This window comes from Cannabis sativa, chromosome 4 (assembly GCF_029168945.1).
Source record: "Cannabis sativa cultivar Pink pepper isolate KNU-18-1 chromosome 4, ASM2916894v1, whole genome shotgun sequence".
NCBI lineage: Eukaryota > Viridiplantae > Streptophyta > Magnoliopsida > Rosales > Cannabaceae > Cannabis > Cannabis sativa.
In genome coordinates, this window is record NC_083604.1 from 40,416,810 (window position 1) to 40,488,898 (window position 72,089).

Below are 72,089 nucleotides of genomic sequence, written 5' to 3' on the forward strand. Positions count from 1 at the left end.
CTCCGATCCTCCACCATCGCTGAATTGCTCCTGCTGCCCGCCTCGCCTCTAAACTCATCAAGGTACCTGCCACACCATTCAATCATATCTTCTGGTTTCGGATGATAACCACCATGAACCACACTATTCCTCACATTCCAAACATTCCATGATACCAGTAAAAAGAATTCCAGCTTCTCTTTTTCCCATTCAGCCGCCATGCGCATCAGTAAAGAGAGGTTATCAGTTCCCAACATCTTTTTAAACTCATCATATACACCACTTACAACCCAATAACCTTTGCTGGCCTTGCATTCCCACAAAGCATGGGCAATAGACTCATCAACATGACTGGATCATCGAGAACAGATAACACCCGAATTAATACCTCGCTTAGCCAAATTGACATTCGTGGGCAGCCAATTATGTGCGACTTTCCATACAAAATGCTTCACCTTAGGAGGGATTTTGAGTCGCCACAGTTTCTTCCACCACTGAACCAAAGAGTGATCACTGGACTGATGATGTTCAGTAATCAAGGAACTAGCCATTCGATACCCACTCTTCACCGTATACTCGCCATTTTTGCTGTAATGCCAAAGGATTTTGTCTTCGAAGTCCCAATCCGAACAAGGAATGGCTAATATCAACTCAGCATCTATAGTATTAAAAACGGATCGAATGAAACTTTCATCCCATTGTCCATCTGCCCGCTTCAAATCAGTGACATAAAGATTTTCAGGAAGTGTAGGTTGATCATACACCTTGAAAGTGAGAGGACGTGGGAGCCAAGGATCTTCCAACACCCGAACACTCTCGCCATTACCAACTCGCCATCGATAGCCTTTCAAAATTAGTTTCTTTCCCCAAATAAGGCTTCGCCAAACAAAGGATGCATTGGCCCCACATCCAGCCTCCAAAAACCCCTTGCGTGGAAAGTATGAAGCTTTTAAGACTCGGCTACACAACTGTTGTGGATGTCGTATACACCGCCAAATTTGTTTCGCAAGAAGAGCTTGATTGAACATCCCCAAGTCCCGAAAACCCAAGCCTCCTTTATCTTTTGGCCGACACAAGTATCGCCATTTGCACCAATGAATTTTCTTCTCCTTATCCGATGAACCACACCAAAAATGTGATGCCATCCGATGAAGACTTGAGATAGTTTTTTTGGGCAGCTTAAAACATGTCATGGTGTAAGTAGGAATCGCTTGAACAATGGCTTTAATTAAGACTTCCTTCCTCGCCACAGAAAACATAGAGTTTTTCCAACCCTTCATCTTTCCCAACACCTTATTCTTGATCTCATCAAGAAATTCCTTCTTGTTCCTTCCCACAAAAGAGGGCAAACCCAGATATTTACCATGGTTGTCAACCTCCCGAACCCCCATCATTCCAGTCAGCTGGGATCGGGTTTCAGCAGACACATTGCACCCAAAACAAGCTTCTGACTTATGATAATTCACAATCTGTCCAGAGGCAGTTGTATACTTAGTCAATATCTGTTGAAATTGTAGACAACTATCCATATCAGCATCAATAAAGACAAGACTATCATCTGCAAAGAACAGATGAGAAACCGAGACTCCCAGTCGACCAAACCGAATCCCTCGAAGCCTACCTGCACTCTCCTCTTGCTAAATTAGACTAGATAATGCTTCTGCACAGAACAGAAATAGAAAGGGGGAGAGGGGGTCCCCTTGTCTCAAACCCCGCTCAGGTATCAACTTCCCTTTAATTTCCCCATTAATCAAAAAAGAGAAACTTGTTGAAGTCACACATCGCATGATCTTGTCAACCCAACATTGAGCAAATCCCAACCGGCTCATCACCGCACTGAGAAACGACCATTCCACTCTATCATATGCTTTCGCCATATCAAGTTTTAGGGCCATTTTGCCCCCGTTCTGAAATCAATTCTTCCTCATACAGTGGAGACTTTCATACCCTATGATAGCATTATCATGAATAAGCCTATCCTTAATGAAAGCACTCTGCGTATCCGAGATAATCAAATCCATCACACCACTCAACCGGGCAACTAGACATTTCGAAACTATCTTGTATATCACATTACATAGGCTGATGGGACGAAACTCTTCCACTTTTTTCGGCTTCTCTACCTTCGGGATAAGCGCAATTATAGTTTCATTTAAGCATTCCAAATTAGCACCATGATTTAGAACCTTCAAACACATGCCAATCACGTCCTGCTTCAAGTTACTCCAAAACTTCTGATAAAAGAGAGCTGGGAGACCATCACACCCTGGTGCTTTAGTGGGATTCATATCCTTAACTGCCTTAACAATTTCCTCAGCAGTAAAGTCTTCAAGTAGCATTTCATTCATATCATCCGTGACTTTCGGAGGAATCACATTTATCACCTCTTCAAACACATCATGCGGCATAGAGGAAGAGCAAAAAATATTCTGAAAATAATTTTCCACAAGCCGCTGAACCATGCCCGCCTCACTGTGCCATACCCCCATGTCATCCATCAACCCTTTGATCGCATTTTTTTTCCGGCGAGTCGATGCCTTACGATGAAAGAACTTCGTATTCAAGTCACCCCATTTTAACCATAAAGCCCTACTACGTTGGCGCCAATACTTCTCATCCTTTTCTAAAACTGCATTTAATTGCTTCTCAATTTTCTTCACCTCCACCCAAGCCCCTGGATCTGAACTGGAAGATAATTCAATCAAAGTTGTTTTCAGCTTTTTAATCTTCTGATTAAGAACTTTCTTCTTTTTCCGGTTCCAACTATCAAGAGCTCTTCCCACTTCCCCAGTTTTACGTTTGTAATCACCACCGGAAATAACTACATCCCACTCTCGCCAATTCTTTTCCACTATTTCTTTACATTGATCCTCTTCACACCAAGCCTCCTCAAAGTGGAACCGACCTTTTTTGGTGTTCTTAGCCTCCCCATTCTCATCATTAACCAAAGGCATGTCAACAACCAGTGGCTTATGGTCAGACTCCCACCAATCCAGCACTTGGATATCTGCCCCATCAAAACTCAACAACCATTCTTCATTGCATAAACCTCTATCCAGGCGCTCCATAACTGTGTTGGATTCATGTCCATTGCACCACGTAAGATCAGATTTGTTAGAGCTAAAATAAATCAATCGACAATCATCAATGACCTCCCGAAACTCTTCCATAGCCCCAGCACTACGCACCCGGCCCCCAACCTTCTCAGCCAAACTAACAATTTCGTTAAAATCTCCCACACACAACCAAGGCCCATGAATTTCCCGCTTAATGTTTCGTAATAATTCCCAAGAAAACCGTCTTTGTGAAGCATCCGAATTACCGTAAAAACAAGTTAAAGACCAAGGGAGAAAATTATTACCTGCTACCCTCGCAAGAATATGTCCCACAGAACTCGAGTCCACTCTAATCTGAATTCCTTCCTTCCACATCAACAATAGACCCCCACTCAGTCCCACTCTATCCACCGAATAGAAATTCTCTCCAAACTGCAATGTTGCACATAAACGTTGAGCTTGATAATTAGTAAGTTTACTCTCAGCAAGAAAAACAATACTTGGATCAAACTCTTTGATATGGAATTGTAAAGCTCTCAATGTCCAAGGGTTCCTAATTCCTTGGACATTCCAGCGTAAGAGTTTCATTGCGCTCGGCGGCCTTGCTGCACAAGGCTCGCCGCTTCAGTATGAGTAGATGGAGATGGGAAATCAAGCTTGCTAGAAATACCCGCCCCCGACACAGTAAACGCAACTTCCTCCTCCCCGTACCTGATCTGGCTCGAAACTTTATCAACATATTGATCCTCCAAAGACCGCCCATCCCCACAAACACCACTATCAACAATCAAAGGCTTCACAGATAATCCCGTTACACCCCCTCGGTTCCCCCCCTTCGCATGAGCTTTAGATTTAATGGAAAGCTTCTTACGCTGGCTCTGTTTACTTGAATTACCCCGGTTCACCACTTCCGTCCCCCCAAATGTAAAATTGTCAATACCTTCAATCTCTATAGATACTTGTTGGACTTGCTTCCCCTTGCTCAGCATACATTGGAGAGCTTCAGATTCCAAAGAAATATCAGATACCCCATTCTTTCTCTTTTTCTTCTCATGGTCAGAGCTCTCATTTTCCTTGGAAATATTCTGTGAAGTGCCTTGAATTGGGCCTACTGCTTTAATCTCCCCCATTAGCTTTATTAAGTCTTGGTCCAGCTTCATGGACTCTCAAATCAGGCCCAATCGTATTATGTAAGCCCAACCCCACATTAGTACCTTGTCCTTCTTTTTGTTGCACGTGCATCATAGACCCCCCACAACCCATAACTTTTGTAACTTCCATATCCACGATCTTTCCACCCATGTCCTCCCTTTCTCTGCTAACTGCCACTTCCTCATTGGCAACCGCTCCAGCTCCGGTATCGCCAACCGACTGACCATAGCATAAAGTTTCAACCATAGCAAATACCTTTTTAATAGAAAAATTTATAACTTTATCTACTTTATAATACTTAATTACATTATATGTGCATAAAAATTTATTTACAATTTATTATATATTTTATTAACTATGAGAAACATATTCTTAATTTTATATATAAAGTATGTATGATAAAAATAAATAATAAATATATAAACATATATAAAAATAAATAATAAACATATTCTTAATTTTATTACGGCAAATTGCAGTTGTTACCAATTTCATTTTGGCTACTGCTCTGTATGGAATTTGGAGAAATAGGAGTAGATGTGTGTTCAAAAACTATGCTCAATCAGCGGCCAGCATTGTTGCTGAAATAAAGAGACTGCTTCTGTATAGATTACATAGCTTTTCTAAGAGAAAGATGAGCTCTAATGATCAATTTTATTTACACAAATTATTTAGGATGTTGAGAAACTGATAGCAGGGAGTGTGTTTGCTCTTTTGCCTTTTGTTTCTGTTGTATTTTGTGTTCAGTGATTAATGAAAGTTTCTTTCTTGATAAAAAAAAAATTAATGCTAACTGCCTAATCTATAACTTAAACATGTAGTCATTACAAACCTAGTCTTTTGAACTTTCAAGAGTAATGTGTAATTATTAATTTTATTTTATTAATTAAAATTTATATTGTTTCGGAAGAATGTATATGTGTATACATGTATTGTATTGTATCTTAATAAATTAATTAATTATAATTATTATTTTTTAGAGCTATTATACATTATTTTGTAATTTGTAATTGTATACATATGTTAAGAAGTTTTAAAAATTACAATGAAATAAAAATAGATAATATAGAATGTAGAATATAAGAATATTAGAAATCATTGTTGATCCTAAACTATGTATGTGAATATATAATTATAAACTATATATAAATGATGTGTCAAATAATATTATTTTTTCCATTAGTTATGTGTAAATATTAAGTATTTGGGGCTTTTTTATTTTTACACTTTAAAATATTTTTTTTTTGTATTTTTACGGAATTCTACATAGAAACTCCTATTGCAACTAGCGCTGCAACCTAAATTGCAACAAAAAATCGTACAGAAACTCCTATTGCAACTAGCGCTGCAACCACTTTAGAAACTCAAACCGTAAGTTTGAAAAAAAAGTTAAAAAAAAAACTAGTATATGGGATAATTCCCCTTATATAGAAATGAGTTTTATTGCCCATAAACTAAATTATATATACATATTTTTTTAAAAAAAATCTCAATTATATGATCTATAAAATTGTTATGAATAAATAATATATTTTGTGTTTAATAAAGACTAATTATATATAGTTGTGTAAGGAATACAAATAATTTTTATATGTTACAAATTATGTTAATTCCATTTTTGGCATATTTAATTGACAAAAATATTTTATTATTTATTATTATTTTCGGCTTGAGTATTTAAAATGGTTTCTTTATTTTTTGTATTCAAACTTAGAAGGAAAGTTGTCTAGTTTTTCTATTTATAGAAGTTGTGGTAAAAATGGTAAGTTTGATTACACAATTAATTCTTATCTAACCAGCTGATATATTCTGATCTTGTGAGAGTTTCCCAATTTCTTAGATCAAATTTCTTGAAGAGAAAACCGGAGATAAACTTTCTTTTTCTATAAAAGGAAGGCTGTACTAACTGCCCACGATTCTGTAGGTACAGAAATGGAAATTCCTGGGGTGATTGAAGATTTATTTTAGGGAAGTTTCTAGTGGGCTGGGGTCTTGTTCAGACCGTGTGTAAGCTATCAATAAGGTGTATATTGATTATAAATACACCTTATAGCAGCTAGGTTTAGTACCTCTCTTATATCTTTGAATTTCACTCATATCTTTAGAAAAAAGAGAGTCTTTATTTTGTAGAGAAGAGTTGTTCGACTCTTACTCTTTTTATTTGTAGTTTGTATTGTCTTGAGTCTGTATTCAAGTATATAACGAAGAAGAACATCAGTGCAACCTTAGGGAGAAGGTTTTACAAAGCTTTCAGGAGATTGCTTTTCAAGTCTTGCATCGGGAGGATTCAAGCACTCAACCTTCAGGAGAAGGTTTTATAAAGCTTTCGGGAGATTGCTTTTCAAGTCTTACATCAAGAGGATTCAAGCACTCTTTAAGGTGATCGAAGGAATTTTGAGCTCTTGGAGTTTTATCAAGATCCGGTTAATAGGTGGAATACATCAAGCTTGCGGCATATAATAAGAGGGAGTTTATTTATGCATAAGTCAATTACTTTGTATTATTGAGACTGGTCTAATGAATCTTATCTCTGCACGTGGCCCCATGGACTAGTAATAATCTGAAAGGATTGTTGAAACCACGTACAAAAACCTTGTGTGTTTTTACTTTTCTGTACTGTTTGTTTTTCTGGTTTCTTCTGGAGTTACAGAGTTGTCTTCTGTTACTATAGAAAAACTGTTTTCAGTACTATTTTCATTATTTCGCAATTAATTAAACATTTAATTAAATAATAAAACTGGGAATATTAAAATACAGAATTTCAATTGGTATCAAAGCAGGTCACTAAGTTCTTAGTGAGATCTCGAATTTATTCTGTTTAATTTTTTGAGTGAGATGTCTTTGTTTGCAGAAGGAAGCTCTATCTCTTGACCACCTCTGCTGAATGAATTGAACTATCCTTATTGGAAGGTCAGGATGAGAGCATTCATCTAATCACAAGATGAGAAGGCATGGAGAGCTATACTTACAGGCTGGTCACAACCTACTGAAAGTGGTGAGGAAGGTAATACTAAGGTAAAACCTGAACTCAATTGGACTATTGAAGATGAAAAATTGTCTGGTTATAATAATAAGGCTTTACATGCTATTTTTAATGGTGTCGGTGAAGGCTTTATGAAATTAATCTCATCTTGTGAATCTGCAAAGGAAGCGTGGGAAATCCTTCAAACTCAATTTGAAGGTACCGCTAATGTGGAAAGATCACGTTTTATCATGTTACAAACTAGATTTGATGAATTGAGAATGTCAAAAACTGAATCTTTGTCTGATTTTTATGAAAGATTATCTGATATTTCTAATGAGTTTTTTAACCTTGGGAGAAAAATAGATGAATCTGTCTTAGTTCGGAAAAAATTTCGTGTGCTTCCTGACAGGTTTGACACAAAATTGCTAGCAATGGAAGAGGCAAAAGACTTTGGCAAAATGAAGGTTGAGCAACTCATGGGTTCTTTAAGAACTTTTGAGTTAAATCAACAGATCAAGAAAAAGAGTAAGCAAAGTTTCTTGAATGAGAAAAGCAAAGGTATTGCGTTTAATGTTTCTGAAAATATTGTTTCTGATGATGAAAATGATTATGAAATGGCCTTGTTGGCAAAAAATTTCCAAAGATACATGAAATCTGATGGAAATAAAAAGAACTTTTCAAAAACCTCAAAAGGTAACATTTCAGGTAACAATCCCTCTAAACATTTTTCATGTAACATTAAAAAAGGTATTCAATGCAGAGAGTGTGAAGGGTATGGTCATACTCAATCAGAATGTGCGAATACTTTAAAGAAAAATAAAAAGGATTGAATGTTACTTGGAGTGATGATTCTGAAAGTAGTGAAGATGAAAAAGAAAAGGTTGCTCTAACAAGTGTTTAGTCAAGAAATTTGTAGGAAAAAGGAAAAACCATTTGCATGAATAATACCTTGATCGATGACAACAAGGAAGAAGCTGGATTCGAATCAGATGAGTCAGAAATTGATGAGAACAATATGGCTGAATCTTACAAGGTAATGTTTGGTAAGTGGTTGGAAATATGTGCTAAAAATCGTTCTCTAGTTAAAGATAATAAAGACTTGTGTAACAACATTAATGAGTTGGAAGAAAAAATTAAATGTTGTGAATCTGAACTGTCTTTAAAAGAGTCTAAAATTATTTCTTTGAAAGAATGTCAAAATGTTAAATCTAGGTTCTAACATTTTTAAAAAGATTCAAAAATCTGGCCAAACTAATCATGCTGGTCTAGGTTATGTTTCTAATCAATCTGATTTCAATACCACTTTTGTTAAATCTGATATTTTTGTTTCTGGAAGAATTGTTTCTACCTCACAAGATTCTGTCACTTCAGCAAAACACTCTGTTGTTACAGAAAAGAAGCAACATGGTAAGTTTGACAATTCCAAAGGGAATGGAAGATGTTTCATCCCTATTTGCCATTTTTGTAGGATAAAAGGTCACATTCGACCTAAGTGCATCACTATGCAAACACATGTTTAAATCTAATTACCTTGGAAATAAACATGTTTTACAAAAACAAAAATGGGTTGTCAAAAAAATAAATGCTTCGTAGGTTCATCTTGTTTTAAAACTATTGCTACTAACATGTGGTACTTTGATAGTGGTTGTTCTAGACACATGACAGGTGAAAAAGAATATCTTGTGAACATTAGACCAATGCAGTGTGGAGAAGTTACGTGTAATAACGGTCTTGTTGGAAAAGTCATAGGGATAGGAACTCTCAATTTTGAAGGGCTTCCTAGACTGAAGAATGTAATGTTGGTGGATGGACTAAAAGCTAATCTTCTTAGCATTAGTCAAATTTGTGATCAGGGTTATACTGTGAGTTTTGATAGTAATCATTGTTATCTGTATAATATTCTTGATGAAATTGTCTTGCAAGGGCTCAAATCTAGTGACAATTGTTATACTCTCACTAAATATGCTACTTGTCATTCTGTCATTGATAATATTATTGATTTATGGCATGAAAAACTTGGTCATATTAGGTAAGGAATCTTTGGGAAAATGTGGACCATATCAGCTTGGTAAGCAACTGAAAAATTTCTCACAAGAGTGTTCCTGATGTGAAAACTTCCAGAGTTCTCGAACTCCTACACATAGACTTAATGGGTCCAATCCAGGTTGAAAGCTTGAATGGCAAGAGGTATATTTTTGTGTGTGTTGATGATTTTGCTCGATTTTCATGGGTGGATTTTTTGAGAGAAAAATCTTATACTTTTAAAGCTTTTCAATCCTTATTAAGAGTTGAAAAAGATTATAACATTGGTAAAATTGTTCGGATTAGGAGTGATCATAGAAAAGAATTTAAAAATACTATATATGATGAGTTTTGTAAATCTAACGGTATTTCTCATGAATTTTCTGCTCCTAACAGTCCTGAACAAAATGGAGTGGTTGAAAAAAAGAACCGTACTCTAACAGAATTGGCTAGAGTAATGTTGAATAGCAAGAAGCTTACGAGGCGTCTTTGGGCCAAAGCAATCAACATTGCTTGCTATACCATCAACAAAGTGTTCTTACGTCAAGGTACTCACAAAACACCATATGAAATCTGGAAAGGTAAGAAACCAAATGTAAGTCACTTTCATGTGTTTGGATGTGTTTGTTATATTTTAAGAGATCGTGATTACATTGGAAAATTTGATGCTAAAAGTGATGAAGGTGTTTTCTTAGGATATTCCATCAATAGTAGAGCATATCGTGTGTATAACATGAGAACCCAAATTGTTATGGAATCTGCTAATGTTGTTGTTGATGATCTAAAAGATTTGTCTGAGTTTTCAACAGAAGAACAAATTGAAGACTTGTTGGAAAAGCCTGCTGCCGAGGAAAAGAAATCTGACGAAGCTACAGAAGTTGTTGTTGAGACTACAGTGCAAGACACTATTGCTACAGAAACTTCAACAACAAAAGAATCCGAGCATTCTTCAAATTCAATCACTGATCCAATTTAGAGGGAACCATCCTCCAGGGTTAAAAAGAATCATCCTTCAGTTTTCATCCTTGGAAACCTGGATGAGAGCATGGTTACAAGAAGAAAATATGCTAATATAATTCAATTTTTATGTTTTATTTCTTCTTTAGAACCAAAATCTATAAAAGAAGCACTAATGGATGAAGATTGGTTTCTTGCTATGCAGGATGAGCTACATCAGTTTGTTCGAAACAAAGTTTGGAAAATGATTCCAAGACCACCATTTGTGAACATCATTGGAACCAAGTGGATCTTCAAAAATAAGAGTGATGAGTTTGGGATTATCATTCGAAACAAGGCAAGGTTGGTTGCCCAAGGATACACTCAGGTTGAGGGTATTGCCTTTGATGAAACATTTGCTCCAATTACAAGAATGGAATCTATCATGTTACTTCTTTCCATAGCTTGCATTCTTGGTATTAAATTGTATCAAATGGATGTCAAATTTGCTTTTTTGAATGGCTTGTTGAAGGAAGAAGTGTATGAACAACCTAAAGGGTTTGAGGATCCTCATTTTCCTGATCATGTTTATAAGCTAGATAAAGCTTTATATGGGTTGAAACAAGCACCACGTGCTTGGTATGAGCATCTAACTAAATTTTTGCTTTCTCATGATTACAAAAGAGGAAATGTTGATAAAACACTTTTCATCAAAAACATTGAAACTGATGTAATTGTTTCACAAATATATGTTAATGATATTGTGTTTGGTTCTACTTCTAACTCTGAAGTGCAGGTTTTTGTTTCTCAAATGCAAAAGGAGATTGAAATGAGCATGGTAGGTGAACTCACTTATTTTCTTGGTCTTCAAGTGAAGCAATCAGATGAGGGAACATTTGTCTCTCAAAGCAAGTATGCAAAGAACTTGGTAAAAAAGTTTGGTCTTGAGAATGCCAAACATACCAATACTCCCATGAGCACAACATTGAAATTAACCAAAGATGAACAAGGAGTAAAGGTAGATCAAACTTTGTATCAAAGTATGATAGGTAGTTTGCTTTATCTCACTCCTAGTCGTCCTGACATTTGCTATAGTGTTGGTGTGTGTGCACGATATCAAGGAAATCCCATGGAATCTCATCTTTCTGCTGTGAAAAGAACTATTCACTATGTAAATAGCACTGTTGATTTTGGGATTTGGTTTTCTAAAGACACTAACTCTAATTGTAACACCCTAACTAGCATAGGCGTATTACGTGATTTTTAAACGTACTGTGCAGCTCGATGCTAATCACCGAGGTTTGTGGAAATCGTGATTAATTCAAATTTTTCCTTTTTAATTAAACTTATAAAATACTTCATACAAAATACTTTGGGATCCCATTTACAAAATGCTTTACAAAAAGTTTACTGTCTAATACAAAATACTTGTCGCCTAGCGACTAATTACAAAAGCACTGTTGTCCCGAGGATCGTACGCTCCAGGCCTAACCGCCCCAACATGTACAATCTTCATCGGCTCGTCCTCACGGTTCCTCAGCCTTGGCCTTGCCCTTACCTACACATAAACATAGCACTGTGAGTCGACAGACTCAGTAAGAAAAGCATAAATCATAAAACATACATAAATCCCGGGTTATGATCAGACGCCCATACCCCTGACCATAACCCTAACTGTCGTGTCCCACACGATACTAAGTCCCGAATATTCGTACGACGGTACTATTGACAAAGTAACAGCCTATACTCGGTACACTGGTCATACTCCAGCTGCTAGTCATACTCTAGCTCTACCGATGTGTTACAGTATCAGCCTATACTCGGTTCACTGGTCATACTCCAGCTGCTAGTCATACTCTAGCCTAACCGATGTGATACAGTCAAACAGTACAGTACCACCAACCCTAGTATCAGCCTATACTCGGTTCACTGGTCATACTCCAGCTGCTAGTCATACTCTAGCCTAACCGATGTGATATGGTCGGATGGTACGAAGCTAACATACATTTCCAATGTAATCTAACAGGCTTCCTAACATGCACGCTAAACATGTAATACATATGCATACTGTTATACTAATCTTATCTCAATTCTGAATTCAGGTGTGCCGGCCAACCTGAGTGGAACGAACTGCACGGCGGTTTACAGGCTCCTAAACCATAACAATCACAACACTAGTTAAGTGATACGCTGAATCACTTCCCGGGGACTTAAACTAGAAACTAGAAGTTTCCCTATCGATAAAAAACATGGCAATACCCTAAACAACATAAAAACGAGAAAAACTAGGGTTTTTGAAAATCCCCCAACCGGCAGACCGGTTCTGCAACCGGAATTTCGGTTCTTGGAATTCCTGAACCCCATCCGGAATTCTGGTTGCACATCTGGAATTCCGGTTCCTCGCAGGAATCAATCAAAAATTCATAACTCACTCCAATCAAACCCGATTCATACCAAACCTTCCAGACCTGTTCTAAATACCCCAAAGAACATAACCAAAGCAATAGAACCAAGCTTCAAGCACAGAAACACATTTCACCATTGGAGGTTCAAGATTGAGTTCAAAAACTCAAAACTTGACTAAACCTCCAAACAGCCACTAAATCATGCATAACTCAACCTATTTCAACATAATTTAACACCAGAAAATACTACTCAACAATAGCAGCAACCACAGCAACGAAAATCATCAATTTACTTTGAAAACCATAGCTTTTGAACCAAAATTCTCAAACTTGAACAAAGGTAACAAGCATGCATTAAAACCTATCTAATCTCACTTAATTCAACATTTTAATCACAAAAACAACAACAACAACAACTAACAGCAGCAACAACACCAAAAACATACATGCAACCATCATCTTTTCATAATTTTTCAACAAACTTTAAGAGGAAAGGATTAGGAGCTAACCTAGCTTGATTAGAACACCAAGAAGAGTTTGAATTCACAAGAAAACTCCAATAATCCTTGCTGCTCAAGGAGGGCCGAAAATAGAGAGAGAGAGAGAGAGAGAGAGAGAGAGAGAGAGAGTTTGAGAGAAAATGCTTGAAAATAATTTGGTTTTTCCTTACTTTAGATTTTTGATAAAATGATAAGAATGAATAGATTACAAACTATATTCAGCCTATTATCACATAAAAAATCAGCTTATTAATTTAAAATAAAGTCCACTAAAGGACAAAATATCAATGGGGCAAAATGACCATTTTGCCCCTCCACACTAAAATAACATAAAGGGCACTAAAGGGTATTTTGGGAAATTCTAAATTCCCGACCACTCCCGATATTTCTAATGTCTAATAAATCGTCCCAATATACTAACATGCTAAGTTGTGATTCTACTGAGCCAAACACCGAGTTCCATGTTGTCGGCACCGAAAATGCAAAATTATGAAATTCACAATATGACATAAAATGCATTTCAGAATTCAATAATAACAGCATAAATAATTATTTAAATATCTATAAATAATTTTCCATAATTAAACATAATTAACTGCTAATTTCCAAATTAAACCAAGCGGTCTTTACACTAATCTTGTTTACTTTAGTGATGCTAATTGGGCAGGTAATGCAGATGATAGAAAAAACACTATTGGTGGATGTTCCTATCTTGGAAACAATCTTGTTTCATGGCACAGTAAGAAGCATAACTCAATCTCTCTGTCCACTGTAGAGGCTGAGTACATTGATGCGGGTAGTTGTTGCACCCAATCGTTATGGATCAAACAAAGGATGGCAGATTATGGGTTTGATTTGAAAACTTTAACTATTTTTTGTGATAACATTAGTGCTATAAACATTTCAAAAAATCTTGTTCAACACTCACGCACAAAGCACATAGACATTCGTCATCACTTTATTAGAGAGCTTGTGGAAAATAAAACTCTTGTCTTAGACTATGTTGAAACTAGCAAGCAAATAGTAGATATTTTTACTAAAGCTCTTGACTCGGTCCGGTTTATCTCTCTAAGGAAATCCTTAGGGATTTGTACTGTTTAATGTTTATGCTCTTCATGATCCTTGATATTTGAGTTGACTTAGGGTTGATAATATCTTGTCTTTGTCTTTGTCCTAGAAGAAAATCTCAACCTTATAAGAATTATAGTCATTATTTTATTGCTAATGTTTTTGGTATTATGGTTTCATACAATTTTGGTTCAGAAAAATTGTTCACTCCTCCTAGGAATATTTAGGTTCTTCAAACAGTGTTATGTAAGCTACCATTTTCAAAAAATGTTTAAAAACTGTGTGTTCAAGCTCCATTGGATGAATAGAGCTACCTATCTCAATGTGTGAAAGCGGTCTCTGAGTAAGTTAGAACTATGTAATTAGGAGTTATGTAGAAGATACGCTACCATTAAAAATCGCTACCATTGAGGTAGTATGGCAGCGTCTCCTATGGTTACAATTTATCAGAAAAAGTCTTTTTAACAAATTGGGCAATGTTCTCTGCTTACACTTTCACACGCTTATGCTTGACACAGTTTGTGGTAAAACTTTCATATCCTTGAAAATGGTGTTATAAAGTTGTTACATACAATTTGAATTGCCTTTAATATTCTTGGTGAATAAGTCAATTTTGTTCTAGCGTAACCGGTGTGACCTCATTTTACTAGTTCATTAGCTTGATAAAATAATTTCTGACTATTCTAATGAGTTTGATTTTTTCATCAGGGACAAAGACATGCGGACATTGTGTACTTTTTGTTGGCAAAAATATCAAAGTTAGTTTTTTTTTTTGTTGTTTAAAAAAATAAAAAATATGTGTGACCGACATTGTCAATTGAGCTTTCTTAAAAATTCTTTTTATGTTTAATTATTTGCTTAGACACTATTTTTGCTCTTAAGTGTTGATTGGTGCTTTTTATGTATCTTTGTGTGTTGTTTTGTTCGTTCTTTGCAATTTAATATGGGGGCTTATTTTTGAAAAAAAAAATCAAGAAAAATGGGGGCATAATTTTTTGATTTTTTCGAATTTTTGGGCTATTTTTTCATTTATGGAAACATGTCTTTATTGCATTTTATCTATTGTGTTTTCTTTATTTTTGTTGGGAATTTGGTCTTATTTTTTTGTGTTGTTTTAGGAAACTTGTTTTTATTTAATTAATTATTTTGTGGTTTTTTTTTTGGTGGCATTTTCGGTTTTGGTTTGGTTTTTAATTTCTTAGATTTTGTGGGGATATGTTGTTTCCTTTTTCCATTTATGGTAACCTTTGTCCAATTTTTAAAATATCTTTTTGGTTTCCTATTTTCTCTCCTCACGTGGTGAACAAGGTAAGGAAATTACTTTCTTTTTTTTTCTGATTATTGGGTATTTAATTTGAAGTGCTATATATGTTCAACTTCCCACTTACCCATGATCACCACTATTCACACTTCAAAAGTCTAACCCTCTTCAAGTTTGAGAGTGAAAATTTTTTTTTCTAGGGTTTCAAAAGAAAAATGGCAAAAGCTAAAAATGCTCAACCGTCCAAGAAGCCTTCTCTTGGCTCTGCCTCTGCTTCTCCGATCACCCCACCTGGGCCACCTGCTCTTGTGACCGGAGTTCCTGGTTCGTCATCTTCTCCGACAAAAACTGCCAGAAAGTCGAAGACCCAAGCTCGAAAGTCGACTTACAACCTCACTTCTCTTCCAGTCATTCCTTCTCTGATTGCTACTCCAACTCCTGGGTTTGGTGATCATGATAAATCTATTTCATCCGATCACACATTGTCGAAGTCTTCTTCCTCGAATGGTGCTCCAAATGTCGAGAAAGCAATAGTGTCTTTGCCCACTGTGAGTTCTCGTACAAGGTCCAAGGTATCCACTCCTTAAAAACCTGAAGTGATTTTGCCCAAAAGTGTCCCCAAAGGGAAAAAGGTGATGTATTCATCTTTTAAGGCCAAAAGTCTCAAGGAAAATACCCTTTCTGTCTCATCTTCGGATTCTGAACCTGAAGAAGAAACTGAGGGGGATCACGAATCAGAGGGTATGTTCGATTCAAGTGAAGATTTTGTGCCCAAAGAACAACCCTCTACTGATGATTCTGGGTCTGAAAGTGAAGAACCTGAAGCTGAACCTATCATTGCAGAACTTGTTGCTGTCCCTGCTACAATTCCAAAGAAGGACAAAGCAAAAAGACCCATTGTCTCTCCAAGCCCTTTTCTTCCTCAGAAAAGAAAGAGGCCCTCTTGTATTACTCTTGAAAAGTTCAAGCCTCATTCTCATTATTTTTTTTATAATGATCATGTTAGAGACATGAAATTTTATGAGAATAGGAATTTTACTATTGAGAAAAATTTCAATGTCATTGCTCATAAGCCATTTGGGATCTATAACATGTTGAAAGAAAGACAATGGGTAGATACTTTGATTTGTTTTGATGGCTATGTGGATCGAATTGTGAAGGAATTTTATGCTAACATCACTCATGAGTGCCTCGATGAGGACTCTTTTATGTTTGGCAAAGTATTTGTCAAGGGACACTGGTATTCCTTTACTGTGAAGGATGTGGCTGAGGCTCTAAATCTGCCTATGTGAATTGAGACTACTGATGTGGAGTTTGATCGTCAAAAGGTGTTCAGGTATCTCACTGGTGATAATGATGTGGAACTCTCCGACACAATGCATATGTCTCAACTCACCTATCAACATGTTGTTCTCATGAGGTTTGCACTATCCAATTGGTTTCTGATGAGGACATCAAGGACCAAGTATCAAGTCCAATTCCAATGGGTCCAGTGACTAGGGAACGAGCTAAGAGATTCAAGGAAGAGCTTAACAGCCTAGTACACAAAGTCTTAAATCAAGAAGAGACCGTGGTCAAAACGGAAGGAGAACAAAGATTGGTCATACTCATCAAAGTGGACTGAATTTTGAAGCTTCATTATATGTGTCACGTTTTATTTAATTTTATGTGTCACGTTTTTATCATATGGTCGTAGTTGTCACATTTATATGTGTCAAGTTCTTTTGTGTGGGAGTTACAAGAGTGGAAGTTACAAGTTCTTTTGTGTGGGAGTTACAAGAGTGGAGTCAAAAGGTCTTCATTATGGAGCTTTCATTATGAAGACCAAGAGTCTTATTTAGTATGCTTTTATTGGAAAGACCAAAGGTCTTAGGTGTGTTAATGTTGAAGTCCAAAGGTCTTGTAGGTGTCATTTTCGTCCTATAAAAGGGACTACCTTTCCATTGTAAAAACCAGATTATCATATATGCAAATTGTGAGTTTATCTTCTAGAGTTCTTGAAGAAACTTGTGAACTTATCAAGGAGGTATCCTTGTGGCGTTCAACTTGACTTATCAAACGGATTTCCATCCCCGTTTGTGGCGTCTTCCTTATACCAAGGTTCGTGCTTCGCTAAGCATTGGGTCGAGGTTCCATTCCAACATCGTTTGTTCTTGGTGGCTGTTCCATATTTGGTGTCGGGTTTCATCACAAGTTGGTGTGGTTCGTATCAGTTGGTATCAGAGCCAGGTTCATCCGGTTTGGCTTATCCTTTTTATTCTTTTAGTGTCTCAATATTTCAAAAAAAAAAAAACTCTATTCGTGTTCTTTATTATTTTTTTTGTTGTTAGTCTTGTTCTTGTTCTCCTTCTTAAAATCCGTAACCATTGTTGTTAATTTCTTTGTCACACTCGTTTCCTTGTTCAATCTTTTCCTTATTTTTTTTTTCTTGTCCTTGTGAAATTCCTTGAAATTCGAATCTGTTTGATATTGCTAAGTCCTAATCTGTCTTCATTTAAACTCATTTGTTTTCCCTTGTTCCCATTGTTTACTGTAGTGTCAAAGAGTTTTGGAAGCATTGTTATTGAAGCGTTTTGGTATTAATTCGTACTTGAATTCAGGTTGGCTTTTGGTTTTCAAAAAAAAAAAACAAAAACAAAAAATAAATAAAAGAGTTTGGAAACCCATCTTAAATGTTTTTTGTTATATTCTTGTTCCTTATAGTCTAAAGGCCCCTTTTGCCTAAACCCCACTCTAGTGTTCCAAAATCACCAAAAAAAAAATCACCACTTTTCGCCACTTTTTCATCGGTTTTCGTTTGCTTTATTGGGTAGAATTGACTGCTTGAACCTCCATTTCACTAGTTTTCAAAGAGCTTAAAGAAGATAAAGAGTGGAAAAAGGCAGAGGTGTGAGCTTATTTGAGGGTAAAAGCCATCATTGAGTGAAACACGAGTGACTTTGAGTGACCACTTTTCTTTGAGTGGAGCACGTGAGGGAGTGTAGTGAGGTCCTTTCTATACTTGTCTAACTTTATTGTTTTGCAGAATTTTTAATCATGTCACAAAACACGGGTGATAACAATCCACAACCTACAGTTCCAAATCTACAACTTCAAGCCATTATGGGGGAGATGAGGAGATTGTTGAGGGAGGAGTGTGAGCAAATACATGAGCGGTTGAATAGGGTGGAAGAAGGAGCACAACGGAGACCAAGGGGGAGAAGAGTACACCAAAGGGGGAATGAAAATGAAGGAGATTTCGAAGGAGTAGTTTCTGATGAAGAGGTTGATAGGATGTCGATGGGTACCAATAGGAGGTATGGTGGGAATAGAGAAGATAGGAACCAAGTAGACAATTATTTGGGGAATATAAAGATGAGAATCCCAGCCTTTCAAGGGAAGAGTGATCCTGAAGCATACCTAGAGTGGGAGAAGAAAATGGAGTTAGTCTTTGATTGTCACAACTATTCAGACATGAAGAAGGTAAAACTTGTTGCCATTGAGTTTACTGATTATGCTATTGTTTGGTGGGATCAGTTGTGCACTAACAGGAGACGGAGTGGAGATCGCCCTATTGAAACATGGGAGGCAATGAAGAGGGTAATGAGGCGACGGTTTGTACCACCTCATTATTATCGTGATCTCTATCTTAAGTTGCAAGGCCTTCGTCAAGGCTACAGAAGTGTTGATGAGTATTACAAGGAGATGGAGATGGCTATGATTAGAGCCAATGTTGAAGAGGATCGGGAGGCAACAATGGCGAGGTTTTTAAATGGGTTGAACCGAGAGATTGCTAACCAAATCGAGCTACACCATTATGTGGAGTTAGAAGATTTGGTTCACATGGCAATCAAAACTGAGAGACGGCTCAAGAAGGGTAGTTCAAGTTCGAGATCAAGGCCGAGCACACACAAGCCAAGTACAACACCTTGGAGGTCGAACTATCCAAAGAAGGATGACCAACCCAGTTCATCATCTACACCAAAACCATCCACTACAGCCACGCCACCTCAAGGTAAAACAACTCAAACTAAGTCTCATTCTAGTGAGATAAGGTGTTTCAAATGCCAGGGGCAGGGACATATAGCCAGCCAGTGTCCAAACCAAAGAGTTATGGTGATTCGGGAAAGTGGAGAAATAGATTCTGAAGATGAAGATGATCTTGCTAACATGCCACCATTGGAAGATGCTTCTGACAATGAATATGGCCCAGAATCTGGAGAGATGCTTGCACTAGTTACAAGGCGAGTCCTGAATTTGCAAGCAAAAGAAGAGGCAGAAGAAGTGCAGCGGGAGAACATCTTTCACACTCGATGTCATGTGAGGGACAAGGTATGTAGTGTCATTATTGATGGAGGTAGTTGTACTAACGTTGCAAGTGCTTCTATGGTTGACAAGCTTGGGCTTACAACGCTTAAGCATCCTTGTCCATACAAGTTGCAATGGTTGAATGATAGTGGTGAAGTGAAGGTTACAAAACAAGTACTTGTTTCATTTCGCATTGGCAAGTATGAAGATGAGGTGTTGTGTGATGTCGTTCCAATGCAAGCTGGACACCTCCTTCTAGGAAGGCCTTGGCAATTTGATCGACGAGTACAACATGATGGCTTCACCAACAAGTACTCATTTACTTTTCGTCAGCGGGCAATCACTCTAGCGCCTTTGACACCAAAACAAGTGTATGAAGATCAAGCGAGGTTGCAAAAATTGAGTGACAAAAAGAAACTGAGTGAGCAAAAAGAGAGTGGAAAGATGAGTGAGAGGAAACAGAATGAGAGAAAAAGAGAGAAAAGTGTGGAATCAAGTGAGAGAAAACAACACTTTTATGCAAACAAAAGTGAGAATAAGAGAGCATTGTGCACAAAACAGCCCATGATTTTACTAGTGTATAAGGAGGCTCTTTTAAATGCTAACCAACTTGATTCTTCGCTGCCAAGTACCATTGTGTCTCTTTTGCAGGAATTCGATGATGTATTTCCTGAGCAGGTACCACATGGGTTACCACCTATTAGAGGAATAGAACATCAAATTGATTTTGTTCCAGGTGCTTCCATCCCAAACCGACCAGCCTACAGAAGCAATCCTGATGAAACAAAGGAATTGCAAAGGCAAATTGAAGAATTGATGGAGAAAGGACATGTGAGAGAAAGCATGAGTCCTTGCGTTGTTCCAGTGATTCTAGTTCCAAAGAAGGATGGAACATGGAGGATGTGTGTTGACTGTCGAGCCATCAACAATATAACGGTAAAGTATCGACATCCCATTCCTCGTTTAGATGACATGCTAGATGAATTGCATGGTTCTTGTGTGTTTTCAAAAATTGATCTCAAAAGTGGGCATCATCAGATACGTATGAAAGAAGGGGATGAATGGAAAACTGCTTTTAAAACTAAACATGGTTTGTATGAGTGGTTAGTCATGCCTTTTGGATTAACTAATGCACATAGTACTTTCATGCGCTTAATGAATCATGTATTGCGTGCTTTCCTCGGCAAATTTGTGGTTGTGTATTTTGATGATATTCTTATTTACAGTAAGAATTTGCATGACCATGTGTTGCATTTGCAATCTGTTTTGGAAGTCCTTAGGAAACAAAGTTTATACGCTAACCTTAGCAAGTGTACATTCTGCACCGATAAGCTTGTATTCCTAGGTTTTGTTGTAAGTGCTACAGGTATTCAGGTGGATGAGGAAAAGATCAAAGCCATCCAAGAGTGGCCGACCCCTACATCGATAGGTAATGTTAGAAGTTTTCATGGACTTGCTAGCTTCTACAGGAGGTTTGTGCAAAATTTTAGCACAATTGCCGCTCCACTTACAGAAGTAATAAAAAAAATGTGTCATTCAAATGGGGTGAAGCTCAAGAGGAGGCATTTCAGCTGCTGAAATACAAGCTTACGCATGCTCCTTTACTTGCTTTGCCTAACTTTTCTAACACTTTTGAAATTGAATGTGATGCTTCTGGGCTTGGTATTGGCGCTGTTCTTATGCAGGATGGGAGACCGCTTGCATACTTTAGTGAAAAGCTAAGTAAGGCTGCCCTCAACTACCCCACTTATGACAAAGAATTGTATGCACTAGTGCGTGCCTTAGAAACATGGCAGCACTATTTGTGGCCAAAGGAGTTTGTGATTCTCACGGATCATGAATCCTTGAAACATTTGAAAAGCCAACACAAACTCAACAAGAGACATGCACGATGGGTTGAGTTCATTGAGACCTTTCCTTATGTCATTCGGTATAAACAAGGTAAGGAGAATGTGGTTGTTGATGCCCTTTCTCGCAGGTATGCTCTAATCTCTACTCTTGATGCTAAATTGCTTGGGTTTGAACATATAAAAGAGTTGTATTCTGCTGACCATGATTTTGGGGAAATTTATGCTCTTTGTGAAAAGACTGCTGAAGGAAAGTTTTATAGGCATGAGGATTTTCTATTTAGGGAACATAGATTGTGTGTGCCTAATTGTTCTGTGAGAGATTTGCTTGTTAGAGAGTCCCACGTTGATGGGACATTTTGGAGTTGCTAAAACTCTAGCTATGTTGCAAGAGCATTTCTTTTGGCCCCATATGAAACGAGACGTTGAGCGAATTTGTGGTAGGTGTGTCACTTGTAGGCAAGCTAAATCAAGAGTGCAGCCGAATGGCCTTTACACACCCCTACCTATCCCTAGTTCACCATGGGTTGACATTTCTATGGATTTTGTGTTAGGTCTACCAAGAAGTAAGCGTGGGAGGGATTCAATCTTTGTGGTAGTAGACCGATTTTCTAAAATGGCTCATTTTATCCCTTGTCATAAAACTGATGATGCATCTAATGTTGCAGATTGGTTCTTTAGGGAAATTGTGAGATTACATGGTATGCCTAGAACAATTGTATCAGATAGGGATGCTAAGTTCCTAAGTTACTTTTGGAAAACATTGTGGGGAAAACTTGGGACAAAATTGTTATTTTCTACTACTTGTCACCCTCAAACAGATGGTCAAACAGAAGTAGTTAATAGGACCCTATCCACCTTGTTAAGGGCAATCATAAGTAAAAACATTAAGACTTGGGAAGATTGTTTGCCACATGTTGAGTTTGCCTATAATCGTGCAATGCATTCTGCTACTAAATTTTCACCATTTGAAATTGTGTATGGTTTTAATCCTCTAACTCCTTTGGATTTATCACCTTTACCTGTTTCTGAGCATTTGAATTTAGATGGCGAGAAGAAGGCAGAATTTGTGAAGAAATTCCATGAGAGGGCCCGACTCAACATAGAAAGGAGGACTGAACAATACCTTAAGCAGGCTAACAAGGGTCGTCACAAGCAGGTTTTTGAACCAGGTGATTGGGTATGGTTACACATGAGGAAAGAGAGATTTCCAACACAAAGGCGTTCTAAATTGCTGCCTCGCGGAGATGGTCCATTTCAAGTACTTGAACGGATCAATGACAATGCCTACAAACTCGATTTGCCAGGTGAATATAATGTTAGTGCTACATTTAATGTTTCTGATTTAAGTCCATTTGATACAGGTGAAGATTTGAGGACAAATCCTTCTAAAGAAGGGGGGAATGATGAGGACATCAAGGACCAAGTATCAAGTCCAATTCCAGTGGGTCCAGTGACTAGGGCACGAGCTAAGAGATTCAAGGAAGAGCTTAACAGCCTAGTACACAAAGTCTTAAATCAAGAAGAGACCGTGGTCAAAACGGAAGGAGAACAAAGATTGGTCATACTCATCAAAGTGGACTGAATTTTGAAGCTTCATTATATGTGTCACGTTTTATTTAATTTTATGTGTCACATTTTTATCATATGGTCGTAGTTGTCACATTTATATGTGTCAAGTTCTTTTGTGTGGGAGTTACAAGAGTGGAAGTTACAAGTTCTTTTGTGTGGGAGTTACAAGAGTGGAGTCAAAAGGTCTTCATTATGGAGCTTTCATTATGAAGACCAAGAGTCTTATTTAGTATGCTTTTATTGGAAAGACCAAAGGTCTTAGGTGTGTTAATGTTGAAGTCCAAAGGTCTTGTAGGTGTCATTTTCGTCCTATAAAAGGGACTACCTTTCCATTGTAAAAACCAGATTATCATATATGCAAATTGTGAGTTTTATCTTCTAGAGTTCTTGAAGAAACTTGTGAACTTATCAAGGAGGTATCCTTGTGGCGTTCAACTTGACTTATCAAACGGATTTCCATCCCCGTTTGTGGCGTCTTCCTTATACCAAGGTTCGTGCTTCGCTAAGCATTGGGTCGAGGTTCCATTCCAACATCGTTTGTTCTTGGTGGCTGTTCCATATTTGGTGTCGGGTTTCATCACAAGTTGGTGTGGTTCGTATCAGTTTCCTTGCTCCAATCCAGTAAATGTTTCAAATGAACTTGCCTTCTTTTTATATAAAGTTTCAATTGGTGCTAAAATTGATTTGGCTGACATGATTTGGGAGCAAATTGTTTCTCTTAGAAAGGGCAAGAAACCTAGGCTCAATCTTATCTTTCCTCATTTAACCTATAAGATTTTATCTTATCAAGAGGAATTGATTCTTGAGAATGAATCAATTGAGATGCCTGATGTTGGAACCACTTTCAAAGTTCCAGAGAAGCCTCCTCTATGAAAAACTGTTAAGAAAAAGTCTCGGTCTGCTTCCCCTGGTGTTACTGATGAACTTGCTGCTGCATCTGCTTCCACTTCTGCTCCTACATAAATGGCTGAATTCAACTTGCGTTTGGAAAGAATGGAGACAAATCAAGCCTTACTTCTCAGGAGGATGGACAGCATCATGAAATTCTTCTGATCCAATGATGATGAATAAGTGGTCCATTTTTTATCTCTTGATTTTTATTTGTGTGTGATTGAACTATTATGACTTTATTCATGTTTTTTTTTTTTTTGGTTACCTTTGGCTCCTTGATAGACAAAAAGAGAGAGTAGTATTTATTATTTTTGGATTTTTGGATTTTGTGTTACAACTCTGGACCCTTGTTTTAGGGTGAGTTGGTTTGTTTGTGGTTTGTGCACTTTTCCATTTAAGAAGTTGCTTTATTTTCGGTTTGTAAGCTTTTCCGTCCAAAAAAAGTTCTTTATTTTATGTGTTAGAGTGCTTTCATGCAAGGGGAGTATTTTATATACTCTTTTATCTTTAAAAAGCTATTCGCTTTGGTTCCTAACACTTGATGCAGGTTTTCTCATAATAAAATATTTTGTCAATCAAAGTGCCAAAGGGGGAGATTGTTACTTCTATTTTTGGCATATTTAATTGAAAAAAATATTTTATTATTTATTATTATTTTCGGCTGGAGTATTTAAAATGGTTTCCTAATTTTGTGTATTCAAACTTGGAAGGAAAGTTATCTAGCTTTCCTATTTATGGAAATTGTGGTAAAAATGATAAGTTTGATTACACAATTAATTCTTATCTAACCAGCTGGTATATTCTGATCTTGTGTGAGTTTCCTATTTTCTTAGATCAGATTTCTTAAAGAGAAAACCGGAGCTAAACTTTTCTATAAAAGGAAAGTTGTACTTACTGCCCACGATTCTGTAGGTACAGAAATGGAAATTCCTGTGCTGATTGAAGATTTATTTTAGGGAATTTTCTAGTGGGTTGGGATCTTGTTCAGACTGTGTGTAAGCTGTCAATAAAGTGTATATTGATTATAAATACACCTTATAGCAGCTAGGTTTAGTACCTCTCTTGTATCTTTAAATTTCACTCATATCTTTAGAAAAGAGAGTCTTTGTTTTGTAGAGAAGAGTTGTTCGACTCTTACTCTTTTTATTTGTAGTTTGTATTGTCTTGAGTCTATATTCAAGTCTACAACGAAGAAGAACATCAGTGCTACCTTCAGGAGAAGGTTTTACAAAGTTTTCGGAAGATTGCTTTTCAAGTCTTGCATCGAGAGGATTCAAGCCCTCAACCTTCGGGAGAAGGTTTTACAAAGCTTTTGGGAGATAGCTTTTCAAGTCTTGCATGAGGAGGATTCAAGCACTCTTCAAGGTGATCGAAGGCATTTCGAGCTCTTAGAGTTTTATCAAGATTCGATTAGTAGGTGGAATACATCAAGCTTGCGGCATAAAATAAGAGGGAGTCTATTTATGCATAAGTCAATTTCTTTGTATTATTGAGACCGATCTAATGAATCTTATCTCTGTACGTGGCCCCATGGACTAGTAACAATCTGAAAGGATTGTTGAAACCACGTACAAAAACCTTGTGTTACTTTTCTGCATTGTTTGTTTTTCTAGTTTCTTATGGAGTTATAGAGTTGTCTTCTGTAACTACAGAAAAATATTTTCAGTACCAGTTTCATTATTCCGCATTTAATTAAATAATAAAACTCAGAATATTAAAATACGGAATTTTAAAATAAATGTTCATATTAATAGTTTTTCTTAAATATTACGAAATTAATACAAATATACTTTTATTTTATTTTTGTTAGAGAAAATATTGAGCCCTCAAAGATTAGAAAAAAATAAAATAAAAATATATTTTTGTAAAAAAAGAACTATTATATGATTTATAAAATTGTTATGAATAAATAATATATTTTGAGTTTAATAAAGACTAATATATATTTATGTAAGGAATACCAATAATATTTATATATTACAAAATAAATGTGCGTTTTAATAGTTTTTTTAAAAAAAATATGTTACAAAATTAATGTAAACATACTTTTATTTTATTTTTGTTGGATAAAATGTTAAGCTTTTAAAAATTAGAAAAAATAAATAAAAATGATAGAGAATGCCACCTCTTTTAATGCTTTCCTATATGTATTAACTAGTAAACAAAGCCGCGCTTCGCGCGGTTTTAAAGCATGATTTCAATATATATATTTAATATCATATTTATTTAATTAATTATAATTTTTTAAAATATATATATAAAAAAATATATAATGAAAGTGAGAAATTTATACATTTTTGAAAAAAAATTATATTTATAAAGTTATATTTGTATAACTTGCTTTATATTTATGAAAAATTTTATTTTCACCGCATAAAATTATAAATGCACCCCAATATTAAAAAAAATATAAACTAAAAATAGTTTTAGAAAATTAGTGTTAATATTTTTTTAGATTTTTTTTTTTTACATTATTTTGTGTTAATTTCTTTGTCTATTATACTCATATTATATCATATTTTTTTTTGTTCTAAATTATGCACATTTCTTTATTTATTTTTCATAATATTTAAAATATAATTTATTTTTATTTTCTTAGTATATTTTTTAAGAATATGAAAAATGAAGGATATTTTTTAAAAAAATTTAGCATAAACTAAAAATATATATTTTATATAAAATAAAATATTTCTTATTTCTTTTTTTCAAATTTTTATACATAAAAATAAGGAACTACGAATACATGAACAATTACTTAGATACTACACTTTAGAATTCAGATCAAGAATTATTTTATGTAACTCATTTCTGATACAAGTATTACATATGTAATTTATTATAAAAATGTACATTAAACTAAAAGTACAATAGTTATATTTCATAAATATGATAATTAATCGAATTTAACACTTTGAAATTCAACTTCAAAAATTTATTTTGTCTAACTCTTCTTTTATACAAATATTTTTTTATGTAACAAATTATTTTGTAATACACTATATAAACAACTTAAATATTTTTTTATAATTAATGAAAAATCAAAAAATAATTAATTACACATACAATTGTTATTTATATAGATTTACTATTAACTAATAAATTCAAATTATTATTGATATACATATATCATGATACTAATTCTTAAGGTATCAAATATATATATATATATATGTACATTTTTGTAACTATTCTAGTAAATAAATTTTTAACATTCTTTTTGTCAACAATTAAATAATTGATTAAAATTGCATCTTAATACTTTTTTCTTAATGATAATTGCTATTTAGTGAAATGGTATTAAGGCAAATAGTATTTACGCACATTATATATATTGTAGTACTTACATATATTAATTAAACAAATAAAATAGTAAAACGAAATTATAATATCAAATTAAGATAATTTTTATTGGTCACTAATATTTTTTTTTTCAAAAAATATATAGTTAAAAATAAATTTATGTTTCGGTCTCTAAAATACATTTTATTTAAATAATATTTTTTATAAAGCACTTTTCTTTTTACGAATGCACATATATTAATAATAAATTTCTATTATAATGAAATGTGGCTCATTAATTTATGTTAATGATTGATATTCTTATATGTTACATATATATATAAACTATTATTTTTTTTTATTATAATGTAGTTATTATGGTTGTAATTATATATATTTTTTTTCAAGGGATGAGCTATAAGTTTTAAAAAAAATATTTTACCAATTTTTTTTATAGTTATCTATTTTTTTTTTCTATCTTCACATTAATTATTATGTTACTTTTATATTTTTTTTACCAAAATATTATTATTTATTATTGTTAGGATAGGATATAAATTAAAAATATAAATTACCAAAAAAATATATTTTAATATATATATTTATATATACCTCATCTCATTTTCTAAATGTTCTAAATATTTTTCTCCATGTCTAAAACACACAACAATAAAGTATTTTTTATTATTAATAATTTCAAAACTATGATGAAAAATATCATATATTGACCTAAGAAAATAAAAACAACAACAACAGTAACAAAATATCTACTTCAAGCGATTAAAAAAGTATACATACTTCATCATATAAAAACCAAATAAAATATTCTTAGAAGATAAGAATATGCAAGAAACTAATTGAAGGTCATTAATAATAATAGAATATATACACATACACGTACAAATAGAGTTACAAACAACAAAATAAACGAATAAAATATTAAAAATAACACCCATACATATTTAGGAGACATGGACAAAGAGAAAAGATTAATACAAAGAGAGACATATGATGAAAATAAAAAATCAAGAGAAGATATATTTATATATAAGAAGCATAATGAACAAAAACTGAATCTAAATACATATGCATGTAAAGATAGTTTTAGTGATAATCGTTCAAATCAAAATAAAAAAATTACCATATAGTTTTGTTGCAAAATATTCATTGGAGAAACTTGTCAATGAATAACTATTTCCAAATAATCTGAAAATAAAACATCAAGAATTAGGAATAACAATAAAAAAGAATAATCTTAAAATATGAATAGTCATTGTCGTGTAATATGAACATAGAGCATCAAAATTAGAAAGGAGAAAAAAAAAACATAACAAAAACTTCAAAATTATGAGTGGATACAAAACTTCAACTTGAGTATAGGACATTATATATAGACATAAATCAATAAGAACAATGCAAAGAAAACAAATAGTTTTTTTTTTATTATTTAATGGAAGAATATGAATAGTTTTAATAATTAAATGTATAATAAATATAAATAATATTTTTTAATGAAGGAATACAAAAATTTTTAATATTTAATAGTGAAATCTTAATATAAACATAAATGAAAAGAATTAAACAAAGAATATAAATAGTTTTTTTTTTGTTACAAACTTTTATTTTTATGTAATAATAAAAACTCTAAATAATAAGAAAAATGAAGATATTAGAAAAAATATATATATAATAAAAAAAGCTCATATGCATTACCACATCACCTTCCTATACCATTCTCCTTTATTATTATTATTATTATTATTATTATTATTATTATTATTATTATTATTGATAGAAAGAGTAAAAGATGATGATAATTACAATTTATAATTGTATTATATTATTATTATTAATTGATAGAAAAATAATTTATTCCTAAGAGATTGTTCATATTCATAATAATTGTTATTAAATTATTAGGTAACTTATTATGTGTTGTAACTTACTTATTAAAAGCTATTATTAATTAGTTGTTATCATATTTTATATTTTAATAGAGAAAATAGAATATCAAAAGAAGATGATACCATTTTTTAAAAAAATAGTTAAATAGCTATAAACTAATTTGAGAGCGCCACATCATCTTTTTGAAATTCTCCTTTATATATATAGATATTGATGTCATATAAGTAATTAATTAGAGTCGAATATAATAATAAAAAATCAGAAAAATTACAAAACAAAAAAAATATACACAATGTTGAAAAGATAGTAATTTAAAATTGTTAGAGTTGACTTACATGATTTTTTTTTCTTTCTTTCTTTTTTTAATTATTATTTTTATTTTTTTTTGAAAATGAGAGTCAAATAGAATAAAAAAGGTATAATACATTACCTAATCTTTTTTTTTTGCTTGTTCTTTTTTTCACTTTGCATATATAAGTACATTTTTTAGATTTACTCAAAATATGATAAAAAAGTATTTAGTTTTAAAAATATAGAATACTACATGCCCGAAAATTATTTTGTTTAATAGAGAGAAAATGTAAATAATGCTTTCCAATTTATAATAATTACTTTCCTATATATCATAAAGTAATAAATTATTTTTATATTAATATATCATACATTAGTAATTAAATGTAGTTATAAGTTACCCTATTATTAATTAATAATAATAGATGTGAATGGGAGTTACTCTATTGATAATAATAATAGATATTTAGTTAAAATTATTATTGAAAAAATAAATAAATGATAAAAATTAAGAAAATAAAGAATAGGATAGAAAACACATATAGATTGCCACCTCAACTCCCTAATGCTTTCCTTTATATATATTGATTGATGATATTGATAATATTAAAGATTATAGAAATTAATTTCATAATAGATATCAATTAATATAAAAAAAGAGACTTACTATATTCTACAATAATATTAATGTTGATTACAAAAATGAATTATATATTTTTAATTTTAGAGGTTATGATTAAAATTAATGATTAAAGCTAAGTTACATTATATTAATAATATATAGATATATAATTAAAATAAATAATGTAAAAAATCATAAAATAAAAAGTGACATTCTATTTTACCATGTTAATGTTAATTACAATAATGAATAAATATTTTTAATATGAGAGGTTTTGGAGTTTAAAATTATAAAACATTAAAATTAAAATTTAGTGGTTTTTTCATTTTTACACTTTGAAATAATTTTTTTTGCATTTTTACAGAATTCTACATAAAAAACCTCTATTGCAACTAGCGCTGCAACCTAAATCGCAACAAAAAATTATATAGCAACCCACATAAAAACTATGGGAGAAACCACTTTAGAAACCCAAACCGTAAATTTAAAAATAGAAAAAGTTAAAAAAATAATATATAGAATAATTTCTCTATATTTTATGTATATATAGATGTATAATAAAAGTAATAGTGTGAAAAAGCCATAAAATAGAAGTAGAAAATGTCATAGCACCTCTTCAAAGTAAATTCTCTTTTACATATGTATAGATATATATATCTTCATATATTAAAAGTGCCTATCTAACGGCAATTCTTGGTTTAACAGAATATACTTTAAAAACAAAAGAATATTCTGTTAACTTTAACGGAGAAGAATCAAAATACATTTTTAAAATTAACACTGTTAATTAGTATATTTGATACTAATTAAATCGAATCATCGTTAACCATTTTTCTCTATCATTCTTCTCTAAATTTGTTATCGATTCCAATCCCAAAAGCCCTATCAAAAGGTGCGATTCCAGCTGCTGCAATAATATGTGCGACTGAACAAGCGGAGGTCTATGAAATCAGAAACCCAAAGGTGCGATCGACTACAGCTACGACAATGGGTGCGACTAAACGGGCAAAGGTCTATATGAACGGGCTGAACCCTCTTCGTTGCTGCGATCGATTCCAGGTATTATATATATAATATCAATATACATATGAAAGAATGTATATATTACCCTATTTTAAAGGTGAATTACCTTTTCGATGATTGCAGTGAGACTTTGCTTAAGGTAAAGCAAGCTTTTTTCATCGAAAGCTAACATAAATGCCGCTACGAAGCTTTCTTGGGTTTCCAGTTTCGCGATTGGGACGAAGAAATGGGTTTTCGATGTGGGAATTGGGATTTTAGCAGCCTCGATTGTTGCGATTTCAGGTGGGCAAAGGTTGAAACTCTCAACATTTTTGAACCACCATAAATAAATCTCAATCTCAGTGGGCAAAGGTTTGATTTTTCTTCTTCTCGATTTTTCATTCTTTACCCCAATTATTGTATTGATTCTTCAGTTGCTGGAGCATGTAAGTTATTTTTGAAATTTTAGAAATCAAAACACTAAATTTTGTTTCTGAAATTTTTGCTTCGGTATTATTTCTGGGGAAAAGAAATTAAATCTTGTGCTTTTTAACTGTTTGAGAATAATGTCCATTGCATGTTTCCCTTTTTTAATTTTTGTCAACATACATATATATGCATAAAGCTCTTTATCTAATTAAAGTGAAACTCATAAATTTCAGGTGGCTTTTGATATAGCCATGGCCGAACACAAACGTTTAAGCAACCAAATAATTGTATCAAGCTATGTAAATGGTAGCAAACTCTCATCAGAAAAACTTAGAACCTTATTGCTTGTATGCAATCCACTGGAGCTAATGTTATCAAACTAATAGTTGAAGTGCATAATATCATAGATGTAGCTCCAATTTTCCATTTGCTTACTCATTGTCAGGTAAATTAGAAAATAGAGAAACTTTGTTTAAATTTTCTTATTTTCCATTAACACCAATTTATTCATTTTTCAATGATGAAAATTAGGTGCCATTAATTGCTACTGCAGTGGGCAGCAGAGGTCTTATAAGCCAACTTTTGGCACCTAAGTTTGGTGAATTTTTAGTGTATGGTTATCTAAAAAGCCACCCTATTCCTGGCTTACCAACTTTGGTTAGCCTTAAACAAATTTATGAGCTTGAACATGTAAATGAGTACACAAAAATCTTTGGCCTTATTTCAAATCCTGTTGGTCATAGTAAAGGTCCTATTCTACACAACCCTGCTCTGAGACATATTGGATACAATGGAATTTATGTTCCCATGATGATTGATAATGTCAATGAATTCTTTCAAACTTACACAAGCATGGACTTTGCTGGTTTCAGGTATACTCGAGCTATCGAATTTATTTACTTAAAATAAATCTATAATGGCCTTCATGTTCTAAACCAGACCTTATTTTAGTTGTTGGCCTTTTATAGTTTATACTCATAACAACCACATTGTTGTTTTTCCTTGTCCATTAAATCTTGGTTGGTTTAGATGAATAAAGCTTGGATGATTCTGGAGAATGCGACTCAAGGGACTTTAAATAACAAGTTACATGGGTAAACATCTTTAGTTATTTAAATGTGTGTACAATTATGGATCTAGCAATGATATTGTGTTGACCCTTTTAACTTGCATTGACTTAGATTGGGGTTGCATCTCTTAGCTGGGGTAAAGCCATCTGAGATGTTTTTGAAGTCTATACCTAAGGAGGTCACAACTGTCGAAGTCACCTACCCTTCAAGGTTTCTTTCTTGCATTGCCTAAAAATCCACTTTTCTTCTAATTTTTGTCGTGTGGAAAATAAATTTAGGCTATGTTTGGATCTTGCATTTTACCACAGAAACAATTTATGTGGGAAAAAAAATAGAGATAAAATGGTGGAACTTGTTTTATACACTTATAAATTTTCTAAATTTTATAATACATTTAAATTTAAATTTTTCTGAATTTTGAATTCAAACACGAGAAAAGAAAAATCTTTCTAAATTCATTTTTTCCCGGGCTAATGTTGCAAAGGGACACTGTAGATTGAAGAAGATTCTGATAAAGCTGTCTTAATTGGTGCTCTTAGAGTGCTGGTGTATTATCTTTTATGTGGAAATTTATGTGTTTTGAGGAATCTAATGAGGAATTTAAACGAGCCTATATTGGCCAGATTGTGAATTTGGGCAGAAAAATACACTTCAGAGTCCAACTTTTAATTTGATCAAAACAAAGACTTTAGAGTTGAGTGGCACAATGATTATCCCTCTTCTGCTTTTTCTTAGAGGTTTAACCGTTTTAATACTATTTGCAATTGTTGTCTAAATGGTTCTTATGCCTCTTGAAATCCATTCTTGTGGTGGTCAATAAGTTTAGGTTTCCTTCCTAAAGTTTGCGAATTGTGGCTATCCGTTACTTTCCTTTGTTTGTCTAAGTACTAGATTTGATTTTGTTTCAGCTTTGGTAAGGACTGAGAACAGAATGTTGCATGAAATAAATTATTCTTGATTATTGTACCCTATTCATCACTAAAGAAGTTTTAGTTTAGAGAGATGCTACTGCAATGGTTGCTTATTATATCAATGTGTGACAATGATTGGTAGTGTTGCTTCAATTGGCTATTCCTTGGTTGCAGGTGGACATGGTAACTCCTATGTCCTCACAATTAACATATGAGGGGTTTTTAAATGAGGTAAGTTACTATAGCTGGAGTGTGGCAGTATTTTACTTATTAAATAACTTTTATGCGGTATGATTTGACTAGAAATATTTACGAGCAAAAGAGATGCTGATGATACGAGCAAAACAAGCACATGTTGTAAATCTTTAGTTGGTCATGTGATATTCATTCTCACTGTTCTTGTTTAACCAGCATGTAAACTAATTCATGATTCTTTTCTCTTTCCAATTAGTCTGATTGGTGATATTTTTCTCTGTTATCTTTCTCTCAGATAATCTATATTCTATTTGATATTAAATACCTAGTTCTGGCAGCAGAACATTTAGTATTACGTATGTTTTATCTTTTCATTTAGTATTACGTATTGTTTGCAGAAAGCATACTATTGGATTGAAGCTGAAATCATATTAAAAATATCAACCAAGATTTTTTTACATGTCGTGTGATTTTTGTAATAAGGAACTTATGTTCTACAACGACAATGAAGAAACAGATTGTGAAAATCCAAAATGCAGAAAAAGATGTATTCTTACACCACGGTAAGCACATCATAACTAAATTCATATTTGAACTTATTTGATATTCATACTAATCGTTACATATTCTGTATAAATTATTAGTGCAGGGACATATGTACAACTCGACGATGGTACCGAGTTGCTAGATGTTGTGATGTTGCAGAAAACATATTCTCATGTACTGCAGTTCAATTAAAATCATATTGGGACGAGGTAAATATAAAAAATAAATATGTAAAATTTATACATTTTCATAAATAGAAATATATTAAAACTTATTACTAATTATTCTTACAGAAACATAAGTTGTTTGTCCAAAAAAATTACGGAGCAATTATCAGCCAAAAAATGGAGAATTCAGTTGTATGTAGATCCAAAACGAACAATGAGTTCAAAGTACAATCAATTCACCATTCAAGCAGCTGAACCAATGGAAGATTAGGCAGAAGTTTCACTATACTCTTTTTAGTTTTACTAATAATATTCCATATATTAAGAATTTTTTTTAATTTTTTTTTTTCTATTTTAAGATCGCACATTCACTTTAATTTTTGTGTTCATAATGTTTGCTTTAAAATCTGCAAAACTTATGACTTGTTCCTCCAAATTTTTTATAAGTAAATAATAAGTATTATTTAGTTATGACTTATATATACCCAAATTTATTTGAATAACCAATTATAATAGCACAAATATTACTTTAATAAAACAAATCATTCATATGATCATACCTTCACATACAATCTAAATAAGACAAAATAAAAAAACTTAAACTTTACCTAAAACTAATATTTACGTGCCTCGGCACGTAACTCCTACCTAGTGTATATTAAAAGTGTCTATCTAATGGCATTTCTTGGTTTAACAGAATATACCTTAAAAATAAAAAAAAAATATTCTGTTAAATTTAACGATGTTAATAGGTTTAATCTCCCGTTAATAAATAAACCCAATAATTAAACCCAAAAAAATTAAATAATCTTTTTTTTAAAATTAAACAATCATTTATTTAAATTACTGTTAATTTTTTTTATTTTTTATTTTGAATAAGCTGGATATTTAAATTATTGTACCACTTCTTTCTCTACGAAGAGGAATGTTCGTCATTATTACTTACCTCATTCATATTTTTAATCATTAAATCAAAATTTTGTGTTTGTATGTTATATCTTAAGGCAGTACCAAGCTCACATTAGCAGACTCAACGCCTACGATCGCTACAAGAAATTTATTAAAGATTACGGTGAGATCAGACCCTTTTGTTTTTGTTGGATTTACATAGTATTAAAATGCTCAAGTTTTAATTTTTATTGTTAATTTAATTTGGATTCGAATTATACACAAATACTGAGCTTTGTATCTGTGGGTTCCTTGTGTCCTAAAGAAAAAGAATGGCGAACATTCCTCTTTGTAGAGAAAGAAGTGGGCTACAGTCATCCTTAAATAATCATATAACTCACTAATTTTAGAATTATTTGTATCAGTAATGTCTGCAACTGGAGACTATTAAATACTAGACCAACATTCCTCCAGTCTTAACCTCCTAATATTCTACACTTGGCCATCCTTCTTCCTCAGCAAAGCTCTTATTTGAAGACCAAAGCTTGGTATTTATCCTTATGTGTCTGTCTATACCAACATTTCAAATTATTATTTTCTATTTTATTACTGTGTACTAAATTACTCTTTTCTCTATTTGTCGCAACATGTATTATAAGTTCATAGCCGGAACAGGTATTATTAATTTCATATCATATTTCACACTTGTTTCCCCATTCAAAAAGACCTATCTTTCGATCTTGCTAATTTCTTCTCTCTAGGGTACACTGCCACTGTTTTGCTCAATAACCATAAATTATCGAACTTGCTCGGAGAGCTTCAGGTACTCTTTTAATTTTTTTGTTATTATTCTTAATTTCAAATTTAGCTTCGTATGTTGTTAAATTATTGAAGCTTACGTGTTTGTTAATCTACTTTCTTCTTAAACAAAAACCACTAGAACTTATATAAAACTAATATTTACGTGGCTCGCCACGTAACTCTGATCTAGTATATATATAAATATAAATATAGATAAATAGAATAGATGGTATTAGTATTTGAAAATTTCTATATAATTTATTATCTTTAGTTATCAAGTTATAATAAAGTTACTATGATTACATTATAACTAGTGAAGTAATGAAATTGAGGAAAAGATTATTGATTTTAGCATACTATGAAACTTGACCCAAACAATCGGTTTCAATACCATATTATGCCACTGTCTACAATCTCAAAAAGCAGCAGGAATCCCACCCTTTCTGGGATCACTCACTGCCACAAGCTTTCCAAGATCTTGAGCTATGAGCTGGCAGATAGTCCCACCACCAAGGCCTTGTAAGACATGACCCTTCTTCTTAAGGGCTTCTCTTATATTTGCAGGAACTTCAAAGTGGTCTCCAATCACAGTTGTCCAATTCTCATAGCTAACAACATTGGGTATCAGCTGCTCAAACATAAATAATCGTATTTCATCAATGCATGGTAATGGGGTTGAAAGTCCAATGGATTAGTATACATAACAACTAATCAATACAAGTTTTAATGAAAACCTGATGATAGATCCTTGGAGCCATGACAGAGGACAGAGGGTTCATTCTCTTGACAAAATGATTCAAAAGAACCTCACCAACTGCTGCAAATATAAAGGCTCCACCACTGGCACCTAATGCTGCTTTAAGTTTATTATCCTGTCAAAACAAATAAAAAGTGTATAATCTTGCTTTGTGTGTTTGATCACAACTCTCTCAAGTGTGCTGATTTTGAAAGGTGCAATTTCTTGATCATTTCTTTAGTTAATGTTTTGTAATTCTGTTTCAATTCATTCTTGATCATTGCCTTTATTTGGTTTCTACTACTACATTTCTTGTTTGTTTATGATTCTTGATAAGTGTTAAGTCACCACATATTTTTCTTTCATGTAAAATTTTCTCAATGAACTACTAAATAACCAAAAGCTATTCATCATTCTGCTAACTAATAATGAAGCATTCTTAATGGGATCTGTCCCAAATTTTTAGAGACATACCTTTACAATTATAGTAGGTGACATGGATGACAAGGGTCTTTTTCCTGGCCTGATAAAATTAGCCGGAGCGGGTGGTCGGACACCTTTAGTGACATTTGTTGGGATGGAGAAATCATCCATTTCATTGTTTAAGATTATTCCTGTACTTGGTGATAGTATTTTTGAGCCAAAATATGCATTCACTGTGGTAGTCATTGAGATTGCATTTCTTTGATAATCAATGATAGATAGATGACTGGTACCATGATCATGGATCTGATTCCACCTGTTGGACAACAAAACATTCCCAATCCAATGAAAAAGTAACCTTACAAATCCCAACTAAAGCTTACAATTCAGCATAAGATTAGCAAATGAAACCAACTTACTTGCCACCATAATGGTTAGGATTAAAAGTTCTGTTGTCATTTATGTCTTTCCTTAGTTTTGCAGCAAACTTAGGAGAAAGCATATCAGATATAACACTAGACACATTAACAAAGTCTGGATCACCCATGTTCATTCTCACAGCAAATGTATGTTTTAGAGCTTCAATTTCTCTATGGACCCCAAGAGAGCCAGAGATTCCAGAAGGAAATCCATATTGGGAAAGAATGTTCAGCATCTGTTAAGGGCAAAGACACTGTTGTAATTTATTACAAGAAAAATTTCTATCTGTAAACAAGAGAAAATTAAATGAAATGAAACAATAACATAACATAACATAACATAAACAGAGAAGAGAGAGAAGATCTTTACTAGTATCATTGGAGGACCCCCAGAAGGAGGAGGCATGGCAAGTAATTTGGTCCCCATAACATCAACAGAAATTGGCCTTTTCACCTTAACTTGATAACTTTGCAAGTCTTTCATTTTCACTATCCCTCCAGCCTTTTGAATATCTCTAACTAGATTTAATCCTATTGATCCATTATAAAAGGCCTCTATGCCAAAATCTGCAATCTTTCTTAGTGTTTGAGCTAGTTTCTTATTACGGCAAATATCACCTGCCTTCAAGAGATTACCATTTGATGTAAAAACACTCTGAAGTCCTTTATCTTCAAAGATATCTGATTTTGATGCAATCAACTGCATTTCAAGATACAATGACACCTTGAATCCCAATCGAGCAAGGCGCTCAGCTGGCCTTACGAGCCTCGCCCATGGAAGCTTCCCATATTGTTTCCACGCCTTATAAAGCCCTGCAAGCTCTCCTGGAACTGCTATGGAGAGACCACCTTTAGCTTTAAGAGTTTCATTGCCAGCATACATGTCCTGTCAAAAACAAAGGTCTTCATTATGATTATCAACTTACAATCCTAACGATCTATTAATTGTACAAAAGAGAGAAATTGAAGGAGTGACCTCAGAAGCAAGCATGGGAGCAGTTTCTCTCATATCATACACTTGTGCCTTTCCAGTGGCTAGCCTTAAATTCATGAAAGCTCCTCCACCAATGCCACTTGAAGCCGGACTCACCACCCCCAAACACAGAGCAGCAGCCACCGCAGCATCCACAACATGGCCTCCCTCGCGTAGAACTTGAGTTCCAATTCGGGAACATCGGCCATGATCAGTGGCAACAGCTCCATGATGTGCAACAATTACCTCTCGTCTGTGTTTGTGTTTGGTCGAACTATTATCAATACTCGTTGCATTAAGGCTCGTACTACTTAGAAGAAGAATAAGTATGAGTGGGAGCAAAAGTTGTAGTGTAAAAGTATGCCAATGAGATGTATGAGCTGCATTTGAAGATGATAATAAACAACATGTTAACTCAAGAAGAAGGAGAACAAACAAACCATCAAGCAAAGAAGAAAAAACTTATAGATAACTTACACACTACCATCATTAAGCTCTAGAAGAGAATTCTTATGAAGAAAAAGAAAAATTGATTATAACTATAAAATGAGCAAAGGGAAGTTTTAAAATTATGGTTAGAAGAAATATGTGGATATGAGTTGATTTTATGAATTGTTGAAGACTCAAAGCTAAAAGGAAAAGAAGTTTTATTTTAAAAAAAACTTGCATATGGAAGAATGATGATTTGACAAATTAAGAATACTTGTAGAGTTTTAATCACATAGCTACTAAAGAACACTAAATGTCATGTGTTTTATGGTGTACTAAATTATATAAAAACTTATTGTCCCATACATGGATGGATCACATACATTATAGATGCTTATTAAATATTTGATTTTGATTAATTAATATGTTATGTTAAAAAAGTCAAAAACCATTAGCACTTTTGAACCATTAAAGTATTGCTTTCTTGATTAGAAAAGGAAATAAAGTTTAAGCTCTCTATTATTTTTCTGAAAGTAAAGGAATCATAAAGAAATTAGCAACCGTGGGCGAATGATTAGTGTATGTTATTGTCGATATTAATATACACCACTCTTTCTTTCTTTCTTTCTTTCCTTTTCACTCTTATCCTTTCCTAAATAAATTTCTCATAATTTTTCAAAATTAATTATAGGTTGTTGTCAACATTTTGGTCTTTTATGATACACATTTTTTCCATTCTGATATAGATATACATATCAATAGGATTATACATGCACCTTCCCTAAATAATTTCTCATAAATTTTCAAACTTTCTTTTAACACTATACATCTGTAAGTTGAATTTTGGTGAGAAAATAAAAATGTAAGAAAAATATAAGAGAAAAAAGTATGAAAAAATAAATAAATAAATAAATAAATAAACCAATTTCTCATAATTATGGAAAACATAAGATTCAACCAAAATTTTTATGTTGAACATGAAAAATTGGTTGATTTTGATTTTTTTTTTTTTTTTGTATTTTCTACAATTTTTTTTCTTGAGAAATTTGCATGGAGTAATGCAAATTTTATTTTATTTATAAAATTGTACTTTGCTATTTTATTATTCTAAATACCATTAGTTTGAATGATATAATACTCTTATTTTGCATACCGTTTTTATGACACTTTTCTTTCATTTTATTTTTTGTTTTTTTTTCCTTTCATTAAATAGCAACATAGGGATTAAATTCTCTCACAACATTTTTTTTTTTTTGTCTTTTTATATATAATATTAAAAGCTCTTTTTTTAATAAATGTGACATATTATAGTCTTTTTTTTTATTTTTTTTAAATTTAAAAAAAGAATTAATCACGTCATTTATTATTTATACTCAAAAATTATACTGTTGTAATTTATTTTTTGTGGTGATCATTTTAACATGTGGAAAGCATATGTATTTTTACCGCTACAAAAAAAAAATTACCAAAATTAAAAGTAACACTAAGGTATCTTAAACAACAAAATTATTATATTTAGCTAACATAATTTAACTTAAAAATCTAAAAAAATAAAATTGTAATTTTGAAGTTAAAAATTAATATTTTATTGTCTCTGAAAAAAGACGATTAAAAGTAATTTGTTTGTTTCTTTTTTATATTTTGTAACAAAAAATAATAAAATCTTAAATTAATGAACTTTATCATATCAAGTAACATTATGAATTACTATAAATTTTTTTTGTTATATTGTATTTAAAAGTACGATATAGTATACTAATAACAAATTTATTTAATAAAAAAATTGATATGCTAATGTGAAAACTTATAAAATTACCAAATAGTATCTTAAACATAATAGAATTAATTAAATTATAAAAATTATTATATATATTTTTTAAAGTTGACTGATCAAAGATTTAAAATAAGCAATCAAATGTATATGATAAAAAAATTACCTTAAAATAATTTTTTTAATAAAAATTAATTAATTGATATATTAATTACATCAAAAGTAACTAAAAACTTGCTTTAAAAAAAAAAAAAAAAAAAAAAAAAAAAAAAAAAAACCTTGCAAAACAGTAAAATTTCGAGAAGCGTAGGATAAGGTGTTAAATGTTGTTGTTTTGGCAACTTTATACTTTGTTTGGATTAATCAAAATTGCTGTAAATATGAGATGAAATGTAATTCTGCAGCTTATGTTAGTAGAGAGATTAGATTAGTTGTTAAGCTTAGATACTAAGCTGTAGCAGCGGGGAAAAAAAGAAATTTAATAGCTATATAATTAATGTAATCAATAATTGGTAGTGTTGGCTGGTTGTTCTATTGTTGTTTGAGTTTGTTATGTATCCTTGTTTGTTTTGAATAAAGATCCTTTTCTTGTTCAAAAAAAAAATTCTAAAAGCAAGATTTTTCAAGTTTTTTTTTATTTTCGGTAATTATTTTAGATTTCAGTATTTGTGCTGACGTGGCACATCAGTATTTGTGCAAATAATTTTGTTGTATGTATTTTTATAAATAAAATTAATTTTAAGTATAATATTGGAAAAACTCTTTTTTTCTTCCGACCAAAATTCAACTTCCAAAAATAGCCAACACATATGTAAATTCTAGGGGCTATGGTACACTGATAATCGGATAATACAAAACTCTTCCGTTGTATACTTGATTTAGTACCATAAAACTAACAATTGGTATTAGAGCAGTTCCATGAATGTGTATACATTAAATGTTGTGTGGGTTTTATACATTTATATATATGTAATATGTATGTGAATGGATGGTATTTTATTGTGAATCTATGAGAGGTGAAAAATCATTAATTATATAGTATAATTGGGTGTAGGTTTTATTGCTATTATTTTTTAGAAAATAATGTAAGCCAATTAGGGCATAGGAATTTTTATGTAATTTATTTTTTAAATTAAATTTTACGTAAAAATTATTAGTTGTAATGTTCATTGCATGTGAGCTTAGTTTCTAATCTTAAAATCTGGCTATGCATATCGAAAACATCACATGCATGTGAGCTCGGGTTCGTGGAGGAACCCCGACCATGCAAAAAAGCATTGGGTATCGTGCCCATGCTTCGCTAGGGAGGAGTCAACCTAGGGTTGATGTATGCATGGGTTAACATGCATGCAAAGGGACGTGAGTCCCGAGAGGGGCCAAGGTGGTTCGACCACTGCCCCATGCACGACGGTGCACCACTGTCCGTTCATGGCAGGACATACAACGTCCACTTGACCCGTTCGGGTCTATTCAATTCTTGACCCCTGGTTGCTCCTCTCGTGCGTTTCCTCTTCCTCGTGGCCACCATGGCCACCGCCGACCAGGTGGCTGATGGTGGTGGTCGACCCTATCCTTTGTGATACCCAACTATATATGTGTACATATATGTATGTATATATGTATATAATATATAGTGTATATATAGTATATACACTATAAATTATCTATTAATTATTTAATGTAAATAATTAATTTATTTTGAGATATTAAATAAATATTATGGTTATTATTTGAATTTTAAATCTAAATAATAATTATGCTAATTATTAATTAATAAATGTTAAAATAATTTTATTATTTTTAATAATTAAATCAAAATAAAAGAGTTTTGTGAGATATTAATTTTTTTAAAATTCATATTTGAATTAAGTAAATATAATTAATTTTAGGAATATTTAAAAGAGTTATGTACTATAAGGGAGCAAGTTTTAGACAATTTTTTCATCTTCTTTTTCCTGTTTAATATGAAATTTTATATGAAAAATATACATTGATACTTTATTTATAAAAATACTTTCATAAGATGTGTTTAATAATTTTGTCTTTAATGAGTTTTTATTTACTAAAATATCACTTACACATATTTATTCATGTCAGCCCAAACCACATTTCAGTCATTTCCCTTTTGAAACCCACGTTCAAAACTCACGAAAATCACCTCCTAGCCATAACCTTCGCCATCTTCGTCTTCTAACTGCCTCATTTATTAGTTTTTTTATATATCTTTCATTTCGTATATATAATGACTATTACTTGTGGCTCTGCTTCTCCATCTCCATTGCTAAAAAAAGCTTCAAAAATAGGTCATAAATCAGTTGCTAACAAGGCTAAAAGGAAACGCCCAGTCATCGACGATGATGACTCCGATTTCGCTACCCTCGTGGCTAAAGGTGGTCGTCGTCCAGTGAAGAAGAAGTCAAAGGTGTCTTTGCCTAAAAAAATTTCAACTTCGACGACGAGAAGGGAAGAAGAAGTCAACTTTAAGACAGCTGTGATAAAGCTGTAATGCAACTGTTATATCTGTTGCGAGCCAACTATACAACAGTTATATCTGTTTCGAGCCAACTAACATAAAACTACAAAACAACTAATAATTCCACATATTTAATACAAATAATATTACATCAATCGTGTTTTATCTATCCAGGTCTCGTATTTGATAATTCTGAGCCCTGATTTTATAATTCTATAATATTATAGTAGCAAAACTACTATTCAACTAACGTGTAACTTAATTGCAACTACAAATGTTAAATGTGAATATGTATCTATAAGAAACTATTTATGTACTTTTTTGTCATTGATCGATAATAGTAATATGTGGAGAAACAACTATTAAACCTCTGTAAACTAACTTTATATCAACTAATTTAATATATTAATAAAATTAAATATGTTAAAAAAGTTTCTTATAAGAGCTTTGTATTATATTGACGATATGAAACACTTGCAAATATGATAAAATTCATTGTATCGTTATCAATTTATAATAATTGATATGTCAAGTTTCAGAGAGTTAGAAAAATATTTATGCAACTATAATGCAAATGTTATGAAATATTAAAAATCATAACAGTGTTTCTACGTACATAACTTTATTTACATGTCTATTCGTGATTTTATATGAACAAATTCACCATTAAAAATCTAGAAAACAACAAAAATATACCGAGATAAACATTTAACTACAGTATTGATGTAATTTTTTTTATTATACTTGAGTTGGATTGTTTGAGAACTCCAATTCAACTTTTTGAGATCTACATTTCATGGATCTAAATATTGAAGTCAAGATATTAGTTTTATGCGAATTAAACTGAATTTCTAGTTGAAATTTAGTTTTGTAGTAGTTTCTCTGTACTTTTTTTTTTTCATGAATTCGAAACAACCCATGTTTTGATTGATTTTAGTTGCCTTCTCAAGTAAAGTCGTCGAAATTAATGGTAGTTCTCTTTCTAATTAGGTTTCATTTCGGTTTTATTAGATTGTTGGGTTGGTCGATTGAAGGTTGCGTGTGTGAGGTTGTTTGTTTCGTTTCGTGAGGCTGAAGTAGTAAAAAAAAGTGGTATTTTAGTAATATTTAATTTATGGGTTGTATTAATATTCATAGAGCCGACCTTAAATACTTTTGTAATTTAATTACTTTTTTAAGAAACTCTTTACAAGTGAGAGCATCACTTTTGCTCTCACTTATAAGAGTACTTTTTTTGTATTTTAATTGGTTAAATAATGAAGGTGCATACAATTAAAATGAGTAAGTGCACATATAAATATATATACTATTAGTTGTATTAGAATTTTTAAAATTAATTTTTTTTAATCAAAATTATGGAAATCTTTTAAAAGTGTGTTTAGTAACTGAAATTTATTTTTTATTTTTTAATTTAAAATCAAAATTAGAAACATAAATTTGATGCTTTTAAAATTTTTAAAATTAAATTTTTTCTCTCCCTTACTTTATTTTATTTTTATTTTATTTTGTTTTACTTTCATTTTTATTTTTAGTTTTTAAGTGGATTTTACACTTAATTTGGTGCTTTAGGTATTTTTAGAACATAATTTGGAATTTTGAATGTGATTTGGAGGTTTGAAGTTTTTGCTAGATTTTTGATTATATTTTGCTACAGCAAAATATGAACAAAAAGCTTTTGTCGTTGATTTGGACAAGTTCGCATGTTGTAGCAATTCTCTAGCAAAATTTTAGCATAAGTAGTACAAGTTAAATGAGCAATCAACAATATTTTTGCTGGATTTTTGCAAAAATTTTACAACAACAGGCGTAAGTTAGAATTCTTTACGAGATGTGAAGGAATTTTTGGAAAAAAAAAAAAACAAACAAAACCAAAACATAATTTCTTAAATAATATTCTAACCAAAATAATCTCAAATACTTTGAATTTCTTTTTCTCAGAAAACTCTATTTTCTCATCTTCTTCCTTTTCCGTCCTAACCACCATAGCTACCTTGTCTCTACCTTCCCCTTGCCTTAACCACGACCACCCTGACCACCATCTACCCTTCTCCACCTCCATTCGCCAGAAACTCCATTATCAGACCCCAATCACATTTCTCTTCTCTTTTTTCTCCACTATCACCAAACCCAGAATTTGACCTAAGCCTAAAAAACCCTCCGCCCACCTTCACTCTCATCTCATCATCATCCTCAATTTCTCTTCACCTAAACCATAGCCTCATCACCATTTTCGCATGAACTCAGTTGTACCAGTTCCAACCTGCCTCGTTCTTCATCATCTCATTAAAGTTAGCAAAAAATAATGATAATATCATATATCATTTTAGTGAAAGAAAAAAAATTAGATCATAGCTAAAAAATAGGGGAGTTAAAAATAAATAAATAATAATTCTATATTGCTACCTCATGATAACGAATAAACTACAACAAACTATTATCATTAGAATAAAAATCAAAGGTTTAAAAAATGTCCTTACAGGTGAGAGCAAAAGTGATGCTCTCACCTAAGAAAAATCATACTTTTTTATATATACAAACCTCTTTTAATATACAAGATTTTTTGTTCTCAAAAAAAAAAAAATATAGGAAAAATCTACAATACACCCTCTTAAAAATGGGTGTATTGATGCACTCTTATCTATTTCGATATCTAAAAAATTATTTAGTCTAATTTTTTTTATGGTCGTATACATTATAGTTATTTCAGACATCTGACAAAATTTTGAGAAATTCATAAAAATTTAATATGTCGTAAACAGTGTTCAAAGAGTTTGTTACGCGCGTGACTTTTTTATTTTATACGCGTGTGAAATAGACGGTTTAAACATTGATTTCTATATTGTAAATTATTCCAAATTTCTCAAAATTTTACAGGATGTCTTAAATAACTATAACGTACACGACTGTGAAAAAATTTAGACTAAAAAATTCTTGTAGATACCGAAACAATCAAAAGTTGTATCAGTACACTCATTTTGATTCATTTTGATGGAGAAGCACCTAAATATATATATATAGAGAGTGATTTTTGGTGTAGAATAAATTATTGTGGGAAATGATATTAAAAAAAATTATTTCAAAAAGGGAGAAAAAAAAAAAAAAATCCCTTCCAAGTCTGATTCTTTCTTTTAAATTTTCCCCCTTCCCTATCCCCAACTTTCTCAAATTTTGCTCTTATAAATTCTCCAAGTTAATTCAATTTTTGTGGCTTCATAACTCACTTTTTCGAAATAGAAAATTGTTTTCATAAAAGAAAATACGGCCTTAGCCATATCCTTTTCGAAACAATTTTCAGAAAACAAAAATTCAGAAGAGAGAACTGTCTCTGTAACAATGGAGCTCGACTTCTGCGATTCTCCTCTGCCTAAAATTCGATATTCTATCGAAGCTACACTTTAATCAGGTATTCTCCTCTCATCCTCTTCCTCCGTCTTCTTTTGTGCCCTCAAGACTAGTATACAGTTGTTACACCTAGGTTTTTGTTTCCAACAAACATGCAGCGGCGAATCTATGGATTTCCCTTTTGATTTTCTTGTTTTGTTTTGATTAGGTTTTAAATTACAATGAGCATTGTGGGTTTGCGTCTTAATTTCTGAAGAGAAGACAAGTTGATCTGGACTGCAAGGTTGGTTCACTCTATTTCATTACTTTTCAAATTTTAATTTTCAATGGCTTTTTTTGGTTTCACTTGGAGTGTTTAATTGCTGGGATTTGGTTGCCTATATTTGAATTTCTCTTCTTTGTTTGAGTATGAATTGTTTGAGTGTGTTGGATTGTTAGTTAGAGTTTAATTCTTTATCAGGCTTTAAAGATTTTGTATTTTTAATTGTATGTTTGTGATCTTTTATTTCGTTGATTCAAAGTTTTAGGACTAGCTAGATCTTGGATGAATGGTAATCCTCAAGAAAAACAGAGTACTAACCTAAGAAAATCTTGAAATTTTTCGTATTTATGCTTAAGTTGGATTAGAAAAAGATTAGGTAGCTAGTTTGGGCTCTAGCTTAGAAACTTATACTAGCGAAATGCCACGTTGACTTACTCATGAAGATTCCCATCCTTAGCACATTGCTCCTTTGCCATCTTGATATGAACAATGCTCTCCATACATACCAATAGAAGAAAAATAGCACTGCCCACATATCCCTGCTTATTTCTCTTTGAAGTTCCTTCTCTCTCTTCAAAGCTTTTAATCTGGTTTTTTTTTTCCGGCAAGGTGAGTGTATTTTTAAAAGACTAGCGACAACCTCCATTTTCCCCTCTGTGTTCTAGTTTATCAGTCATGAGTTTCTCATGTTTATTCGAAAATCAAGTAGTTTAAGTATCATTGACTAATCACATCTAAAATATGTCGTTAATTTAAACCATAAAATTGTTCTCACATTGTAACTTCAATTTGTCTGTCGCAGAATAATCGAGATTTCTGTAATTATTTGAATATATGGCTAGGCGAAGGGTTAAGAAAACAACTGATAAACAAGCTCCCTCGTCACCAGGGGCTGATTTGAATAATGTTGAAGTGAAAGAAACTCAAAACGATAAGGAAGAAGCTCAATTCATTGACCCAGATGGTATGTTATTGATTCACAACTTTGTTTCTATTCGTTCGTTTTTCATCTTGGCTTTTATTAGTACTTGGAATTAAGGCAGTGTAGAGTTTTTAAAAATATGTAAGTCAAGGCATATGGTATATTATGTTTACTAATGATTATCATTGTTTATGCCAGTGGCTGGGATTTAGTAGCCATAATGCTAACTGTGAATTTTTGTGTTTCTAATGGGTTCAATGAGAAATGCTTTTAGCTGAGGTTTTTTATAAGATTGCATTATGGGTAATTGAATTTTTTTTTAGATTGTACCACAGTATTATTTTCCATGAGTTTGGCGATTCAAATTAACCTCCTGTCCATCTAGGAATTGTAGGCATTTCTGACTAATTACTATAAGGATTAGAATGCCCTCATGAGTTTGAGTTGTTATTATTTAACAAGACATAGTTTTCTCCTTTTAACATGACATGTGAGCTCACAAAATATATCATAAGCTGATTCTATTTTTATGTTGCCTGGTTATAATTTTTTTTTCAATTTTAATCAGTTGAGCGTCAAATTGCTGCCATTAGAGCTATTCGGGATGTAGAGATTGAGCATCTGTTGACTGAATTGCGTTTGCTCCGTTCGTATTTTAAAAAGGAGCAGTTGCAGACCCCAGTATTGCAATTTTTTGCAGAGAACTTTCCGAATTTGTCAGTGGTAAGAAATGGACAAAATAGAGACGCTGAAGTACAATGGAAAACTAAAGAAGACAATGTCTCTGATGACAATAGAAGAGAGCTCCACGCGTCCCTTCTGCATCGATTGTCCATGGCTTATTCCAATTATTCTGCAGCAATCCCATCTTTGGGTGGTTTTGACTTTTCTAATAAAACAGGTTCTAAACAATTTTTTATTTGATTTAACATAGAATTGTAATAAAAGTTAGTGTTCTTGCTGTATCTTATGTAAATTAATTGATTAATTGCAGTGAAAACAAGCCATTTTGCTGGTGAAGATCTGCAGATCAGAGACTTTGTATGTTCTCTTGGAATTTATATTTGTCTATTATGTCCTAGGAATTTTTTGACTTTTATTTTCTTAGCTAACTAAAAAATTATTTAATTCAATTTCTTTCGCATTTAATGTGTATTTTTTGTGTTTTGACTCGCTATCTGGCTAACTTTTAAGCTTTCTTTATTGTAGGTTCTGGAGGAGCCATCTGAAACACAGATGCTAGGGATGCAAGATGCTTTTTGTACACCTGGGGTATGTGACTTCAGGAGTGCTTCTTTGTTTTATTTTGAGCGTCAATATTACTTGTGAGGCTGCTGATAATTTGCTAGGCTCGAACCATGTTATGTCATAAGAACAGAAAAACAGTAAAGCTAAGTGAGATGCAAAGTGTGTCAAACTTGAGGGACTAAAGTCTAACAGAAGTGGTCTAGGGGATGTGAATTGCCAACAAGGCTGGTGATCCCATGATGTATTAGATCCCAAAATGAGTAGAACAAGATAGAAGGGTATAAATAAAAGGGTGTATGAGTCATTGTATTGAGAGTTAAATAAGTGGGAGAATAGGATAATATATATATAGATATATAGTTAGAGTAATGGGGGAGAGAGGGGTTAATCTTGAATTGACTAGTACAACTCGTCATCACTGTAATTCTTTCATATTAGCATACTGGTTGATATCAATTTCACCTATTACCTATATTTGTTTGCTGCTATTTCTGTCTTTTGGATTTGTGTAACAGTGGGCTACATCAATTGATATTGGCAATAATAATTCAGATTTTTTGATTCTGGGCTTAAAAGAATGCATGGCTGATAGATTGGTATAGATAATAACTTTATTAACTCTTAAATTCTGTAGATGAGTAGCCAAAGGCTTTCTGTTGGAATGACACCCAAAACACTGAGGCTTCCAAAGCCTGGAGAGATGCTTTTATCTGTCCGCGGTTCTCCACTTGGTGTTTACAAGGAAGACAACATGGAAGCTATTCACGGTATGCATCTCTCACTCAACAAGTTTTTCTATTCCTCTTGTTCATAACATGAACCCCATATGATGGACCCTTTTAGCTATGAAGTCGATTTTGATTGAAATTGAAAAGAAGCCAGCTATTTATCTTACATACTGTGATAAAATACATACTATTAGTTTATCAAATTATCATTATTGAAAATCAGTGTTCTCTCTGTCTACTAGAAAGTGTTCCCCGCTGTCAAATAATTTCATAAAATTAGTGTTCACCACTGTTAAATAGTGTTACAGGGTCCATCATGCTGTTTTTTTCACAGCTAACACACACCAAAGTAGTTACATTCTCACGCTTAGGTAAAATGCAAAAAGGTTTTTTGCTTTGAAAAAGCAAATTCAACTTTCTTCCTTTCTTGACATTGTAGCAGGAGTCGTGCTTTTCTTAATCTTTTGTTTCATTCTTTTGTGAATTTTGGTGCAGAGTCTGAAGAGAGCTAACTGGAAATTTCTGAAGTAGTTAAATCATGAGTGTGCTCTACTGGTGCCATTGAATTATATGTATTAAGATTTCATGATGTATAACTTAGTCGCAGCCTATTTCTTAATCTGTAGAATAGTTTTAGTTTTGTAAAACTCCAGGGCAAAATCCATGTTTTATATAAATATTCTCAAGTATTAATTGATGTACAATCTACTTTCACTCTCTCACATAATTGAACTGTCAACACTTGCTCAAATGTGCTATGGATCACCATCCCAGTTTTATTGTTTTTGTTAACGAACACTGTTCAACACAGAAACAAATGTCTACCAAACGATAGTTTTTTTATTATTGGAGTCAGTTAGAGCATCTATTTAATATTCTTAACTAAAAAGTTAAAATAGAGAGCAATTTTTATTGTTGTTGCTAGTTAATATTTGATTATTTTAATAATATTTTATAATAAAAAGTAATAGTATTTTTGATTAAAATACTATTACAAAAAATAAGCAAAAAAGTAAGGAGCACTTTACATTTAGAGAGCTCTTTGAGCTATTTTTGTATGGTTGGAATTCATTTTTCAAGTCTCACTTCATATTTTAATTAAAAAATGTGTTCAGAGAATATAGTTGGAAATACTCTTAAAAATGTATGTAAAATTGTAAAGTTTTTTTTTGATACAGATGTAAAATTGTAAAGTTACATACTCTATATTAACACTTTTTGTAGAATTTATAACTAATAACTAAAACTAGAATGAAAACGTGAGAGAAAGATTCTCATATATTTCTTTATAGAGAGATAAACAGTTTTAGTAGTTAAAATTTCATAAAAGGATGATTCAAGTTTGAAAGGCATGAATTGAGGAAATAGAACCAAGAGAGTTGAGAATTGTACTGTGTACTTAGAAGAGTTGTCTCTTTGTTGATTTGTGATTGGAGCCATTGATGTAATTTCTTCCACCATTGTAAAGTTGTAAAGGTTTCATCATCTAATAAAGATCAAGCCACTAAGGTTGTTCCCACCATGGATGTTTTACTAATCCATCCTCGTGACAAACTTAAGCTTTTGCTTACTGCTGACCGATGCAGTTGTGAAATTTGTAGAGCCTTGGTTTTGAATAAAAAAATGCTCCTAGTCCTAGTGTGTCCAGAAGGAACCTCTTATTAGGAACAATGCTACTCTCTCCATCCATTCTCCACAATTCAAATATATCAAAAGAAATATTCTTATTTAGTATATTGTGTTTTCATAAAAAATATAGTTGGAACCCTGTATTTTCAATAATATGTAATTTGTATCTCATATTTTCAAATTGTACATATTTAGTACCCTAAAGTAAAATTTATTCAATATAATTTTATTAATTTAATCAAACAAATCTTAGTTATATGTAATCAAATAATTAAATTTGAATTTAGAATTTATAAAATTTTAAACAGTTTGATTGTATAGATAAAATTTTATCAAAAAAATTTAAATTTAAAGTATCAAATATGTATGATTTTAAAATACAGAGTACCAAATAAATATTATTAAAAACACAGGATACCTAATTTATATTTAGAGAAAATACAGGATTCTAAATGTGTAAACACCTTATATCAAATATAAATATATATATTTATATATTTATATATTTATATATTTATATATTTATATCTTTATATATTAAAAGTGCATATCTAACGGCATTTCTTGGTTTAACCGAATATACTTTAAAAATAAAAGAATATTCTGTTAAATTTAACGATAGATTTGATCTCCCGTTAACTTTCAAAAATATATAAATAATTAAACCCAAAAAATTAAATAATCTTTTTTTTTAAACGTTTAAACCAAATAATTAAATTCAAAAAATTAAACAATCTTTTTTTAAATTAAAAAAAATCATCCTAGCCACATATCTCTCTAACATAACAAACCGTATATCTCCAATGTTTGATATTTTTTTTATTAGTTAAACGTTAACAAATAAATAAAAAATTAACAAATATTAATATTGTTACACGATTAAAATATTAGGCTTACACGATTTTTTTTTTAAACCAAAAAATTAAACAATCTTTTTTTTAAACGTTTAAATCCAATAATTAAACCCAAAAAATTAAACAATCTTTTTTAAAATTAAAAAAACTACACCAATACCCACCCTAAATTAGAATCATCAATATAAAATTTAAACTCTATATAAAAAAAATCGTTTATAACATAAAACATTTGAATAACAATGTGTATATGATAGGTTTATATACACAATTATGACATTCTTAACAATTAGTTTTATAAAACATATCGTTTATAACATAATTTACAATTAGTCACTAAATTCTTAAACAAAAACCCCTAGAACTTAAAATAAAACTAATATTTACGTGGCTCGCTACGTAACTCTCTTCTAGTATATAAGAAACATACTAACCAAACTTTTATTTCTACATAATTTTTTTTTTATCTTTTTTAGAATTTGTTATATTTTGCTAATACAGTAGAATCTCTATTTAAGAATGTTACACTAGAAAAAAAATTAAAATACTAAAAAATATCAATATAACAATAATAACAATAAATAATCATTAATACTATATCATAATAGAATTATTTTAGAGTAATTATAATGTTTACACATGTACTACAATTTGAAATAAAATTATTAATTTTACGTAAATAAATTTACAAAATATATGTATATATTTCGTTAAAATATAATTATTCTTTGATACAACCAACACTATCTCTACATCCAACTGATCAGTTAGTTAATATCGTTGTAACAGTTTTTGTAACAAATTTTAGTTTTTTCTGTTACTCTGTTCTTCTTCTTCTTCTTTGTATCTCCATCTATATAAATGAAATCTTTTTCCAAGGCTGAGCAGCTTTTGCTAGTCTTAAATTGCAATCTCATAGATTGAATTCTGTCAGATTCTTTAGCATAGATAAGCCTTACATGGTATCGGATTACCCTTGACTACCGTCTCTCATGGATCCCCATCACCCTAAAAATCCACCACGCTCTTCAGCTCAAGCACCCACCACCGCTGCCCCTGCTCCGGCCAATCCTCCATGGAATCCGTTCCAAAATTCTCTTCACTCGTCTCTCACTGTTAAATTGGATCGATCCAATTTCTTTGCGTGGAAATCTCAAGTAATACCCACCGTAATCAGCCATGGTCTCGATGATATACTTCTTGGAGGTGTATCTCCACTTGAGGGATTGCTTAATGGCCAAACCAATCTTGAATTCACCATCTGGAAGCGTAAAGATCAGCTCCTACTCAGTTGGCTTCGCTCGTCAATGTCAGAATCTGTTCTTGGATCTCTAGCACAATTTCAAAGCTCGTACTCTGCTTGGCGCGCACTGGTACAGAGATGTGCCAGTCAATCGAAAGCTCGCATTCTACAGATTAAATCTCAACTCTCCACAATTCAGAATGGCAATCTTTCCATTTCTGACTACCTTGACAAGGTAAAGATTCTTGCTGATTCTCTTTCTGTTGTTGGCACTCCTATGGACGAAAATGATTTAATCATGCATATACTCAATGGGCTAGGCCCTAAATTCGACCTTGTAGTTGTGCATATACTCTTGTTGATGATGTTTCCTTTGAATCTATTCAATCTTTGTTACTAACTCATGAGAGCAGATTAGAAAGATATTACACTATTGTTGACTCCAGCAATAAAATCTCAGCAAATCTTGTTGTTGGCCCTGCAAGACCTGGAAATGGTGTTCCAAATCATTATCTTGCATCAGGAAGAGGATCAAACCAACAATACAATAATAATCAAGCTCCACCCAGAACCTTTGGTAGAGGTGCCTCCACAACACCATGATTAATCTGTCAAGTCTGTCATAAACTTGGTCACACTGCTGCTGTGTGCCATTACAGATTTGACAAAGGGTTTGTTACCCCAAAAATTGGTGATTCCCGTGCCTTCTTGACAGAATTTGATGACTCTGAAGAACATCAAGCTTACTCATCATCGATGCTCCCTGACTATGCGATTGATCAAGAATGGTATGCTGATATAGGAGCTACAAATCACATTGCTCTTGGCATGAAAAATCTTGAGAATGAACATCTCTATGCTCTTACATTCTTATATAGAGGTATACTTTATTAATACAAGACTTAAAAAGTGTATAACTAATTACAATTTAGAAGTTATTCTTATTTATAATTGGTCTAAATTAGGACTTAATTTTTTATAACAAATTAGAGATTATTCTTAAATAGAGAACTGTACATTTGAATTTGTTATTAAAGATATAGAACAATAATAATTTGATTTATTTTGTTGTTAAATTTAAAATTAATATTTAATTTTTAACATTTAATTAATTTTAGTGATGCAAGAAAAATATATATTATAATAAATATTAAATCATTTAATATTAAAAAATAATCAATTTAAAATATAGGCTTTTTTATTTTTACACTTCAAAACAGTTTTTTTGCATTTATACAGAATTCTACATAGAAATCCCCATTGCAACTAGCACTGCAACCTAAATTGTAACAAAAAATCGTATAAAAACCCCTATTGCAACTAGCGCTGCAACCACTTTAGAAACCCTAACCGTAAATTTGAAAAAAAAAAAAAAGTTAAACAAATAGTATATGGAGTAATTCTCCTAGGGATGCACACAGGGCGGCGAATTAGCGAGGAGTGCTCTTCCCGTCCCCATCTCCGTTAAGGATTTTAATTCCCATCCCCGCCCCATCCCCGCTTATTCCCTATCGAGGACGGGGCGAGGAATCCCCTAATGGAGCGGAGAATCCCCTATTGTAAAAATAAAATTTATTTTAAAAATTTAAATGTATAAAATTATTAAATTACATAAAAGATAAAATATTACATATTATTTACTATTCAATATAGTAATTATTATACAAAAACACAAATTCAAAAATTATAAAAATGATATTAATATACTAAAAAAAATACAAACGCATATATAAAATATAAAATATTAATAAAAAAAACTAATAAATTAAACGGGTCCCCGTTAGGACAGGAAGTGTCATCCCCGTCCCTGCCCCGTTTAACATTCGGAGACAAAATTTAATCCCCGTCCCTACCTCGTTCCCCATTTAGACAGAGAATCCTTGCCCCATTAGGAACAAGTCCCCACGAGCCCCACCCCCATGAGAAAAATGTGCATTCCTAACTTCCCCTTTAAAATAACTATTACACACTAGATTGGATTCAAAATATAATTGACTTTAGTGTAAACTTTTTAAAAAAGCATATATGTAGATGAACTTGGGCTAAAGCCCTTACTTTTTGCAATCTCATAAAGCACATGAGCTTGTTTTGGGAAGCCATTCATTCAATAACCAATCATTAACACTTTTAACATCTTTGACCATATGCTTTCGTACTAGTATTTGTGTAGTCATTAGCTTCAATTAAAAGGAAAGAACTAAGATATTTATAACCGAATCAAACTAACTTTGGTGCACTGCAAATCTCAGGAGAAGGATGGAACGTAGAAAACATTTTACAATGCACTACAACATTAAGTTCACCAAAACAGAGCATATAATATGTTCCATTGTAACGAAACTCTACCATTAGAATTAGATCGTCCTAATAATTAAGAACTCCAGAGATTTCCTATGAAGAGGGAACGAAATGTACAGTAAGTAATGAGACTCTGATAGATAGGTACTCCAAGCAGAAGATAAACCAACACTACGCAGCTGATTTGAAGTGAAATTCATCAATAGTTGAATATATCAATCCTTCATCTTCAAGAGATCTAATAGATTCCCTGGCAAAATTAACAAAAATGTGATTTGAGAAACATTAGATTGGTCACAAACTGCATGAAGAACCATACATTGCTCTAAACATGTTTATAGTTATATATATGTGTAAATATATAGGCACAGGTGAGAATGAGTACATAATTTTATCCACAGGAATCTTAAGCTGTTGGGAAAGTTCATCTCTATGTATCCCCTTTTCCTTCCCACTGCAATCAAGATTAGGCAAACAAGTGATTACAAGTTGGAATGAGAAAATTCAAAATTGTGACAAGAATTGTTGTAGCTTACAATATCAGAATTCACAACATCAGAAAAATGAAAAGGGTGACATTGGTAAAGAACAAAAAAAAAAAAAGCATGATACAAAGACAATCTTAGTGCACAACTCACATGCTTGAAGGCAGCTGCAGATAGTCAAGTACTAACTGATCGCAACCCTTTTGTGCATCAAAACTAATTTGCCCAGATAACTGCAAGGAAAAAAACACAAACATGTCAAACCTACCCATCAAAAACCACATTCTGAAAAGAAATCTGGTTAGCATGAACTCAGACCTGACTGGATGGTGCTATCTGAAATCCATTTGCTACACTTTTCACAGGAGTGCTAAAGGCAGAGTCTGCAGACTGAGGCTGAGTATCAGCATTTCCTGGCTGCTTCAATAAGCATAACAAACATCAACACATAAAGAATAGTTGTAAGATTTGCATATTCGCCATCAAGATAACACATTGACATATTCAAAATGAAATGTCAGAAATTATATTTACCCGAGACTTGGAACTCTGCAAGTAATTGTGTATGCATTCAATAAAGTGGAATGAAACTTCATCGAAGTTTGACACAGGCCTGAAACACATGAAACAACTGATTATTTTCAAATTCACCTGTTCAACTTCAAATATACATAAAAAAGATGAAAAAGAAAGTACGATTCACAGAAGAAATAGTAAGGACCACACAAAGTTTATTTACAACATTAAAAGTAGTGTCAAAATTCACATAACCATCACTCCATTCCAAGATATAATACTTATTTCAATAAATATTTGAGCTTTTGCACGCATTAACATACAAAAGACTTTTTAAAATTTCTTCCACATATTTGGAAATGGTATTTACAGAACTGAACATTTCTCACAATAGACAGTGACATTACATATCTGACAATTCATCAATGCGCAGAGAAAGGAACATAGGTTACAGAAGCATGACCCTACTCTAGCTCAAAACTCTTGCTTCCATTACACTTATATTTGTTTTCTATGAACTATCAACGATAGGCCATACTTGAAACAATGGACACTAAATTGTTCTAATAGCCAATGCAAGGATAAGGTTTCCCAAAATTAGAAAATAAAATATGAAGCGTATCACAATTCATAATAACAAGATAATAAGATTACAGTTGTTCCTATTAAAAACAATCATATGCCCAAAAGAACACTGTACTAAGAGCCAATCAATCCATACCTCACAGAGAAGGCAACCAATTGTCGGGTACCTTGAAATATTTTCACGTGCCCATTAACTCGTACATACATGCCATTCCTGAACAAACGAAGATAAAGAAACAAACAGATCAGAAGTTTTCCATAATTAAGTATCAGCATGTATTATTCAGAAAAGTGGTTGAAACTTACTCAATTCCTTCCATTTCCTTTGCATCAAAGTTCTCATTCACCCTGATAATACAAACACATACTAATTAATTAAACTATTTATAAACAATATAGATTGTAGATGGAACATTAAATCTAGCCGTTCAAATAGTGTAAGTATTAATTATTATGTCTCGTCTTTTACAACATAAATCTGTGTAAATGGTTTGCTTTACATATTGGAATTTGGAAGCATTTGTTTAGTTCATGAAATCGGGCTTGCACAGATTAGATCCCTTATCAATTTTTTAACGATCCTTATTGTACAAATTGAGTTTGAATATTAAAAGAGATAAAAAGAAACAAAGAAAGAAAGTACCATCTTCTGCATTTGATTCGTCCTGTTCCATCGTCTAGAAAAAGACTGACATCGGTATTTCTTTCAGTTTTGTCAGAGACCATTCCAACTAGAGTAACCTAAAGCATTAGATCATGTCAAAATTTCCATAAAATGATGGATTACAAAACCAAAAGCATTTGAAAACAGCAAAGGATAGGTTGTACATTCGCAGCTTCAACACCATTGATCACAAAATTCGATTTTTCATCACCAGAATGATGAGCCTCACTAATCTGCTTCACAGTCACTGGAATCAACCCGTGACTATCACGACTCTGTAACAGCAACGGAAAGAGGAATATAAAATCAAGCTGTGAAGAGATCATACAAAAATCATACCCAAAAAAAAAAAAACACACTTATATATCAACCTTGAAGTTGAACAACTTAGAAAAGAAAAAAAAAATAAATAAAAAAAATCGAGCTATCTAATCTAGATCTTTGAAAATTGAGACAATATAAGATTAGGTCATCTCCATTATTTTACAGGATTTCCTTCCCCAACTCTATCGAAATCCACAAACAGAAGATTCATTAGGCAATATTGAAAGAAGGTAGTAAAATATGGAATTACGAACCTTTGCCGGAGAGGGACCAGCATCGGCCAACTGAGATGACTGTGAGGACATGAAGCCACCGCCGGAGAAGGGAGAGGGATTGTCGGACTGGGTGGCGGAGAACATGTTTGAATTTGAAAACCCTAAGGTAGCTAAGAAAAATAAATAAGATAGTCTCTGATAAACTAAGGGGTGTTCTGAAAGTTTCAGTAATATGATGGAGAAATGCACATAGTTTTCCCGCTCAAATTGGAATTTCTCCCGCGCTAGGAAAAATAACAAAAGGATGTGGGGGAGTTATTTGCAACTTACTAATAAATTAAAGGGTTTTTTCAATTTTAACCAAAAAAAAAAATAACAATAACTTACAACTGGTCAAATAAATAAATATACAGTCTATATAAAAAAATTACACAAATACCACTTACATACACATTCAACCCCATGCTTCCTACGCAACTATCAAGCAACTATTGCGCAATCACGCAGCAACCCAACGCAACCGAAACGAAAATTCAACCAGAAAGAGAACCACTGTTAATTCCGGCGACTTTACTTGAGAAGACGATTAGAATCAATCAAAACATGGGCTGTTTCAAATTCATGAAAAAAAAAAGTGTAGAAAAACTACTACGAGAATAAAATTCAACTGGAAATCCCGTTTAATTTGCATAAAACTAATGTCCTGACTTCAATTTTCAGATCCATGAAAGGCAGATCTCACAAAGTTGAACTGGAGTTCCCAAACAATTCAACTGAAGTATAATCCAAAAAAAGTTTCATCACTACTGTAGTAAAATATTTATCCTGGTGTATTTTTGTTGTTTAAATTTTTAATAGTGAATTTGTTCATATTAAACCATAAAGAGACATGCAGATAGAGTTACATACATGGAAACATTGTTAGTTTTTAATGTTTCATAACAGTTGCATAAATATTTTGCTAACAGTTATTTCGTCTGATTGAAATCTTCGTCTAATGCAACCTTCGGCCAACCACCCTACAACCATCGTCTGTTTCGTATGATGCAACCACGCAGCAACCACCATGCAACTATCGTCTGATTGTGTAAGTGATAGTGTAAGAGTTATTTTGGTAATTAAAATCACATAAAAAGTATAAATATTATCCATACTTTATGAAAGTATTTTCATAAATAAAGTGTCAATTTATATTTTCTATGTAATAATTTCATATTTCTTTCCATAATTCTTTATAATTACATTAAAATAAAATGCTCACTTTTAGGGATGTAAACAAGGCGGGGACGGGGATTGTTCCCTTACCCCTATATCTACTTTCTAAATCACCATACCCACCCCAATACTCATTTAAATTAAAGCGGGAACAGAGGGAGAATTACCCAACGAGGGAAAGATTTCTATCGGATACCCGTTACATTTATATTTTTTCTTAAAAAAATAATATCTCAAATAAAATTTAAAAAATATCATAAAAAACTCATTAAAAAAAAACAAATATAAGTGAAATAGTGTGTATAATATATGAAATTAATAAATACAAAACTGGCAATAAAAAATAAGTAATTAAGTGTCATTTTTTTGAGCAGTTAAGTGTGATTATTAATATGTATCACTGCATGTATTTTCATAAAAATTAAAATGTCTTATTAATGTAATCAATAAAAAACCTAAAGCATGTAGTTATTTTAATTGTAATAGTTAAGATTTTAAAATTTAAATATATATATTATATCGGGGCGGGTATCTATTCCCCTGCCTCGACTCTCAAGTATGAACATTTAAACCTATATCTGCCCTCGAAATTCGACCCCCCGCCCCAAGGGAGAAGTACCCGTGGGTATAATTATCATTCCTACTCACTTTCTCATCATTCAGTCAATTTAGAGACTTACAAGTTTGTTTAAAAGTAACATTACGTTACCATCCAAATTATTATGTACTGATATATCGCCTTCCAAAGACACCTCCATAGATAAAAGTTTTTCTTCACTTGAAATTTCTAATCAAATAATCAATCATGCACCATTGTACATTGAATATCTCTCATCTCAAGGTGTCGAGTATATCATAGATAAAACCATAAATAAGCCTTAAAATTGAAGATAACAATGCTGTATATATTAAGCTAAATCTATATGGCATAATATATGTAATAAGAATTAGATGGATCAAACTATTTACATGATAATAACAAACAAGTACTAAAAGCAAGTACATAGGCAGGGCACTGAAAAACTAAAGAGATGGTACCAGACTACCAGTACGTATGTATCTCTCTACTGCCCCCATGAATTTGCAGAATTTCCTCTCAATCCAATGTTAATGCAATAATAACTGTTTAAAGAATAAACTAATCCATCCTCGTAAATGAAAAACTTAAGCTTTTACATCTTTCTCTGTCTCTGCAGCTGTGGAATTTGTAGAGCCTGATATTGGTTTTGAAGAGAAAAATGCTCCTAATGCGTCTAAGAAGAACCTCTTATTAGGAACAATGCCATCTCTCTCCATATGCTTCAACAGGTTCTCCACAAGCTCCTTCATGTTGGCTTTAGTGTAAGCTTTGTAAAGAAGCTTATATGTAGACGCGTTTGGGGCAACGCCTTTACTCTTTGCACTCTCAAAAAGCTTATGAGCTTCTGTTGGCAAGCCATTCATGCAATAAACATCGAGCATCGCATTCAATGTTGAAGGCTTAATCTCCTTCTTAGATTCACACAACTTGTCAAAGATTTCCTGAGCCCGGGAAACACAGTCACACAGCCCATACATCATTATAAGACTCTCATATGTGATGAAACTCGGCGTGTACTTCATATCAGTCATCTTCGCATATACATCTTCTGCCTTTTCCAATTGGCGTGCCTTTCCATAGTTTATGATCATTGAATTGAATGTAGGCAATGTTGGGCTTTCCCTGGAGCGCAGTAAGCTCTTAAACACCTGATCCATCTTCTCAAATTCCTGTTTCTTCCCATACGAATCGATAAGTAAGTTAAATGTGATTATATCAGGTTTGGTCTGATTGCTTTTCATCATAGCTAGAACAGATTCCATTTCTCTGATCATCCCATTTTTCCCATATGCATCCATCACACCGTTGTAGGTGTAGATATCAGGGGAAACAATGCTCTCATCAAGATCTTTAAACAAGGCATTAACTTGCTGCACCTTTCGAGATTGAGCAAAAGCTCTCAAAAGAATGTTGTATGTGACAATGTTGGGTTGACACCTTTCCATACCTTTCATCTTCTCAAAATAGCCAATAGCTTTCGCCAAAGCCTTTGATTTGTCCCTGGAGTGGAGATGGGCTGTTATCACAGAGTTGTAAACAGAAGTATCAGGCCTGCAGCCGCTGTTTCGCATCTCGGAGAAGAGCCACATGGCCATTCTCGTTTGCCCTTTTCTTCCCATAACTGATATAAGTTTCGAATACACACCATTATCAGCTATATACCATCGCTGTTTCTGCATCCATCTAAACACCTGAATTGCCAGGATGATTAAGTCAAGCCATTAACTATATTTCCTTCCTAAAACTTCCAGACTAATAACCAGAAACCATAACAGCATAAATTCAACTATGTTTTTATTTTCTTTCAAAATGATAAAAATACACACAACTACATAGACATTATTACTTAAATTCAACATTTATCAGAACCCCACAAGCTAAAACTTCTTCTAAAGGATCACTGAGAAAAAGAACAGAAAAAAAGTATAAAGATAAGATGATGAAACCTCAAGGCAATGAATCCACTCTTCGAAGCTCATTAAAATCAACAGTATATTTCAGGTAATAAAAATGTGCTATTCCACTTTATATCTATTGACATCAAATGTAAAGCTATACTCAACTACATACATACACAAAGGCTCAAAGGAATGGTAAGAAGATAAGATAATCAAACCTCAAGGCACTGAAGCCACTTATCGCTCTTCCCAAGTTCTTCAAAAAGAAGAAAACAGTGTTCCGTTCTAACAATTTTGACATACTTGTTAAGCGTCTTCACCAATGGCTCCTTGTCACTGAAACTCCTGATGAGTATGCGAACCAACTCCAAAGTCTCCGAGTTATCGTTTCTTACGGTGGCTTTTCTTCTGGGTCGAGTCGATACGCACGAGATTGTCGATATGGGTCTGTCCGGAAGAGAGGTGCTTGGAAACCATAACTGGGAGAAGCTGTAATTCTGAGCGTAAGAATGGGTGAAGGGGAAATTGGAAGGTTGAAGAGATTGTGAAAAGCTTAGGGACATTATGGCGTTAATGGGTGTGGGTAGCTATAGTTGGAAGTTCAGATAGAAGAAGTGCATAGTGGTGGGTTTGGTAAATTCGAAGTGGATTTGAGGGTAAATGGGTAAATAACTTTAGGCTTCTAAGTTTTTTGAGTTCTGACTTCTGAGGCCGCCGTAGAGCAAAGAGATAAGAGTTTGGGAATCAAATGACGAAAATACCCTCATTTTCTCAGGAGGAGGAAAAAAGTATTCAAGTGGTGGGACTTTGAACCCGACGTGAATCGAACACGCAACCTTCTGATCTGGAGTCAGACGCGCTACCATTGCGCCACGGATCCACTTGTTGAAAGATTCTAGCTCTAGTTAATATTTATTCTAAGTAAGTGAATAATTATATATTTTCTTAGAAATTTATTATTTTACATTATTGTATTTTGGATTTGTTTTTAATGTTAATTTTCTGCTGTATTTTTTTCGTTATTTCTTAAAAAAGTTTTAGAAAATTCTACAATGCACCCCCTTAAAATGGATATATTGATAGATCCTTATCTGTTTTAGCATCCGAAATAATTTTTTGGTCAAACTTTTTCTCATGTTCACGTACCTTATAGTTATTTAAGACATTCTACAAAGTTTTAAAAAATTTGGAAAAGTTTAACACACCGAAAACTATGTTCAAACAATGTGTTGCACGCGTGACTATTTTATTTTATACGCCTGTAAAATAGACTGTTTGAACATTTTTTTTCTATATTGTAAATTATTCCGAATTTTTTAAAATTTTGTGGGATATCTTAAATAGCTATAACATACATGAATTTGAATAAAAATTAGACTAAAAAATTCTTCTAGATGCCGAAACAAGTTAAGGGTGCATCAGTACATCCCTTTTAAGGGGGTGTATTGTAGAATCACCTAAAAGTTTTTTATTTAATGTTTTTAAATCAATTTCTTTTAAAGTATTTATTATTAGATATGGAAATTTCATCCACGAGGATGGATACTCGTGAAGATCCGCCTTTAATCGGGCGGGAATTTTTTGACTTCATGGGTAATGAAGTGGTTATGGGAGATGATTTCAATATCCAAAAGTAGTGTCAGGACGAGTACGGAGATATGATACTATCCGCCCCATATTTAATCTATACATAATTTCTATCAATAGTTGTTACTTATATGATATATCTATATATTTAAAAGATAAAAAAAAAAAAGAATTTTACAAAAATACTAGATTTTGGGTAAACGTTTACGATTTTATTGCCACACAGCAGAAATTACATTTATACTGCCTTTTTTTTTTCTTTTATGCTGTAAACACAAAAAAAAAAAAAGAGGCCTTCATCTTCCACACCCACAGACATATACAGTAGCGACTATATTTACAAGCCCAGTCATGAAAAATCAGAATAAAAAAACTACTAAAATAAATCTAAAACAACACAAAAACAAATGTAAATAATGAAGTAGATATAACCACTTAGAAAAACATAAAAGAACCACACACCTCAAAATTCTTTTTTCACTGAGCTCGTCAAATGTATTTATAGGAGAAGAAGAAGAATAAAAAACCACAAAAACAATCATAAAAAAGGAAGAAAAAATGTATTTATAGCCTCCATCTTTCACATTTACGGACAAAACCACCACATCAACACGAGAAAATCCAAAAAATAATTATTAATTCTGGCGAGATGGAGCAAGAATAGTGAAATCGATATCAAATAAATAAATCATGACGAACAAGCGTAAAACAACACTAAAAATATAAAAAAACCAAAAATAAAAAAAGTAAAAAAAAACTAACCTTCTTCTACACAGTCTCAACACCAGATGCAATAGAGTCTATATTTGCAAGCTCAATTCTAGAAAATCATAATAAAAAAACCACTCTTATCTTCAAAAACTTATATGTTAATGGAGAACTTATATGATTGAAAACTTCAAAAACTAAATAAAAAAATGAAAAGAAGATGAAGAAGAAGAACTGAACAAAAAATAAAATGAAAAACTTATATGTTAATGGAGAAAGATAGAGATAACTTAAGAAAGAAGAGAGTAAAAAAAAAAGGTTACTTGTTATTTGCTTAAGAGAACAAAAAATAGTCTCTTGGAATGGGATCCAGGATTTGCCCAAATTTCACATAGTGCTATAATTGTTGTATATATTTAATAATCTAATATATTTATTTATTTTTGTTACAATATATTATTATGCCATACTAAAATATATTATATAATTTAATTTAATTATTATATATATTTTAAAAAAATTAATATATAATAAATGTATTTTTATCATTTTTATTAGCTAATTTATTATATTTGACTATTTTGTTAATTTTTTTAAAAAATAAACATGTACTAAATTAATTTCTAAAATTAGAGAAATTTTGTATCTCAACTTTCTCTCTATATATATAACGTGGACTGTTGTCAAAAGTAAAAAAAAAAAAAAGTATACAATAAAAAAGTAATTTTTTCTTTACAACAATAAAATTTAAAAAAAAAAAATAGAAAAAAACCATATGTTTGGATTCCCAAAAAAAAATATTGAGTGCTGTATGCTTAATTGCTTATTGATTTTAGGCTAATTATGAAGTTCTTCACCTCAATTTTGTGGTGTGTAACTCCAGAATTGAGTTTTAGTTGTTGGGATTGGGATGAGAAATGATGTACTTTTTTTTTATCCTACCCATGAAATTGTGAGACTAAATGTAATATCCTTTCCTAAGGTTTAAGAACAAGATTATCAACCTTAACTAAGTTAATTATGTATTAATATAAAAATTATATTATAATATGATTTAATAGGTGAAACTATATTATGATTTGATGGAATTATTATTCATATTTTCATAGAATTTGATCTAATAGATAGAGAAAATTACGGGATTCACATTCAAACCCTTCTTTATTTATCTCTTATTTTTTTGGGTTATTTATGTATTCATTCTCCCCTATAAATAGTGAAGGCCAATTCACTATTTAGGGATTTTTATTTGGCGCTAAGAATAGAGAGAACACTATGAAATATTAGTAACATTTTTGAGAGATATTGATAAATTTACTTGGCCGGAACTTGTGATCTTGATATACTTTCATAAAAGTAATACAACAAAAAGGAGAGTAGGCTATTGCCACTGAAAGGGGTCGAACCTCTATAATTTTTGTTAATTCTATTTTTAGCATCTTTAATGTGACAAATATATTTTATTATTTATTGTTTAAATTCGGCTGGTGTTAATATTAGTTTTCATATTTTATATGTGACTTTTATATTAAGCAATCTATTTTTGGAAGAAAAGTTGTCTAGCTTTCCTATTTATGGAAAATAAGGTAAGAAATAGTAAGTTTGGTTACTCAATTCTTTTCTATCTAACTAGTTGTGATATTCTGATCTTGTGTGAGTTTTCCATTTTGATTGATTAGATTTTTTGAGGAGAAAACTGGAGCAAAACTTTCCTTTTCTATAAAAGAAAAGTCGCACTTACTGCTCACGATTCTGTAGGTACAGAAATAGAAATTCTTGGGCTGATTGAAGATCTATTTTAGGGAATTTTCTAGTGGGATGTGGTCTGTCAATAAGGTGTATGTTGATTATAAATACACCTTATAGCAGCTAGGTCTTGTATCCCTTTGATACACTTTGAATTGTATTCATATCTTAAGGAAAGAGTGTTTTTGTTTTGTAGAAAAGAGCTTCTTCGACTCTTACTCTATTTATTTATATTTTATATTGTCTTGAGTCTATATTCAAGTCTACAAAGAAGAAGAACAACAGTGCTACCTTCGGGAGAAGGTTTTACAAGCTTTCGGGAGATTGTCTTTCAAGTCTTGCATCGGGAGGAAGCAAACACTCTTTAAGGAGATCGAAGGGAGTTCGAGCTCTTAAAGTTTCATTAAGAATCGATTAGAAGATAGAATACATCAAGCTTGCGGCATATAATAAGAGGGAATCTATTTATGCATAAGTCAATTATTTTATATTTTTGAGATCTATCTAATGAATCTTATCTATGGGCATGACCCCGTGGACTAGTAACAATCTTAATAGATTGTAACCACATACAAAAACCTTGTGTGTTTTTATTTTTCTGCACTGTTTGTTTTTCTGGTTCTGAAGTTATAGAGTTGTCTTCTGTAGCTACAGAAAAACAGTTTCATTACTAATTTTATTATTCCGTATTTAATTAAGTATTCAATTAAATAATAAAATTGGAAATATTAAAATACGAAATTTTAATTTTCATGTATCATTTACAATTTTTAATAATCTTTATTATTGATCAAATACTCACATTATCGTTTTATTTACTCTGCGTCATTAATTAGAAACGAGATCAACATGTTTCAATACCATTAAATGCAAAATAGCAATGTTCAATGAAAGTAGATACAATTAAGTGAATTTTTTAGAAATATTTAATTTTTTTTTTTAAAAAAAATATAGTAAAAATACCATATATTACAAAAGTATAAGTTTTATTTACAAAAATACTAATTACATCGGGATCAAACTTCTTCCCCCTAACTCATACACACCCTTCCCATGCCATCTGAGCTTCTCACATTTGGCCAAATTATAAATTTGTAAATAATTATTTAAACTAGTCATATTTTTTTATTAATTAAAATATATTTTTAGTAATTTTTCATATTTTAAAATTGATATAAATGATTAAAAAATAAAATAAAATTGACCAATTATGCCAGCATGGTCGCTAAGGCGACCCTTAAAATCTCGTTTAGAGTGAGCACTTTTGCCCAAAAAAAAAAAAATGGGTATGTTTGACGCAATTTTTTCTAGCACTTATCACTTATATTAGCGTGGATATTAACTCATAACGAATAAAATATATAATGTGGGTACTTTTGCCGGAAAAAAAAAATATACCAAATCATCAAAATTTTAAAAGATTAAGTACTTTTACTGTCATTTTTCTCATATTTATTTGATGAGTTTTATTTTTATATATATAATAATAACTTTTTATTTTTATTAAGCATATATATAAGATTTATTTGATTTGTTTTACTAGTGTTATACTAATTTATAAACATGGTCAATGTATGAGTTAAATATTTTATATTCTATCATATGACATATATATGCAAATTCCATGACAGAACTAATTCATAATGCAGATAGATCATGAATAATGCATCACAAACACCAAAACCTCCAAAAACCATCTCACATCTTGCTCACAAAAAACATATAAAACCCAACTCATTTCTATTTTCCTCTGACATACAAATTTTAAGAATAATAAACCCAACTCATTTCTAGTCAATAATAATAATAAAAATGATGAAACACATTGCTACATTTCTAGTTCTCATCGTGGTTCTCCTCTCCTCTACATCTAAAGGTAAACATATATATTAGGTTTTATAATTTTTATATACAATATTTATACAATAATATATTATGATCTCTAACTTCTAAGCACATGTTATAGCAACGAGTAGTGGTGATGACAACAGCCACAAGGCGTGGAACCTATGCAAAGGAAAGAAGATTCACAACGCACCGTTTTACTGTAAACAACCAGAGTGCAGCCAGCTATGTGGAGACATTCATCCAAGCATAAGAGGTTTCGGAAGCTGTAGAAATGAAGTTTGCCAGTGTCTCTTCTTTTGCCCTGCTAACAAAAACTTAAGGAAAGACTTCATCAAGGCTAATAAACTATCCAACATCACAAAACTACCTAAGATGTCTTCATCATCATCATCATCTTCTTCCTCTTCGCCTACTTCTAAACATATTAAGAAGCCTTGAAATTGACTTTGCTATATCTAAGATAATAGTAGTAGAGTTATTAAGCTAGCTATATATAGTTCTAGGAGATATATAATTAAAGATATAATAAGACTTTTCTTTTTCCTTAGAGAAAATGATGGAACTACTATACTGTGATATTAATGTGTTGAAGTTAGGTAGCTAGTATTTTGAACTTTTCTCAGCATATAATTACCACTCAATAACAACGTAACTAAGGAATATTGTCACATTTGCATTTATATACATATATATATTTTCTTGTGGTGAAGTACTATTGTTCAAAAAATTGAAAGTATTTAATTTTTAGTGGGGTTTTCTTAGCTTCTCCTAAAAACACTTTCCATTAAACATGTTAATTAGGCCTTAAGTATAAGACTATATTATATTAAAGAAAGAATATTGTAAACTACATTATAAACATGGAGGCTTCAAACTCTAGCTATAAAAGGTAGCGACATATGTTGTAACACGATAAAACAACTCAAAAATAGCATGAAATTAGCGGGTCGGCGTTTAAATAAGCAAGTATCAAAATAGATCATGATTAAATTTCGGGTCAAACTCAGATTAACTTACTAAACCCCAAAATATTTTAACACTAGTAAGTGTGCATATATATTAGGGGTTTTTTTTCTTCATAAATATAGAAAAATATTATTAAGTTTATTTTTATATGACATAAATAAATAATACAAAATATATAAGATCAAAAAATAATCAAAATTTAAAATATGAAAAAAAAAAGATAATAAATCAATTTGAAAAAATTTGTAATAATAAGTTTCGTCAGAATAGTCACCGGTGTCGGAAAAGTCGCCGAATTATTCACCGAAAAAGTTATCATCGCCAGAAAAGTCACCGAAAAAATCACCGTCGCTAGAACAATCATTGAAAAAGTCACTAGAAGTAGATTTCTCAAATATAATAATAAAAATAGAACCGGTTCCATAACATAATGAATAAAAATAAATAACACATAATAATTCAAACTAGTTATAAATTAAAATAGAACCGATTCTATAACATAATGAATAAAAACAAAACAAGTAGCACGCAATAATTCAAGCCGATTATAATTAAAAATAGAACTGGTTCTATAACATAATGAATAAAAATAACATAGAATAACTCAAAACTGGTTATAATTAAAATAAAATCAACACAAAATAACTCAAACTAGATATAATTAAAATAGAACTTATTCTATAACATTGTTATAATGAATAAAAACAAGTAACAAGAAATAATTCAAACCGATTATAATTAAAGAACTGATTCTATAACATAATGAATACAAATAAATAACACATAATAACTCAAACCGATTATAATTAAAAAAAACAACCAAGAAATTAGCTCCTAAAATACTGAAACATAATAATTCTCATAAAACTGATTATAATTTTTTTTTAAAAAAAAAAGCGGGGATCAATTTCAAAAATACTAAAAGATAAATATAAATAAAACCGGTTCCATAACAAAATAAATAAAAATAAATAATAACATGCAATAACTCAAAATATAATATAAAAAAACCGATTATATTTATCAATTAGTTAAAAATTTAAAACAAAGAAATTTATTTCATAAAGTAACTAAGATAAAAACTTATACACAAAAATCAGTTAAATAAAAAATTGATTACTTAAATTAACTAAATAAAAAATCGGTTCCCGAAATAACTAAATTAAAAACTAGTTCTTTACATTAATTAAATTAAAAATCAATTTTTAAAATAAATAACTTAACATCCTTAACTTAGTTACATTTTTTTTTTGCTGAATAATAATTTACATGCATTTTGTACATACTTAACAATAAAAAGTATAGGCACGGTTTTATGTCTAGAAAACTAAAATCTTTCCAGGCCTCCAAAACTATATTATCAGAGGCTCCATACCATTATAATATAAAATTTTAAAACAAATAACATACAATAACTTAAAATATAAGATAAAGAAACAAGTTATATTATCATTGTTAAAAGGCTAATAAGAATTTTTGCCCCTGAACTTTGACATGTACCAAATCATACCCCCTAAACTTTTAAAGCCATTGAAAATGCCCCCTAAACTATTGAGATTTTGGATTTAAGGACTTTTGTCTAATTTTATTCAATTTTACTATTTCAATGATTGTTTATGTACTAAACCATGTTCCCCAAATTTTGATATCTACCAAATCATGCCATTCGAACTTTGACATGTACTAAATTATGCCCCATGAACTTTCATATCCATGTTAGACTTTTTTACTAAAATTAGAAAAAAGTCCTTAAATCCAACAATCTCAATAGTTCAGGGGACATTTTCAATGACCTTAAAAGTGCAAGAGACATGATTTAGTACATGTCAAAGTTCAGGGGGCAAAAATCCTAATTAGCCTTATTAAAAGTAGCCACACGAGCTCAACCATTTCCGGATAAAATAGATCCTATAACTAGGTCTATTTAATAATGCTCTTATCTCTATGACATCATTAAGCACTAAATCCTAACACAATCACAAGTAATTCACCCAATATGTACTTTGAATTTTCATATTGAAACTTCTAACAAGGAGCCACATTATCCATTGATAAAAAAAATATAATGCACTACAAAAAATAATTGCTATTATATATATATATATATATATATATATATATATACACAAAACTGCATGTATCATGCATCAAAATAAGGAACAAAAGCATAGAAGTTAGTACTTATTATTGAAGTTGGATTTAAGGCATCGAGTGAAAGGCCTTTCCTCATGTTATTAGGGTTATGATTCCTCCTCTTCATGTTTACTGAATGAGAGAAGGGTGGTGGAGATCAGCACCGATGATGAGAACTTAGAAGTGAACGAGAAACTGACTTAGCTTTGTCAAAGTAATTGTTTGCAGTGAGATACGAAAAAACTATAAAATATGATAAAATTGGTTTTATTTACAAAAATATACATAAAAATTCAACAAAAATGTAAACAAAATACAAAATTCATACACCAAATGCATTATTTAATTATGTCATAAAAAAATAAACACTAAAAAAATTCCATAATTTACGTAATTTCTACTATATATTAAGGAAACTTATAAAAATAATAGAATTTTAATTAACTTTTACAACAATTATATCACATAGAATTTTTTTCAAATATATTGTTTTTTTTTTTATAAAACAATAGTGAAACACAAAATAAAATAATTAAAAAAAAATATTATAACAATAGAGGAAACTTAACATAGTACCTAGTATAAAAAATACACTATTTTTGAAAAAAAAAACACAGTATTTTTTTAAAAAAATTAATCCCACATTAAAAAAAAGGAAAAATTTTAATATGTGATGTAATAAAAAAATCATTAATATGTTAGCATGCAATTAGTCAATGTATTAATCTATAATCAAATTTATGATAGGTTTCAAAATAACTAATTTGAACCTATTTTTTATTTATTAATTTATGTGGTCAAATAGATTATAAGTTCATCAAA

At 31.8% G+C, this 72,089-nt stretch overlaps 5 protein-coding genes, 1 long non-coding RNA gene and 1 other non-coding gene across 22 annotated transcripts; 3 read left to right on the top strand and 4 right to left on the bottom strand.

The window, feature by feature from the left end:
- The first annotated feature begins 30,763 nt into the window (after positions 1-30,763).
- Positions 30,764-37,072, top strand: LOC115708969 (uncharacterized). 14 transcript variants are annotated; one of them, XR_009687341.1, is made up of 13 exons: positions 30,766-31,097; positions 31,185-31,412; positions 31,703-31,914; positions 32,001-32,341; positions 32,499-32,563; positions 32,651-32,749; positions 33,625-33,681; positions 34,044-34,208; positions 34,290-34,400; positions 34,485-35,794; positions 35,906-35,921; positions 36,008-36,069; positions 36,612-36,749. It is a non-coding gene; the product is annotated as an uncharacterized LOC115708969 (long non-coding RNA). The 14 variants fall into 14 exon arrangements; XR_009687342.1 differs by having other exon boundaries at positions 30,768-31,097; positions 34,485-35,430; positions 35,672-35,794; positions 35,906-36,069; XR_009687343.1 differs by having other exon boundaries at positions 34,485-35,921.
- On the bottom strand, positions 36,283-39,524 carry LOC115715297 (putative inactive glutathione hydrolase 4). 2 transcript variants are annotated; one of them, XM_030644149.2, is made up of 7 exons: positions 39,076-39,524; positions 38,602-38,978; positions 37,996-38,511; positions 37,626-37,861; positions 37,258-37,522; positions 36,782-36,919; positions 36,283-36,675 (listed from the first exon to the last, which is right to left on the bottom strand). In XM_030644149.2, exons 1-7 carry the CDS (start codon positions 39,086-39,088, stop codon positions 36,463-36,465), a joined length of 1,758 nt encoding a protein of 585 aa, XP_030500009.2. In that variant the 5' UTR covers positions 39,089-39,524; the 3' UTR covers positions 36,283-36,462. The 2 variants fall into 2 exon arrangements, with proteins under 2 accessions (XP_030500009.2, XP_060970067.1); XM_061114084.1 differs by lacking the exons at positions 38,602-38,978; positions 39,076-39,524 and having other exon boundaries at positions 37,626-37,879; positions 37,996-38,121.
- A 6,781-nt stretch (positions 39,525-46,305) lies between these two features.
- On the top strand, positions 46,306-50,524 carry LOC115715209 (uncharacterized). Its single transcript, XM_030644054.2, has 8 exons — positions 46,306-46,674; positions 46,822-46,896; positions 47,678-47,839; positions 48,366-48,698; positions 48,792-48,838; positions 49,007-49,069; positions 49,680-49,812; positions 50,269-50,524. The coding sequence occupies exons 3-8, from the start codon at positions 47,710-47,712 to the stop codon at positions 50,283-50,285; spliced, it is 723 nt and encodes a 240-aa protein (XP_030499914.2). The 5' UTR covers positions 46,306-46,674; positions 46,822-46,896; positions 47,678-47,709; the 3' UTR covers positions 50,286-50,524.
- A 5,180-nt stretch (positions 50,525-55,704) lies between these two features.
- LOC133037210 (replication protein A 32 kDa subunit A) lies at positions 55,705-58,916 on the bottom strand. 2 transcript variants are annotated; one of them, XM_061114086.1, is made up of 10 exons: positions 58,626-58,916; positions 58,212-58,322; positions 58,027-58,124; positions 57,690-57,731; positions 57,520-57,597; positions 56,817-56,895; positions 56,601-56,702; positions 56,436-56,515; positions 56,183-56,251; positions 55,705-56,047 (listed from the first exon to the last, which is right to left on the bottom strand). In XM_061114086.1, exons 1-10 carry the CDS (start codon positions 58,728-58,730, stop codon positions 55,969-55,971), a joined length of 843 nt encoding a protein of 280 aa, XP_060970069.1. In that variant the 5' UTR covers positions 58,731-58,916; the 3' UTR covers positions 55,705-55,968. The 2 variants fall into 2 exon arrangements, with proteins under 2 accessions (XP_060970069.1, XP_060970070.1); XM_061114087.1 differs by having other exon boundaries at positions 56,601-56,699; positions 58,626-58,913.
- Positions 58,917-60,685: 1,769 nt separating this feature from the next.
- LOC133037209 (pentatricopeptide repeat-containing protein At4g39620, chloroplastic) lies at positions 60,686-63,089 on the bottom strand. Its single transcript, XM_061114085.1, has 2 exons — positions 62,498-63,089; positions 60,686-62,072 (listed from the first exon to the last, which is right to left on the bottom strand). The coding sequence occupies exons 1-2, from the start codon at positions 62,840-62,842 to the stop codon at positions 60,966-60,968; spliced, it is 1,452 nt and encodes a 483-aa protein (XP_060970068.1). The 5' UTR covers positions 62,843-63,089; the 3' UTR covers positions 60,686-60,965.
- Positions 63,088-63,159, bottom strand: TRNAW-CCA (transfer RNA tryptophan (anticodon CCA)). The gene has a single exon. It is a non-coding gene; the product is annotated as a tRNA-Trp (tRNA).
- A 4,866-nt stretch (positions 63,160-68,025) lies between these two features.
- LOC133037451 (uncharacterized) lies at positions 68,026-68,877 on the top strand. The gene is made up of 2 exons (XM_061114842.1): positions 68,026-68,196; positions 68,287-68,877. The coding sequence occupies exons 1-2, from the start codon at positions 68,133-68,135 to the stop codon at positions 68,604-68,606; spliced, it is 384 nt and encodes a 127-aa protein (XP_060970825.1). The 5' UTR covers positions 68,026-68,132; the 3' UTR covers positions 68,607-68,877.
- The last annotated feature ends 3,212 nt before the right edge of the window (positions 68,878-72,089 follow it).

Excerpts from the sequence above, each read along its gene's own strand:
- LOC133037451 (XM_061114842.1), top strand. The coding sequence starts at position 68,133 with ATGATGAAACACATTGCTACATTTCTAGTTCTCATCGTGGTTCTCCTC. Across the intron at positions 68,197-68,286 it reads CCTCTCCTCTACATCTAAAG|CAACGAGTAGTGGTGATGAC; the intron begins GTAAACATATAT and ends CACATGTTATAG.
- LOC133037209 (XM_061114085.1), bottom strand. The coding sequence starts at position 62,842 with ATGTCCCTAAGCTTTTCACAATCTCTTCAACCTTCCAATTTCCCCTTC. Across the intron at positions 62,073-62,497 it reads AGTGGCTTCAGTGCCTTGAG|GTGTTTAGATGGATGCAGAA; the intron begins GTTTGATTATCT and ends CTGGCAATTCAG.
- LOC133037210 (XM_061114086.1), bottom strand. The coding sequence starts at position 58,730 with ATGTTCTCCGCCACCCAGTCCGACAATCCCTCTCCCTTCTCCGGCGGT. Across the intron at positions 57,732-58,026 it reads CGAATCAAATGCAGAAGATG|GGTGAATGAGAACTTTGATG; the intron begins GTACTTTCTTTC and ends TTGTATTATCAG. Across the intron at positions 56,252-56,435 it reads CTGCAGCTGCCTTCAAGCAT|TGGGAAGGAAAAGGGGATAC; the intron begins GTGAGTTGTGCA and ends TCTTGATTGCAG.
- LOC115715209 (XM_030644054.2), top strand. The coding sequence starts at position 47,710 with ATGGCTAGGCGAAGGGTTAAGAAAACAACTGATAAACAAGCTCCCTCG. Across the intron at positions 48,699-48,791 it reads TGACTTTTCTAATAAAACAG|TGAAAACAAGCCATTTTGCT; the intron begins GTTCTAAACAAT and ends GATTAATTGCAG. Across the intron at positions 49,070-49,679 it reads ATGCTTTTTGTACACCTGGG|ATGAGTAGCCAAAGGCTTTC; the intron begins GTATGTGACTTC and ends TAAATTCTGTAG.
- LOC115715297 (XM_030644149.2), bottom strand. Across the intron at positions 38,512-38,601 it reads CTCCCATGCTTGCTTCTGAG|GACATGTATGCTGGCAATGA; the intron begins GTCACTCCTTCA and ends TGTTTTTGACAG. Across the intron at positions 37,862-37,995 it reads GGGGTCCTCCAATGATACTA|ATGCTGAACATTCTTTCCCA; the intron begins GTAAAGATCTTC and ends TGCCCTTAACAG.